This window comes from Cyanistes caeruleus, chromosome 7, assembly GCF_971803275.1.
Source record: "Cyanistes caeruleus chromosome 7, bCyaCae1.hap1.1, whole genome shotgun sequence".
Lineage (NCBI taxonomy): Eukaryota > Metazoa > Chordata > Aves > Passeriformes > Paridae > Cyanistes > Cyanistes caeruleus.
Window position 1 is genome coordinate 40,706,063 of NC_141707.1, and position 68,270 is coordinate 40,774,332.

The window sequence follows — 68,270 nt, forward strand, 5'->3', positions numbered from 1 at the left end:
TGTGCTCAGGTGAGGCCCCACCTGCAGAGCTGCCCCAGCCCTGGGACCAACAGCAGAGGGATGTGGAACTGCTGGAGAGAGACCAGAGGAGACCCTGGATCTGCTCCAGGGCTGGAGCCCCTCTGCTCTGGAGCCAGGCTGGGAGAGCTGGGGGTGCTCACCTGGAGAAGGGAAGGATCCAGGGAGAGCTGGGAATGTTCCCCTGGAGAAGGGAAGGATCCAGGGAGAGCTCAGAGCCCCTGGCAGGGCCTGAAAGGGGCTCCAGGAGAGCTGGAGAGGGACTGGGGCCAAGGGATGGAGGGACAGGAGCCAGGGAATGGCTCGCAGTGCCAGAGGGCAGGGATGGGTGGGATGGGATGGGATGGGATGGGATGGGATGGGATGGGATGGGATGGGATGGACTCTAAGGCCCCTTCTAGCCCAACCCATTTTGGGATTCCCTGATCCTGCAACCACAAGGGTCTGCAGGCTTCAACTCCTCTTTCCTTCTCTCAGCAGTTCTTTGCTTCCAGCAAAGCTCAGCTGGAATTCAGCACAAGTGCAGAATGGACACACACCCACTGGTACAAAAACATACACTCACCCTTTCCTGACATTATTCCTGATGGAATAATCATGGAGAAACAGGCAATTAATCATGCACAATAAATAATTTAGTCTTTCTTGCAACACATGGAGCACAGCGAGTAAAAAACACGGATTTGAGAAGAGTGGTATTAAATAAAACTACACAAAATGAAGTTCAGCCTGCACACTGAATGGAGGAAAAACTGGGTTTTATTCAATTTTAATTAAATGGGATCTGGTTCTTCAATATGGAAAAATTAGATTAAAACTGAGGCAAAAATTGAATCCCATTAATATTACCAGTAAATAAAAATACATTATTTTTTGGTTGAGGGAGCTTTAATAATATGAGGCATCATAAAGAGAGAAATCAAAGCTGGATTGTACATTCACCAGATTGTTCAATACAAAAGCCAACAAAATTAGGCCATATTGATGGGACAAGCAAGAAGAAATATATTAGTTTCCAGCTCACAACATTCTGCTACAAGATATCATTGGAAAACCCAGTCAATTTTGATATCAGTCAGATCTCGATTAAATGAGCAGGCAATCCCACAGGCCTGGCCCCTCCTGCCACACAGGAAAGGAGAAGGAAATGGATTTATTGCAGCACCTCCAGCGAGGCCTGGGTGGGCAAGTGCTGCCAGGCTGGGGGTGGCCACCACAGCCACTGCCACGTCTGGGGGCAGGAAAGCCCAGGAAAGGTCTTTTTTAAATACCTGCAATGATATTGAGTTCTTAATGTTTGAAATGATGCCGTGGGTCAGCCTGGATAATGAATGTTGTCTGGTGTTTGTCATGGAAGGTGACGTGTTCCATGATAGAAATATGGATTTCCAAAGCTGTTCCAGGAAGAAAACCAAACACTGGGTCCAGGAGAGAGTTCTTAATATCCATACTTTAAAAATGTGATACTAAACAAACAAACTGAAAACCAAACATTTCTTACCTGAAGTGTTTCTGCTCACTGGGGACAGAGAGACAGCTGCAAATGGAGAATGAGGTTCAGGGAATAAGTCAACGTTGAAGGAAATATAACAACATAAACAATAACATGAACAATAGTAATGATAATAATAGCAGCAGTAGTAATAATAAGTAGAAGAAGAAGAAGGAGAGAAAGAATAGTACAGTAGTGCGCTTTTTAAGGGTTAGGTTAAAATATTTTAATCCAACATTCTCTAAGCAAAGCTGAAGTGTCCTGTTGAGTGCTCTGCCCTAATGAGGCTCCACGTGGGCTTCCAGACCAGGTCCTGCCTTGGTTTCCCAGGAAGGGCAGTGAATTAAAGGCGTGTGAGGAGGCAGGAGCATCCCGCTGCCTGGACAGCTTCATTGCCAGTGTAAGCTGAGTAATTGTGCTGGAGCCTGGCCTCCCGAGCCTGGCAGAAGCCTCCTATTCACCTCAAATCCTGAAATGTTAATTTTCATCTCTGATTAAGCTGCAGACCAGTCAAGGCTCCTTTTATTAAGTCAGGCAGACTCCTACCTGCTTCCCGAGGGCTAAATTTGGCTGGGAAAGCCATTGTAATGTTGTGTAATTAATTTGCCAGTCAAATAATTTCTGCAGGGCTCTAATTTACTTATCTGTCTGCAACACTAATGAATCTCCCAGCTCAGTACTTTAATCATGTTTTCTGCCTTTTTATCTCCTTTTTTAACTCCAACTTTCCTAATTGTTTACTATGGGCTCACCTGTACTTTGGGGATGTGTTTGTTCTCACAACAAAACCCAGCCAAGCTGGTGGACTCTGTAGTTTTCCTTTATGACTGGGAGCTGCTGAAAGCCTTCCTTGCTTTATTCTTCAATTCCAACAAGCAAGACAGCTGAGTCAACAAAAATCCAAGATGCAAAAATCCAGGAGAAAAAGCCATTTGCATTTGGAGGACTTAAGGTGGCAACTTCATTCCAGCTCAGTGTAACCTGTGTGCAGAACTTCCTAAAGGTCATTCTGAGCACTCTATGCCCTGATCAGTGCCAGTGGGTAAAGCATGTTTCAAAAACCATGGATGTGACACCTGGGGACACGGCTGAATGGTGCCCATGCTGCTTGGTGGGTTAAGGTTGGCTCTTTTCCAGCCTTAACCATTCTTTGATTCTTTGAAATGTACCATTGGCAGGTTTTTCAGTGCTTTAACTTTGATAATCACAGCTCTGTATTAATTTTTTGTTTTTCTAATACATGTATTACATAAAATGCTGCAGTGAGTGGCACATCTCTGTAGTGTTCAGGACTTAGGTGTCATTCCAGCACACTAACTCTGATATTTGTCACTTCACAGTTTTCCTCATCTCCAATGAGAATGCTTTTTCAGGAGAAGGGGAATGCTCCATAAGAGATAAATAATCCTACAGAATCCCAGAATTCCTGAGGCTGGAAAAGCCCTCCCAGCCCATGGAGTCCCAGCCGTGCCAGATCCCACCCTGTCCCCAGCCAGAGCCCTGAGTGTCACCTCCAGGAATTCCCTGGACACCTCCAGGGATGGGCACTGCAAACCTCCCTGGGCACTTCCAAGGCCTGAGCGCCCTTTCCATGGGGAAATTCCTGCTGCTGTCCCCCCTGAGCTGCCCTGGCCCAGCCTGAGGCCGTTCCCTCTCCTCCTGTCCCTGTTCCCTGCCAGCAGAGCCCGACCCCCACGCCTGTCCCCTCCTGCCAGGGAATTGTGCAGGGTCAGAGATTCCCCCTGAGCCTCCTTTTCCCCAGGATAAGAGGCTGGAATTCAGGTTGGAATTCTGAACCCCCTTATTTGGATACCCCAAACAAATGGGTGATATGGTCACCCGATGAAAGAAAAATAATTTAATGTATTTAAGTATAAATGCTGGTGCCACTGCCGTGGGCTCAGGAGTTACACGGAGGTGTCACACACACCTGGGAGCCACAGCTCTGCCATTGCTCCAGGGCTGGATCCACCACAAAAATCCTCTTCACCTGTTTGTGTTACACCCCTGGCCTTGGCTGCTGGATTCTACTGAATGAGAGCGCTGCTTGTAAGAAGGAATGTTGAGTGTAAACATTTAATCCTGGGAACAAGTGCCGTGGTGGGAAGCTGTGCTAGAAGGACACACGGACCTTCCCATCTGTCTCTCCAGAACCCTGCTGAGATCCTCGTTCCCATGCAGTCCAGGGCTTTGGAACAGAGCTCTTGGAGCCTGGAGCTTGGAGAAGAGCTGCTGTGGAAAACAATGAGTTTATGCTTGTATCTGACGAGACTTGAGGAAAAACACAGAAACTTGAGAAGATCAAAGAAAAGCCCATCCCCAGGGCCAGGGGAGGCCTCCCTGGAAGGCGTGAGCTTCCCGAGGTACCAGGAATGAGTTAATCCCAGCAAGGAATGCGGAGGAGCTGCCAGATAACAGTGACATTGTTCCTCCCTGATGTCAGCGCAGAAACCCAAACACAAAGAGGTGAATGTAGTCCTTGGAGGCAGCTGAATGTGGAGCTTGTGCCGGCGGCCAGCAGCATTGAAACAAGATGACAAAGTGTTTCCTGGAAGCAGGGGCTGGCTCTGGCCAGCTGGGCAGGCTGTGGCCGTGTGGGAGGGATCAGGGATGTGCCGTGGTGGGAAGGGTGAGGGATGTGAGTTTGCCCGTGGTGGGAAGGGTGAGGGATGTGAGTTTGCCCGTGGTGGGAAGGGTGAGGGATGTGAGTTTGCCCCATGCTGCTCCCTCCTGTTTATGGACACGCAGCTCTGGGAGTGCTGGGACTTCCACCCCGTAATTCACATCCATCCATGGGCATTTTATTTGCCTTTACAGTCACTTTAAGGCATCTTATTTTCTCCCGTAGCATCCTCGTGCTGTGTCTTGCCTGAATAATTCACCTTATTCTGTTTGGTAGGTGATGAGGTCTGGAGGATATTTAGACCAGGCAGGAAGAGAAGCCTTGTTTCACTCCAATATAGGCAGCACTTGTATTGCTTCCACGGGGACAGTAATTAAATACTTGCTGATAGGCTTTGGATGTGGAGCTGCTCTTCTCAGCAGCCAGAATGTGCTCTGCCTCCATCCACCTCCCAAATGGGAAGTTTTGCAATTGGTGACTGTCCATCACAGCCGAGAAATCCATACCAGCATAGTAATATCTGTATTATTCATTTTCGGCTATTCTGAACTCTACAGGAAGGTAAACAAAAGGAGGAAAGACTGAAGAGAAGGTTTTAAATTGCTTTGTGTTTTTATTGCAAGGTTGGTATTAGCCTTCCCAGCACCCTTGGCTCAGCCTGGTGAGGAGCCGCTGCACCTTAGGTTACACACAAACCAGAGTTTGGCTGGTCGCTGGGAAAACCAAATCCAGTAACTCCCAGAAAGCGGCTTCTTAAAATCTGACTGGGAGAAAGTCAAGCTTTGAGTGCTGTTTGTTGACAGGATGGAAAAACCTGAGTGGCCAAGGTTATGGATGTCAAAATGGGAATGGCTGGGTGGGAAAGGGCCCTGTGGGATCAGTGCAGCTGCTTGTGGGAGAATAAATTAAATATGTTCTGACAATATCCAGTATTCTTCCCTGTGAGGGTGGGCAGGCCCTGGCACAGGGTGCCCAGAGCAGCTGGGGCTGCCCCTGGATCCCTGGCAGTGCCCAAGGCCAGGCTGGACACTGGGGCTGGAGCTCCTGGGATGTGGGAGGTGTCCCTGCCATGGCAGGGCTGGGATGGGCTGGGATTTAAGGTTTTAAAGCGTTCCCAGACTCTGACACTGTGGCATTGCTCAGCTGCACAGCGACAGCACCAGCGCTGCCATGGAAATGGTGCTGGCTTCTGCCAGAGCCAGCGGCAGCGGCACCGGGCCATTCCTGCGGAGCCCATGGGCTCTCTTAGTGCTGCTGTTCAGAGGGAACAAGAACGCCTTTGGCTTCCTCCTGCCCGGCAGCGCCGGGGCTCCGAGCCCCCAGGCCCTGGGGACCCCGGGGGGCTCAGCCCCGGGCCCCGAGCCTCTCCCTGTTCATCCCGAGCCTCTCCCTGCTCCCCCCGAGCCTCTCCCTGCTCATCCCGAGCCTCTCCCTGCTCATCCCGAGCCTCTCCCTGCTCATCCCGAGCCTCTCCCAGCTCCCCCCGAGCCTCTCCCTGTTCCCCCCGAGCCTCTCCCTGCTCATCCCGAGCCTCTCCCTGTTCCCCCCGAGCCTCTCCCTGCTCCTCCCGAGCCTCTCCCTGCTCCCCCGAGCCTCTCCCAGCTCATCCCGAGCCTCTCCCTGCTCCCCCGAGCCTCTCCCAGCTCATCCCGAGCCTCTCCCAGCTCCCCCCGGGCTCTCCCTGTTCCCCCCGAGCCTCTCCCTGTTCATCCCGAGCCTCTCCCTGCTCCCCCCGAGCCTCTCCCAGCTCATCCCGAGCCTCTCCCTGCTCATCCCGAGCCTCTCCCTGCTCCCCCCGAGCCTCTCCCTGCTCATCCCGAGCCTCTCCCTGTTCATCCCGAGCCTCTCCCTGCTCCCCCGAGCCTCTCCCTGCTCATCCCGAGCCTCTCCCTGCTCCCCCCGAGCCTCTCCCTGCTCCCCCCGAGCCTCTCCCTGTTCCCCCCGAGCCTCTCCCTGTTCCCCCCGAGCCTCTCCCTGCTCATCCCGAGCCTCTCCCTGTTCCCCCCGAGCCTCTCCCTGCTCCTCCCGAGCCTCTCCCTGCTCATCCCGAGCCTCTCCCTGCTCATCCCGAGCCTCTCCCTGTTCATCCCGAGCCTCTCCCTGCTGCTCCCGAGCCTCTCCCTGCTGCTCCCGAGCCTCTCCCAGCTCATCCCGGGCTCTCCCTGCTGCTCCCGAGCCTCTCCCTGTTCATCCCGAGCCTCTCCCAGCTCATCCCGAGCCTCTCCCTGCTGCTCCCCGCACACGGAGGGCCCGTGCTGCTGCCGGGGCTCCGTGCCGTGTCCCGCTCCGGGCCGTGTCCCGCTCCGTGCCCGTGTCCCGCTCCGTGCCCGTGTCCCGCTCCGTGCCGTGTCCCGCTCCGTGCCCGTGTCCCGCTCCGTGCCGTGTCCCGCTCCGTGCCGTGTCCCGCTCCGTGCCCGTGTCCCGCTCCGGGCCGTGTCCCGCTCCGTGCCCGTGTCCCGCTCCGTGCCCGTGTCCCGCTCCGGGCCCGTGCCGTGTCCCGCTCCGTGCCGTGTCCCGCTCCGTGCCGTGTCCCGCTCCGTGCCGTGTCCCGCTCCGTGCCCGTGTCCCGCTCCGGGCCGTGTCCCGCTCCGGGCCGTGTCCCGGAGCCGGCAGAGGGAGTTGTGTGAGGCCGGGCCGGGCCGGGCCGGGCCGGGCCGGGCCGGGCGGTGGGACAGGCCCCTGCCCTCCCTCCATTTGAGGGCGGCCGGCGTGAGGCGCTCGCAGCCGGGGATGTAGCTCAGTGGTAGAGCGCGCGCTTCGCATGTGTGAGGTCCCGGGTTCAATCCCCGGCATCTCCAGGCGCTTCTTTTTTATTTTTTCATTTCCTTTTTTTTTTTCCCGTCTCTCCGCACGGCCGCCGGTTCCGCGGGGCCAGGCCGCCACCGCCCCGCCCGCACTCCCCTCCCGCCCGAGAGCCCCGCGGAAAATGGAAGCGCAGCGGCCACAAAAGGCGGCGGCACCTCCGGCGGCAAAAGGGAGCTGCATTGGCCGGGAATCGAACCCGGGCCTCCCGCGTGGCAGGCGAGAATTCTACCACTGAACCACCAATGCTCGCTGGGCGCTCTCCCCCCGCCCCCGGCTGAAGCAGCACACGCGGTGTCACCGATGCTCACCCGCCCCATTCTGTGTCCCTGCCCCACGGCTCACGCAGCGCTTTCAGCCCTCATTCCATGGGGAAAAAGTGGTTTAAAAGTCAGCGCTAACCGTTGTATATTTTTCCTCTAAAGGATTAAAAAAAAACCTGGGAAAGTGTATCATGCACCCATCATACACCCCACAGAGTCTGTCCTGACTTGGTTTTGGTCTTAATCATCTCTCACAGATGCCACTAATCATTATTTCAGTAACCATTTTTAAAACTTTTTGTTTTTCTCACCGTATTCTTTGAAAATTTTTTTCATTTCTAAGCATTCTGTTTGTATCAGGGATAAACTAATAGTATTCATTGAATAAGCAAGGAGTGATTTAATGGAAGAACTTCAGGAGGTTACAGGTAAAAGTTTCCAAGATTCTTTACACCTACTACTATGGTTGGAGTCAATCTTAAAGGTGTTCTCTAACCTAAATGGTTCTATGATCATTCTTAACATTTAAAAGCTTTCAGACAAAGTTACAAATGTGTATTTTTATTCCTTTTCCATGCTGGAAGGACTTTACCAGGGGAGGCCAATGGTTAAGCACTCAGAGACTCAGCTGATCCACAAAGGAATCATGAGATAGTGCTCAACACGGTGTCTGTGCCATGCCAGGTGATGCCGTTTCAGCACGCCGTGCTGCGTGTGCTGATGTCAATAGTGAGCCCGTGCTTCTGCTGTGATGTGGCCATGCCGTGTCCCAAAATAAATGATGCACGCTCCTGACACTCAGTTTGCCTTGGACACGCTCCCACAAACAGCCACATGTGAGCCAGAGTCCAAGGAAAAGCTGCAATGAGTGCTTCATGTCTAGGGAACATCAAGGTGTGTGTACAGAACACGGGAACATCTGCAGAACACCGCCAGGGCAGGAGTTACAGCTACAGCCACCCACCTCTGCACAGGGAGGAAGCAGGGGTCTTCTGCTTCAACCACCAGCGCCCTCCCTGCTGCTGCAGGACATGTTCCATGTCCCGTGTTTGGGTGTGCATGAACACCGCAATGTAACAACCCAGCACACCTCCCGCTCCTTCCCAGCTTCTGCTGGCAGAAGGCAGCATAATTAAAACTGTAAGTAATGACTATTATTTAGGCTGCTGCTTACGGTTGGATTAGTCAGCCTAGGAAAACAGTTTTCTCAGACAAGCTCAGGACCAAAAACAGCCCATGCACTTAGGCAAAAAATATTCATATTGAGAAGCCCCTAATTCCCCATTTTATTGTGTCTGGAAGTCAGCCATGAGCAGATTTCCCCCTACTTTTGTTCTCCCACTTCCTCTCGTTCCTGGTGAGCTGAGGCTCTGCCAGGCAGGGACATCTGGCAACATCCACATGGGACACAGCAGCGTGTCCTCAGAGAGGATCATGGAATCAAAGAACCACGGGCCGGATGAGGTCGGAAAAGTGCTCTGAGATCACTGGGTCCAATGGGTGACTCAGCACTGGCAAGGCCAGCTCTGAACCCTGTCCCCAAGTGCCCCTCTGCTCTCTGGGGCAGGCAGAGCAGAACACGCTGCTTGCGCCACTCCTTGGAGAATTATTGCACAGAGTCACTGCAGTGACAGACTTTGCACTACTCCTTCCCAGAGCAGAGATGGAACTGTCCTTGCACTCATGGAGAATAACTCAGAGAACATGTCTCATGTCCATTACACTGTTCTACATCTGCTCAGAACATCTGGGAATGTTGGCTGATGTCCAGCAGGGAACTCGGTCAACCAGAGTTTGTCAACTCCCAGGGGCCCAAATGTGACTCCAGAACGTGCTCTGGGAACCTGTTCCCAAGCTGTGTGACCCAGGCTCACACTTCAGAACTGACTGTGAGTAGGAGGGTGCTGAACAGGGCAGAAATCAAGAGCTGCAAGAGTAGAAATGGTGGTCCAGGGCCTCAGAACTGGTGAAAATCTCACAGGATGGCTTCAGCTGAGTAGGAATCAGAATCCTACTCCAACAAAAGGAGTTCTAAGGGGTTCCTTGTGTTAGTCATCACAAGGGCTGGGAGAACATTCCAACCCAAGCTCCAGTGTAGATGGATCTGTTCTGTGCCCCCGATGGACGGCACTGTGGCAGCGAGGCCAGAGGAGTTACAAAGTTGGTAAGGGGCAGCAAGAGCAGAGGAGTTACAAAGTTGGTAAGGGCCCTGGAGCACCTCTCCTGTGAGCCTGAGAAAGTGGGGCTGCTCAGCCTGGAAGGGAGAAGGCTCAGGGGGACCTGCCAGCCCCCTCCAGTATCTGAAGGGGTGTACAAAGAAGCCAGAGAGGGACTCTTCACCAGGAGCTGTAGCGAGAGGGCAAGAGGGAATGGTTTCACACTGACAGAGGGGAAATTTAGGTTGGCTGTGTGGTAGAAATCCTTCCCTGTGAGGATGGTGAGGCCCTGGCCCAGGTTTCCAGAGCAGCTGTGGCTGCCCATGGATCCCTGACAGTGTCCCAGGCCAGGCTGGGATGGGGCTTGGAGCAGCCTGGGACAGTGGGAGGTGTCCCTGCTTCTGGCTGAGGCTTGACAGAGCAGAGCCCAGCAGCTTCAGGTGTTTCTGCTGACTCTGCTGTGTCCCTCTGAGGAGGATGCTGCAGCTCAGGGCCACCCGCAGCCCCTCACCCCAAGTTCAGTTGGTGCACTGTGATTGGAACAAGGTCAGGTTGATAGGCAGTGGTAAATCAGCTCAAATCAAGCTTAAAAGTGCAGGTGTGGCTTACCTGGGGTGTGGCCAGTGGGTATCATTCCTTCCCTCCTGCCTGCTGGCATGGACACGTGCTCCCATGCCACATGGAGGGACTGTGGCTGTATGAATGGGTGTTGGATCGATCCTTGTCCTGGCACATGAAAATGGGGAAGTGATGGCACAGCTGCACCTGTACTGCTGCCTCTGATTCACCCCTTCCCATGGAGCTGTGTTAAACCATGTACAACCTAAAGGAGCAGCTGAGGGAGCTGGGAAGAGCCTCAGGCTGGAGCAAAGGAGGATCCCGAGGGATCTTTTCCCTCTCTGGAATTCCCTGGCAGGAGGGGACAGGCGGGGGGGTCGGGCTCTGCTGGCAGGGAACAGGGACAGGAGGAGAGGGAACGGCCTCAGGCTGGGCCAGGGCAGCTCAGGGGGGACAGCAGCAGGAATTTCCCCATGGAAAGGGCGCTCAGGCCTTGGAAGTGCCCAGGGAGGTTTGCAGTGCCCATCCCTGGAGGTGTCCAGGGAATTCCTGGAGGTGGCACTCAGGGCTGGGGACACGGTGGGATCGGGCACAGCTTGGACTTGATGGTCTTGGGGGCTTTTTCCAACCTCAGTGATCCTGTGATTCTGTAAATGGAGATGTTAGAAATAAAGCCTAATGAGTTAATCAGAGCACCATGAAAGAGTAAACCCCTGTGTAAGAACCAGCTGGCGTTTCACTAACAAGTACACAACACTTTGTATCACAGGCAAGTCCAGTCATGACTCCCAAAGCACTGAAGGTAACAAGAGGCCCTTCAAAATGGCTTCTCAAAGCCTCTCCAGAAAGGCTTCCCAAGTGCATTCCTGTCTCTTGTTCCAGAGTGCAGAGAAATTGCTCCATCCCCGGTGAGTTCTCCGCTGAGTGGAGCACACGCACATCAACTCCATTTTAACAGGTCACGGAATAAGCCGGGCATTTAAAAATATCCACCTACCCAAAAGGACAAATGAATCCGTATTGTGGAGCCTTCAGCAAAGATGGTTGGAACAAAACAAACAAAACAATCGTGGTAATCTTTTAGGGAAGACTTATAATGTAGAACAACTTGTCAGTGTGGGTTAAAGTTTTAAGGCCTAGCAATTTTGACAGCGTCCCTTTGAGCACAGCGAGCGCGCGGGGACGAGCAGGACAGCAAAAGGTCACTTGGTCACACATATCTGCTGCCTCTCTGAAGTTTAGCTCAAGACCCACTAGGCACGTCCCAATTAATTATTTAAATCTGCAGGGAGGAATATTTCAGTAGATGAAAAGGCATAATCTGAAATTCCAGGGAAGGTACAGGATGGCTGGCGTGGCCAAAATGGTGCTGAGGGAAGATGTGGTGAGATATCCCCACCACGGCCTTCGGACACGGAGAGAAGCCACTCACATCCAGAAATGCTCATTGTTCCAGATACCAGGCTCTCAGAGATTTTCCAATATCCTTTCTTTTTCAATGGAATAGTTCTGGATCACAAAAGGTCACTGAAACCAAATTGACAATGATATATGTGGTTATTTAAAGTAACTTTTCCCTGCACAATTATTGATGATGTTGCTGGCAATCTGTAAGTTCCTTATAAATGCATGGACACCCTGAAACTGTTCATCCCAAATCCTGTCTAAAGTGTCCCAAAAGAAAGCTATCAGCAGGCATTGCCAGGGAAATGGGCATCAAAAGCAACCAGGAGACTCAAATCCTGGATTTACTCACTAAATTTACTCACTAAAGGCTGGGAATTTTAAAGTCATTGTATATGTCTCTGAACAGGTTTCCTCAGCTTTTCCTAATCAATTCAATGGAGGAAATACCTGGATAAACAGAAGACATGTACAGTCACCAGGACTGGTTTTCATCTGTCACTGTCTGAGGGAAAAAAATAATACAGCCCAAATGCTGAAGAGCCTTTTGCCTTGCTTTTGCTGAATACAGCCTCTCACTCCAGCACATACAGAGAAAATAAATGTGACAGTTTCTTCATATTTCCTGCCACAACAAAGCTCCTTAAATGTTTAATGAGAAAATAACCACTCTTGACTAGTCCAAGCAGTCTCGCTTTCTAAAAGATACTGTCCTTTTCTTTACCAATGGAATGTTGTCCATCAGACCTAGCTTGGCTGTTTGCCCCAGAAAAACACAGATGCTCCATGTCCCTTCCTTCCACTCCCTCCTGTGCTGCCATTGCAGGGAGAGGCCAATTAATTATGGGGTTTTTTTCTGCTACAAATAACGTGACCCGTGACCTCACTCTTTTAAAACTGCAATTTTTGCACTTGTTTCTGTGTGGGATCTTGATGGGACAGCAAACAATCAGACCTAATTGTGATGATAACACATCATAATAGAAAAATGAGCCACCTTCTGTCCCTCAGATACACAAACACGGATGGATTTATCTGCTGCAGTGCAGGGGAAATTCCTGAACACCAGCAACACGTCCTGGTCCAGTGGTAAACTGAGCATGGGTGGGAAGCCACAGGGTTGTACTTGGAGTGATACCTGACACCCACAGCCGAGATGGGAACGATTTAAATGCCTAATCACAGCCACAACTGAGTACCTGGATTTTCAAACCAGAGGACCTACCATGGATCCTGTTGGAAAAATCCCAGCAGAGAAATTCTGTATCTGTTCTATCCCTTTGTCCCAGCTCTCCTGCAATCACCACTCTTGCTCCTCTCAAAGACATTTTCCTGAAGACAGATTAGGAGAAAACATATTTGAGAATGTATGAACAGATTTTCTTCTTATGATACATAACTTTGGCATGCAGTCAGGAAACGATGATGATCTTTTTCCCCATCTTCCCCTGCTAATGAAGAGAAACTGCCTCTGGGGTTAAGGACAAAAGGTGAACTCTCCGTGCACGCAATTTACACCTTTACACCTGCTGAGCACATGATTTCAGGCATCTGAAATTCCTGTCTTGGCAGGTGTCCCAGGGACCAAGCCACATGCACAGAGACTTTTGGAGGTAATATTTTCATCGAGGCATTAAATAAATAACAGACTTGAGAGGGATGAATTTTGCAATATTTTCAGGCATCTCATTTTTTTTACTTAACCTTGTAAAACTCTTTCACTCTTCAAACTTACAAAGTGCAGTCTTAAACAATCAGTAACTAAGATAAAAAGTAGTTGAACAGAAGCCTAAAGTAGGGAAGAGAACAGCCCATCCCTGTGTATTGGTAACTGCACCGTGCAAGTGGGGAGAACCTGTACCTGGAAAGTGACATTGCTTTGGAAATGTGATCCTTACGAAGTTTTCACTTTCCTTTTATGAGGAGACTAGTACAACACTCATTTTCTACCCCCTTCAAGATTTTGCAGGCTGGAAAAAGCTGATGAGACACAGCAGTGCTGGGGTGGAAAAACTGTTCACTTAGAAACCGGCTATAGATACATTTTGCACTCATAAACAGCCCTGTACCAATCAAAATTTGTCATATATTAATACTGACAGTGCAGCTACATCTGGGTAGACAACTGCTTTGAGGGATGGGAGGACAGAGGATTCTCCTAGCTCTGTAACAAATATTTGTTAGAGATGGATGAAACAACATATAGTGCCATGTTAGAACACGTATACGGGTAGGCATTCACATCCAGAACTTGCATATGTTGGATCACGTTGAAATTATTTGCCACAAACTGCATTTAAATCCCTTTTATTTTTCATATCCCAATTACTCTTCTTCTGTTCTCACGTGTTCCAAAAAACACATGCCCTAAAACCGTATCCTTAGAAAACAAGGAATCATTTTCCAGTATTTTTCCTTCTATTTTCAATTCTTGCTCTTCAGCTGACAGTTTCCAAGCTGGAGTATCTACTAATTCCAGCTGCCGCTCAAGATTTTAGCCCCTTTTAAGAGTACTAATGTTCCAGATAAACACTGCTCCCATCACCAGTGACTGAATATCACTGACTTAGCAGAACTCATGAAATCCAATCCTTGCAGTTGTTTCCTGACTAGAAATGACACCCAGACAGCTGAAGACCACGATCAGCGGTGGAGCCGGGCCTCACGCGTGGGCCGGAGGCCTCCGGTACCGCCTCCGGTACCGCCAGCGGCGCAGCCCCAGGGAGGGGCCGCCATGGGCGGCGACCCCCGTCACGCAAGGCCGGGGATGCGGAGGCCGCGCTGGGCCCGTCCCCGCGGGCCCAGGCCGCATCGGCGACGCTCCCGCGGCCTCCGGCGGGCCAGCGGCGGCCCCGGGCGGGGAGCAGGGCGGGGAGGTGCCGGCGGTGTTCGAGGCGGAGCTCGGGGGAGCCTGGCTGGCTGCTGCAGGCGGAGGGCGGGCAGGGAGAGAGCCGCCCTCCCCTCTTTTCCTGCCGCCGGCCGGCGAGCAGCCCGCAGAGGACGCGGGCTCGGCGGCTGCCGCAGTAAGTGCCTTTGGGGTCGTGTCCGGGCGGCTGCGGAGCGCGGGCGGGATGGATGGGGGGAGCGGGGCCGGCTCGGGAGCGCGGTGCAGCCGCGGGTGAACGCTGCAGCTGCCTTTTATTCTAAACGGGTATGGAACGCATCTGCCTGCCTCTCCTCCGCATCTTCCCCGTGCCCGGAGAAGCTGCCCCAGCCCGGGGAGTGATCCGGGCCAAGGCTGGACACTGGGGCTTGGAGCAAGCCGGTCCAGTGGAAGGTGTCCCTGCCCACGGCAGGGGCGGCACTGGAGCATCTTTAATGGTTCCCACCCGAACCATTCTGGGATTTTATCCTTCTGTGCGTAAGGCTCAAGAATAGCACGGGTGGATGGGATATGGGGAAGAAACCCTTCCCTGTGAGGGTGGGCAGGCCCTGTCCCAGGTGCCCAGAGCAGCTGGGGCTGCCCCTGGATCCCTGGCAGTGCCCAAGGCCAGGCTGGACACTGGGGCTGGAGCTCCTGGGATGTGGGAGGTGTCCCTGCCATGGCAGGGCTGGGATGGGGTGAGCTGTAAGGTCCCTTCCGACCCAAACCATTTCATGATTCTATGATCTTATTCAGCAGCTTTCACTACCAAGTGCTCTCAGCCTCCTCCTCCTGTTTTATTTAAGCTTTTGGATGGGAAAAAAAAAGAAAAAACCCAAGAAAAGGAGAGTGTGGCAGTTTTGCAGAAGTGGTGCAGAGCCCCTGGCAGCTGTCCTGTGTGTGGGTCATCCCTGTGCTCCCTGACAATGTCCCACAACGAGAGGTCCAGCCCCAGAGTCTCCCTGTCCAGAACAGCTGCTGTGTGCCTGTAGGTGTCTATATATAATAAATAAGGAGGTTGCAGAGCTCGTAAACTGTATTTTTATTCTTGGATGGAGCTGGTAGAAATAATATCTCCCATTATAAAAAAAAAAAGAACCTGTTGAATTCTTGGTAAAAAATAGCACAGCTGTAGTTACACTGAACTTTGTGCAATGAAAGTAAGTTTCTGCTTCCAGTAAACGTACTCGTGGGACCATTGCTCTGTGCCCTAAACTTCTCTGGGTTCTTACCTCTATTCAGGAGTCAGTACATATTGGTAAGCCTGATTCTACAGTAAAAGATACAAATGTGTGTGTGGAGAGCTTGGGTTCAAATTTAATTGAGATTCACTCCCTAACTGACTTTCTCTTGTGTTACGGTGGACAGGTAGTACAGGTGTGCTGAAAGCAGCTCCTTTCACCTGCTGCTGGGAAGCAGGGGCTCTCCTCCCCTCCAAAGGAGCTGCATTTTCTAATCTTCCCTGCTCCTTCCCACCCTTTTCTTTTCCTCACTTATTACATGGTTATTCATGGATAATTCAGGAATTATCAGTGATAAGCAGTGACTGATCAGCCAGTAAAGACTTGGTCTGATATTTCAGGATCTTTCTGTGTTAATGTGTAAAGTCCAGTATTGCCCCTTCAATAGCAATAACCAGAGTATTATTCATTTCAACGTTAGGCAATTGGAAGTTTACTTAGTCTGAAGTTGGATGGAAGTTTTGAGTACAAGTGTGTACGCTTGTGTACAAGTTTTTTACAAGTTCTTTATGCACAAATGTGCATAAAAAAATGATTCACACCCCTTGTATCCAATTTATAACATTACTTTGGTTGTATATGTATGGATTTACAATTTGTTTTGCCTAATTATGTGTGTGCACAGGAGCACAGTAATAATAACGACTTTATGAAGTAGACCTTGCTGCATAATGTAGTATTTTCTCTAGAGATCCATTTCTACCTGCTGGCTGTCCCCGACAGGAATTGAAGAAGCTGGCAGGATGTGGTCAGTGCAGAGGCCATTCATGTGGAGCAGGTTTCCAAAGGACAGCTCCTACAGGTTCCTTGCTGCTGCCTGCTTTGTCTCTACACAAGTCTCTGCAAGCTTTAGCAAATATTTGAAAGAAATGTGCATTTTCTGCTGTCAGTTTGCAGTTGTGACTTTCACCTTCCACTCATAGTGGATGGTTTCAAAACAGGGCTTGGCATTTCCAAGTAGCTCAGTTAGGCAATCTCTTCCTTGTGCTGGTGCTTGTTTGTGTGCTGGCAAATGGGACCTGGGCAGGTATTTTGCCTTTTTATGTGCTGTGTACCCTCGGTCTCAACCAGAGCTCTGCCAGCCTGCTTGTACAGATTAAGGAAGCCACTGTATGTTCTTGGCCTCGAGGTTGAAGTTGGAAGCTGCGTTTCTCCAGGGATTAGCTGTGTCATCGTGGGTGTGCTCCTGCAGCCGATGGGAGCGCAGGATGTGAGCATGAGGGTGCTGATCCCTGTCCCTGCCACCCCCCTGGGACCTCTCTGGGCCTCTCTGGGCACACTTGGGAGAGTGGGACACCACGGCCAAGGTGGGAAATGGGAACAGGCTGGGCTCTGGGAACAGGGACAGGAGGAGAGGGAACAGCCTCAGGGGGGACAGCAGCAGGAATTTCCCCATGGAAAGGGCGCTCAGGCCTTGGAAGTGCCCAGGGAGGTTTGCAGTGCCCATCCCTGGAGGTGTCCAGGGAATTCCTGGAGGTGGCACTCAGGGCTCTGGCTGGGGACAGGGTGGGAATCGGGCAGAGTTTGGATTCCATGATCCTGCAGGGCTTTCCCAACCTCCCCCAACCTGGGGATTCTGTGAAATAAAAATTAAAAGGTAGAAAAAGAAAGCTGAAGCCAATGGGACAGAAATGGAAGACCAGCCTTTAAGGAGGGAAGGATTCCTGCACTTCCACTGCTCCATGGGTGTTTGTGGCTCAGATTGGAGCCATTTGGGCTAAACACTGCAGAGCACAGAGACTACAGAGCTGTTTGCAGCAGCAGCTGTTGGGCTCTAGGGCTCCACTAAGTAGCTCTTGGTAATGTACATGCAGCCTATTTCTTCCAAAAAGCTTCACTTTAGGAAACAGCTTTCATTACATAAGGAACAGGCAGTTTGTAATCAGATCTCTTCTACAACATCACAGTATTGATTCTGGAAACATTCCATGTCCCTAAATGGCTCTCTCTGAGCCAGGTTCCCGAGCGAGCGTGTAGCTCTGTCTCCAGGGGTTTCTAGGTGAACTCACCCCGAATCACAACCAGATCCTGTGGATGGAGTCCAAAGTCTTGGACTGGGTTGTTTGCATTTGTTTTGTAAAGCTTCTCAAACGAAGCGTCAGTTCTGATTTCAGAGTGGTTCTGAACACAGGCCCCTCCTCCAGGATTAGATTTGCGTGTGCTATCAGGTCTCAATCTGTATCCCAGGATATAAAACTAGGCTACTTCCTTGCCACACCTAAGTATTCACCTAATTTGTAGCTATTTTTTGAGCAGGTTCCTGTTTGTGTGTGCAGGTATATGTCCAATCTTGTAAAAAGCAAAACACCTTGTTTTCTAATCCCTGCTCCTTGAGTCTTTGGCTAGGGAGTGGAAGGAAAAGCATAGACAAAGTGCCAGCATTGGGATCAAGCTGAACTGGCAGACTGTCTATTCAAATATCTGCATTCAAAATGAGGGGAATGAAGAATATGAAAAAAAAAAAAGGAAACAGCTATAAATTAACTGTATCTGACAAGAGCATTTCTTGCTGGTGACAGTAATTGGCTTATAGTCATTGTATTGTGTGTGTGGTTGATGGCTGATATTAACCCCCACCAACAGTGAAAGCAAGAGTGACTATTTGAAAAGTTTAAGTTAAAACAGCATTGGCACAAGAACACAAACGTATGGAAATCATCCTGCACACATTAGTCAGTGATCGGGCTGGAGACTAGGCTTCCCACTCCTTCCAGTAGGACGGGAGGGAATTGAAATACTTTCACCTAGAACTTGGTAAGTGATATCTGTATGCTAGGAAAGCTCAAAATGCCTATTGACATTGGTGTTTCTTTGTATTCCTGTTAGACCTTAGATACAGTTCTTGGGATTACAGCCATCCCTGTCTGCAGTGTTGCCTCACTCCCAGAAACTTGCTACTGTCTCTGGCAAGACTATTACTATTGGAATTCCAAGTGGGATTTACACATCAGACTTTTCCCCTCATCATCTGTAAGTGGGAGGGTAACAGCAGAAGGAAGAGAAGTGGTTAGGCTAAAACGCAGACAGTCAGGAGCCAAAAAAGTTTGTTCCTTGTGGGACAGAGTTTACAGCAGTTGTTCTGTCGTCTAAAGCAGGGTGGGAATATCTTGGTGTCTGAGTACAGAAGGCAGATTAAGTAGTTGGAAGCAGTAGGACCAAGAGGAGGAATGAGGATAGGATACCTATTTTCTGCTTTGTTTCTCCTTTATTTTTGTGCCTGACAAGTACTACAGCCACTTTTGGGCATGAGAGCCGAGCTGGTTGCCGGTACTGGAGCGTGGGAAGGAGTTTCCCATATGGTAAAGTGCTGCTTGGTTTCCACTTACCGGCACAGCGTGGCCTGGGGGGACTGGGAGTTTAAATTCTGTGTGCAGGATGTTCCACATCTGAGGGGTGACCCTGTGAGCTGTGTGGATCTCACAGGTTATGTTCCTGTGCTTGGTTCCACATCTGAGGGGTGACCCTGTGGGCTGTCTGGATCTCACAGGTTATGTTCCTGTGCTTGGTTCCAGATCTGTGGGGTGACCCTGTGAGCTGTCTGGATATCACAGGTCATGTTCCTGTGCTTGGTTCCAGATCTGTGGGGTGACCCTGTGAGCTGTGTGGATCTCACAGGTCATGTTCCTGTGCTTGGTTACAGATCTGTGGGGTGACCCTGTGAGCTGTGTGGATCTCACAGGTCATGTTCCTGTGCTTGGTTACAGATCTGTGGGGTGACCCTGTGAGCTGTGTGGATCTCACAGGTTATGTTCCTGTGCTTGCTTGGAGAGGTGGTCTTGGGAAATGACTTTAATTGCAATGCCCTAACCTGTGTTTGAGAACGCAGAGTGAGCATGGGAGGCTCCAGGAGAGGCTCTGGAGGGTGGATGTGTCCCTGCTGTGTCAGACGTGTTCGGACCCTCTGGAACCCTTCCTTGGGGTGTAGCTCCTCACCAGAGATCTGCCTTGCAGGGAAAGCATCTCCAGCTTGTGTTGGTTTAAGCTTTAATCAGTTCCTTTCCAGCTATTTCAGTTGTTCTGTGTAACATTAACCACTCTGAAGGCACACAGAGACAGCTTGCTAGATGACCCGGTTAAGAGGCTGCTAATTGGGCTATTTTCTGGTTACATCCCCTTTTTCTTGTTAGTTTGCCACTTCCTGCATTGACACACCCTGAAACTGCGGGTAACAGACCAGTAGAGCTTTAAAGGCTGAGAGTACCCCCAGCCAGAATTTAAGCGGGGCCTTGCTGCTGTCACCGTGGCCAGCTTCTGAGTAGTCCTGCGAGAGGGATGGGAGCTGGCTCAGAGGGAGCTCCTTGAGAGGCAGGAGCAGTGCAGGACTCTCAGCTCAGCCCGGAGGGACATCAGTCCGCGCCTCTCATCATCCCGAACTTACCTGAGGAGCTTTGGGAAGGAGGAAGTCAGACAATGCTCCTGCGCCAACGGCAAGTTATGCAAACTGTAGTGGAGATGATTATAAGTTTTCTATTTTTAAGGCTTGCATTGAGTGACTCACTTTATTAGATGTGTTCGTTTGCAATGGAATGCGAAGCACCCGGATTCCATGGTAATGGCCTCGTAAGGCACACGGCTGTACGACATAACAGATTGGGTTTCTCCTCCCAATTTCTGCGGCTCAGAGCCGTGTCTGATGGCAGCAGCTCTGCAGCCTCGATCCATCTGTCCCTGCTCTTCTGCTGGAACACTCGTCCTGCTTCGCTCTCTAATTCACGGCTCTGGGGCTGAACTCCCCACCATTGCCCTTCCTTCATTCCTGTCGTTCTTGCCCCCAGCTTTGGCACTGGGCTGCTCAGATCTAGCCCCATATCTTTGTAATTAGGAAGTGCCTGAGTAGGGAAAGGCGCTCGTGGTTCTTCCCTTTCAGCCACCTGCTGCCCCGCTGGGAGTGGGTTTCACAGCTCCCAAGAACACCCAGACAGCAGTCGGGCACCTGGCTGGGCTGGGCATTACGGGAAGTAAGGAAGGCAAGTTACTGCCAGGAGCTGTGCCAGCCTGGGGAGGGTCACCTGGGGAGGGTCACCTGGGGAGGGTCACCTGGGGACCTCACTGAGGCAGGGGGCTGCTCACCAGCCTGGCTCTGGAGTGGGACACTCCTCTGGAAGTGATTGCTGCACGTCACTGTAGTGCCAGTGAGTGTGACTGAGCTGCTGGTTAAGGACTGTGAGGAGTTTTACTGTGACTAGGGTTTGTATTAACTTTTGGAAACCGAAAGCAGGAACTTGTGCTGATAAATCTTCTGTGTTGTTTCCATTTTGTGTAGACTGCTCTCCCCACCCCTTTGTGTCCTTTCAAGTTTAAATGCTATTTCTTCTTACCATGAATCCTTTAATAGCAGTTTGAGCTAATGTCCCTCTGAATCTTTACCAGTGCTCAGCTGTTCCTGGGAACTGTTCCCTGGGGTTATTGAACTCCTTGGACAGATCATTCTATGCAGTAGCTACTCCTCGTGACGTGCTCCTGGCTCTTCTGACGCCACTCAAGGGCTCCTGCTCCTGCCACAGCTTGTTCTAGAGTCTGTCAGGGACCTCAGCCCACTCTCCAGGTGAGGCTATGGGTCCAAAGGTGCCATTTATGGCTCCTATTGAAATCAAGGGTAGGGCTTAACATGCAGATTTACTGTGTCAGATGGCACTGACAGCACTAAAACACTCTGAACCGCTTTTACAGGTGATTCAGAATATTTGTGTGATGGAAAGATGACATATGTCTGACTGTAGTGCTTCTCATGCTGGTTGCTATTATAATTTTCATTAAAATTAAATCCCATTTCTTCCACAAGAATTGATTTCAGGATGGAAGAGAGGCAGGTTGGTGGTACCCAGGCTCTGCCCACCTGCAGTGAGCTCACCCAGCCTCATCCAAACACATCTGCTCCCACCTCAAATTCGGGCTCGCCGTTCCCGGGAGGCAGTCGAGCTGTTCCAGGTGTAAAAGCACCGGTCTGGTCGGAATGCCTGGATGGCTTTGTGCTAGAGTGGCTTATGCTAAGCCCTATTTTCCTTTCTCTCCTGAATAAGCTTCTCTTAGGGATGGTGAGCAAGATTGATGTGGCAATTTGAGCAGCCGGTCTCCTGGGAGAGCTCCTTTCTCAGGAGCATTGCCTGTAATCGGCTCTCAGCTCTGAGGACAGCTAATGCAACACTCCCCGGGGCCAGGCAAGGACTGGGGAGCCCTGAGGCCAGAAATCCCTGTGCAGGGGCACCGAGTCCCCTCCTGGCTGTTAGAGATGCTACCTCCGTGATGAAGGTGGGACGGCTGTGCCCTGTGGCACACCTAATGTCACTTCAGCGTGGCTGGAGCGGCTGCATGCGCAGTGAGACTGGCGTCAGGTGACAAGCTGCTGGAGGTGACACTCTTTGAGCCTCTTAGTCAGTGGTTTGTGTACCTTGTGCTCAAATTCCATCAATAGGAACGGTGTAACTCTGGCAGGTGTGTCCCTGGTGTCCAAAATGAAGTCTCAGGAGAGGTCCAAGCCAGGGGACAAGAAGCAGGGGTGAGTGTTGTCTGTGCTTGCAGGAACCCTGGTTCTAAACAGGGATTGTGCTTCAGCCATCTCCCTTCCTCCTGAGCTCATACAGCATGGAAAGGGCACGCTTCCCTTTGTTTTCCTGCAAGCCAGCATCTCTGCAGACGTGTGAGACAGCTCCTCGGAAGATGCTAATTTGTTCCTTTTCAGCTCTATGGATTGTTGTGTTCCAGCACAGGCGCTTGGAGGGTTTCAGGCTCCCAGAGCAACTCCCTTGGTGCTGCGTGAGGGGTGTGAAACTACTCTGGTACTGCCACCAGCCTTGCTTGGAGAGCTGAGCTGTCATTCCTGCCTCCTGGAGGCCTTGGGAGAGGTGTGTGTCCCGCAGTGCTGGCTGGTGTGTGCAGCACTCCTGTCACCACACGGCTCGGGAGCGATGCCGATTGTCTGAGCTCCTGTGGGCACGGCCATGGGAATGTGCCAGCTGCTCTTCCAGTTCCTGCACTCTCCTGGATTCTACCTTGTGATAAGACTTTGTGACTATCCATAGTCTTCCTCTCTGTTTTCATGGAGGTGCTGTAGCGTTTGAGGCCAGACCTCCACAGTAACTTCCCTCCCAGGAGCTTCCTTGGCTGGGGTTTTTGTGTCACCTTTCCCTTTCACTCCTCCCTGTCACGGCACCCAGGAAAGATGAAGCTGATCTTTTTTTGTGCCCATAGTAAGAAGTAAATGGAAAGTGTGATAGAAGAAAGGCAGTTGTAGTGGGAGTCTCCAAGAGCATAAATGCCCCTCTATGGAAAAACTTGTGGGAAGCTGCAAGTCTTGGCCTCCTGTACACGATCCTTTACACAGTTTGTACACACGGCAGCTCTGCATCGAATGTCTGCACCAGAAATTGTGTGTGGGATCTCCCCCACACTGAGGGTGCTGCAGGCACAGTGCTCAGGGAAGGACATCAAGGTTTGGATTGGGAGGGACTTCAAAACTCATCTCATTCCTTGGGCAGAGACACTTTCCACTGTCCCAGGCTGCTCCAGCCCCAGTGTCCAGCCTGGCCTTGGGCACTGCCAGGGATCCACGGGCAGCCCCAGCTGCTCTGGGCACCTGGGACAGGGCCTGCCCACCCTGCCAGCCAGGAATTTCCTCCTTTGGGGCATCCCAGCCTGGGAACACGTTTATGTTCAGCATGTGCAGGTGCAGGAGCAGTTCAGTGAAGTGGCCTGGCTGTGTGTTTGTGTCCTGACAAAGGCCAGGGGAGGCTGCCAGGGCCGTTCCTGCCCAGCCTGCCATGGGGAGCTGGCTCCCTGCTCCTGGCCCAGGGCTGCTCCCCGGGCCTGCTAAGTGCAGCACCGGGCTGTACACGCTGTCTGCCTTTGCTTTAAGCTTTGCTGGTGCTAAATGAGCTGTCAGGGCCCTGCTGGGGAATGGCCTGGCCAGGGCTGTCCCCGTGCACAGGGCGCTGACAGGATCCCCAGATGGGAGCCATGCTGTCGCTGACGCCGCTCCAGCCCCGCGGGCCGGGGAGGACACAGCGGGCTGGGCCTGCTTAAGATTCAGGTCAGCCCCGTGCAAATTTGTCATTCAGGATCCGAACACTGGGTCTATTAAGAATTTGCCTGACCCACATAGGGCTGGTTTCAAACCCTCTGGAGCTGGGTGGTGAAGTGCCACCCTGCTTTCGAGTCCTGTCCCTGTCGGTGCTGCTGCTTCTCGCGGAGGGCCCCGCTCTGCTGCCCGGCACCGCTCCCTCACCGCCCGGGGTAGGACAGGCTGGGCTGCTGGGCTCGTCCTGCCGGGAAAACTGCTGCTGGCCGACTGGGATTGTAGCAGGAGTTGGATGGGACGGGCAGGGAGCCGAAGGAGGTGTTGTGGAGCGTGCTGTGGAGCTGGGATAAGGGTTTGGTGGCCCTGGGGACAGGCTGCTCCTGGTCTGCTTTTGCCGTGGGATTGGCACTACCTGTCACATACTCAGGGTCACTGTGGGGTGTGTGTATTTTCTCTGATCTAAATACTCTTTCGTCCTTCAGCTTTCTCAGCAAACACCAGAGCGCTCTGGCTTGCCTCTGTCTAGACTTTGTTTAGAAGTTATTAATATTGCAGTGAAAATATCTAATTAAGACATTGCTACCCTAAATTTCAACTTGTCATAACATTGTCATTAGTTTCTTCAGATGGTCTATTCTGTGTGTACCAGATCCTGACGTGGTAAAACTGCCAATTAATTTTTATCTTCTTTTCTTCCAGTAAAAAATGGCATTTCAGAAGGCAGTGAAAGGAACTGCTCTCATTGGAGGAGGTGCCATAGCAACAGTTTTTGGCCTCTCTCAATTTTCTCAGTATAGAAACAAACACGTAAGTATTAATTATGATTTTTTGATAAAATAGGAAACTTAAAATCTGTCAGAGCATATGTCAGGCTTGTAGAAATAGTTTAAAAAATGACCTTTGGGCTTTGTTTAGTTGCAGGAGGAGTGGAAAGCCCAGATTGAAGTAAAAGCACTGTGTGGACAGTGTTTTCAAGCTTAGAAGCTGGAAATGAAACCACCAGTACTACCTCTGAACATCCCAGCTTGAACACAGCGCTGGTGCCAGCTCCTGCTGGGTTCCTAGGGCTGGGGACAGGGTCTGTGCCAGGGCAGGTGTAGGACAGGCTCCTGTTGCCACTGGTGAGCACAGCCCAGCCCCTGTGAGCCGAGGTTCCTGCAGGGCTGTGCTGCAGGTGAGGGTGGCACAGACAGAGTCATCACCCCAGCAGGCAAGGGTGGTGTTGGAGACCTGCCACAGGAAAGCAGCAGCCCAGAAAGAGGTGCAGCACATCCCCACGTCAGTCTGTGTGTTGGATCTTGCTGCTGGAGAAAACAGATTTCCTTGGGGTATCTGCTCTTCCCAGCAGGGTTGGAGTGGCTGTGCTCTTGAGAGCCCTTCTCCATCCTTGCACCGTGGACTTGTTTGGGTTGGGAGATTCCTCCAAGACTCCAAGTTCAACCATTCTCCCAACACTGCCAAGGCTACCATGACCCACGTCCCCAAGTGCCACATCCACAACGGTCTTTAAATCCCTTTTCTGGCCGTTTCTGTGGGGAGGAGGAGGAGCAGCTGGGAATGAGATGAGTCATTTCTGGGGAGCCAAGCTGGGAAGTGGATAAGGCAGGATTCTTATGGCTTCAGATACTGTTGCAGAAAATAAACCCCAGCATTTCAAGTGAGCTCCCCATCGGGCTGCCTGCCTTGCTCCAAGCTGGTAATGCTCTCTCCAGAGTCTTTATCCCAGGGTTTTACAGCCTGACTTTTCATTACTGTCAAAAATGGCAGCTGCAGCTTTTAGGACTGTTAAGTTAGAGGAGTTGGAAGGGAAAAATCACCTGGAGAGCTCACTTGTTGTATTGTCTGCAGTATTCCAGAATTCAGGGAATTCCCATTGTTGTGGGGATGGGTGGTCACTATGAACTTCCAGACACAGATTAAACCCCAGGGTTTTACACAGCGTGATCATGGTGTCAAAATGACTGAACCACTTGTGCTTTAATCCCAACTGATTTTTCTGTACACACACATCTGCTGACATGTTGGGTCACATGGAGATGGAGACATAGAACTGGAACTACCACATCCTCTGCTTCCTGACTGAATTGCTGCACTCTGGTTTTCTGGGCCTTTTTTTAATGCATCAGCCTAAGCAGGACGGTGCCAGCTGTGAGGTGGGGTGTTCCTGGATGTGCCAGGTTGAACTGGACACCACCGGTGGCTTTTCCTTCCCCTCTCCCCTCATGATCACTAAGGGGAAATGCAGTGCTTTGGTTTGGAGTTGTAAGATTCTGCTGTTCTTTCCCAATCCTGCTCTTCCTGGTGTATTGAGTGTATTGCTGGTCAGTAGAAAGTGCTCAGCAAGGTGAATCCAATAGTGTGATAATATGATAATGCATCAGGGTCTGCTCTGGGGAGTTTTAATTACTGTATTTTTTTGTTTAAATGAATAAGGATGATGAATTTGAGTCTGCAAACCTACCTGGAGATTTACAGTAGCAAATTAACGAGAGCACTGGCTTATGGATTACTAGATCACTTTATAACTTGATGATTAAATTCAAACTGCCAAACTAAATTCCTCTCACTAAAAGCGTAATCAAAACCATTCAGGGAACTCTTGCCTGAGAAATTGTAGATATAAACAGCAATTGCTTATTTCAGTAAACACACTTGTTCACTGCCAAACTAATCACGTTACTGCAGATGGAATCCCTGTGTGCAGCTTTTCTTCACTCCCCATTTAATTGACAGCAAGATGCATCATATCTATATCAATTCCTGGTACTAATCACCCTGCTTATATTCCAGGGCTAATCTCCACACTCTGGCTATACCAGGGGCTGGATGCTGGGGACTCTGCTCTAGGCTCTGCTATTTGTTGTAAATAATGGGTTTAAAAACACACCAAAACAAGGAGTCAAACCCACCTGATGCCAGTATTTCTTGAACTCCAAATCTGTATTTTCTGGTGTTCTGTTATTTTCCTGAAGTTAATTCATGTGCTTGGAAATTTCCTTGGAAATGTAGTGCAGAGTAAATTTGGAGGTGGGGATTTTCCTTCTCTGGAGCTCGTGGAAGTTGAGCACGTGTCGCTGAGTTTGATCAGCCAAAACACGTGTGAGAGGGTGCTTAGTGTTCCCAGTTTCCTGCTTGTCATTGCTGTCTGGGAGTGGCAAGGTGGCCTTTAAGGTCCCTTCCAACCCAAACCACTCTGGGATTCTCTTATATGTATTTATTTTGCTTTGGGGGTATGAAAGTTTTATAGCAGTGCTGGAGCTGAGAGGGCCGGTGAGAGAGCAGGGCAAGAGGCAGGACGTGGGAATGGACACAATTCCACAGCCAGAGGAATAACGTGGAAGCTGAATTTCTCTGAAGCGCCCAAACTTTGTCTCTCCTCCGGTGATCTTTTCCAGCAGGCACACGTTAATGTGTCATCACATCACATCACATCACATCACATCACACCGAGGCTCATCAGGATTCACCCGTGTGCCTCCCCTCCCCGGAGTGCCTGGGGAGCTGGGGCTGTGTCTGAGGGCTGTGTCTGAGGGCTGTGTTTGTCTGGGGGTTGTTTTAGGGTTGTATTTGGGGGCGGCTGTGCCTGCACACACCTGGTAATGAGCAGAGCTTTGCTGCAGCGTTGGCAGCCAGGGCTCAGCTGGGTGAGCGCTCAGTGCAGCTCCCCCGTGGCCTGGAGGGACTGAGCTGATCCCACTGGGATTGCATGCTCGGGAAAAACAGTGGGAATGCTAGGGTTTATTCAAAATCTTAAATTTTCTTCCTTGTGCCCAGTCCCTCTCCAGCTCTCCTGGAGCCCCTTCAGGCCCTGCAAGGGGCTCGGAGCTCTCCCTGGATCCTTCCCTTCTCCAGGGGAACATTCCCAGCTCTCCCTGGATCCTTCCCTTCTCCAGGGAAACATTCCCAGCTCTCCCTGCATCCTTCCCTTCTCCAGGGGAACATTCCCAGCTCTCCCTGCATCCTTCCCTTCTCCAGGGGAACATTCCCAGCTCTCCCTGCATCCTTCCCTTCTCCAGGGGAACATTCCCAGCTCTCCCTGGATCCTTCCCTTCTCCAGGGGAACATTCCCAGCTCTCCCTGGATCCTTCCCTTCTCCAGGGGAACATTCCCAGCTCTCCCTGGATCCTTCCCTTCTCCAGGGGAACATTCCCAGCTCTCCCTGCATCCTTCCCTTCTCCAGGGGAACATTCCCAGCTCTCCCTGGATCCTTCCCTTCTCCAGGGGAACATTCCCAGCTCTCCCTGCATCCTTCCCTTCTCCAGGGGAACATTCCCAGCTCTCCCTGGATCCTTCCCTTCTCCAGGGGAACATTCCCAGCTCTCCCTGGATCCTTCCCTTCTCCAGGGGAACATTCCCAGCTCTCCCTGGATCCTTCCCTTCTCCAGGGGAACATTCCCAGCTCTCCCAGCCTGGCTCCAGAGGGGCTCCAGCCCTGGAGCAGCTCCAGGACCTCCTTAGATCCTCAATAAGAAGTGAAGGCCTCTGTCTCCAGCCCGACTTTCCCCATGGATTGAATCATACCACACGTGCAGTGACAGTGGTTGCTGCTGTCCTAAGTGATTTTCATGAGCTGCTTGCATTATAGTCAGTATCCTCCCTGATTGCAGGATCAACCTGGCCATTAATTATCTTTGGAATATGCACTTCCTTGAGTCATGGCTATAGTTACTAGATTTTATTTTCAGCTCTGTAGTAGAAAGAGGGACACAGAACTAATGCATTTAAATCATGATACTGCTGAGGAATGAGCAAATAATTCTGAACAAAAATATTTAGGCTGCATGCACCATATAATCTGAACTGAGGCTTTTTGTGCTTGGCTGGAAAGGAGTTTCTGTGGTTTGTCACTTGAATTTTTATTAGTCTGCTCTTTCCTGTCTAGGAGATCTGGACAGAAGCTATTCTGCATAGTTAAGTTTGCCATTTGGCCTGGAGACTGGGCCTAAATTAGGTCTTAAATTAGGGTTAAACAGGTTTTTCTGGTGTTCAAAGTGTTTATAATTTTCCAGAAAGTCTGGAAATGTTTAGAATTCAGCTTAAGTTGATGTTAACAGCAGAGAGCCTTCAGAGACTGCTCAAACCCTTCACGCTTAAGCCATGGTCCCTGGTAGGTGACTGAGCATCAGCCCTTCTCTCCACAGTCACTGCACAGACAGCAGCATTGGCTCCAGGAACATCAGCCCAAAGAGATTCCCAGGGCCATTCCAGGAAAATGTGAACTTGTCTGGAAACTGCCACATCGTTCAGCTTTGTCACTTTAGAGTTGTATTTTAACACGCTATAGGACATAAACTGCATTGCTGAGAAGTTTCTCAAGAAGGGGTGAAATTAGAGTTTCTCTGGTGTTTCAGGGCACTACGTTTGCCAATCACATCTCTCCTGAACCTCATCAAACTTGAGCTGGGATTAATGCCACTGTATGAGATGTGAAATGTACACTCAGCTCTTTGTCCTTTGCTGTGCTGAATTTCTTGGTAGAGAGTCTGGTTATTAAAATGCTTCCTTTGTAACGTTTATTAGGATAATAACAGCATCCTGTCACATTTGAGTGTTCCTAGAAGTAATCAATGCAGGTAGTAACACTTGAGTACAGTGCTACATTGAGGTGGGCAAGCTGAAGTAAAGGTGTGGTAGCACTTCATGGTTTTAGTGCTGGCTGCTCCTCAATGTTTAATACAATATTATTGTTAAATATGGGGGAGGTGGCTGGGAATAAGTGAGTTTATTTTTCTGGTTCTATAAAAGGCTGTGTTTTGGGGGGTGTCTGTCCCCCATGGGTGTGTACAGAACAAAGCCGGGGCCTCATGGGCTGTGTTCCATCTTTGCAGGGTGCCTTGGTGCAGGTTCAAGCTGCAGAAGGTGCTCCAGTAAGGAAGGACCATCTCCCCACGAGAGAGCAGCAGATTCTGGCCCTGCAGACCAGTGGGGAATTCGATGTCCTCGTCATCGGCGGGGGAGCCACGGGCTGTGGCTGTGCCCTGGACGCAGCCACCAGAGGTAAAGGCCTGGAGGTCCAGCTGCAGGCTCCTTCTTGGGCTGGCTGGCTTAGAACAAACTTCTCAGATTGCCTTTTCTAAAGTACTCAGAGGCAGAGGACTGATTGTCCTGGTTGGGAAGCCTCTGTTCTCAGAAGGCAGAAGGATCCTGAGGAAGGTCACACAACAGATCCGTGCTCCCATCACCCCAGCTTCAGGGAATTGCCAGAGCAGACAGCCCCGGAGTTCTCAGGCTTTTAACCTGGACAAGCACCTCAGAAACAGAGGCAAAACCTGACCCCAGGAGTGCCTTTCAGTTTGGTGTGGTAATAAGAAATGCATAAAGCAGTAGGGTCTGACCATAGGGAGGTGAGTCCAAGCTCCAGCCTGGTTGTTTTATTTAATAACACGAGACAAAGATCTTGTCACTTCTGCCTCTGCTGTGTTTTGGCAGAAAATACAGTTGTATAACAGACAGGAATCATTACAGTTAATCTCTGTTTATCCTTTTCTTGGATGTACTGGTTATATCAGTAGGTTTCTGAGGTGTGAAATATTCACAGGCATTTGGTTAATGAGTTGTGTCTCGTTGCTGTTCATTCATGGAACTTGCTCTTTTATCCTGTTTGCTTGGCTTAACAACAAATTTTGCTTCTCATGTGTTTGATAAATCTTCACCAAATTATTTCTGATTGTGTCCATTAATCTTCAGTCACATTCGACAAAAATGAATTGCTCTGATCTTTCTAAGTTACCAGTAATAATTAGATTTTTTTAAGGACACGAAAGTTTTGGGAGACCAGTAGATGTTAAAATCTCTGTGTTGGCACTGCTGAGGCCCCTCGAGTGCTGTGTCCAGTCCTGGGTCCCTCGTGACAAAAGGACATTGAGGGGCTGGAGCATGGCTGGACTCAGTGATCCTGGAGGTCTTTTCCAGCCCGAGAGATTCAGTGATTAAGGCTGATCAGAGTATTTTCTGTGCATGTCAGAATTCCAAGTGTGCCCCACGCTCTCTGGCTCTCTCCCCCGGTTTTGGGCACCTCTGAAGCAAAGTGTAAGTAAGCAGAGCTGCCAGTTGTCTCCCTCTCTGGAATGTCACTTAAATTGTTGGTGAGGAGGTTTAGAGTTCCCTGCTGCAAAGGGTTAAAAGTGTCCATGGAACCCCTCTGTTCCTGCCATGCATCCAAGCTCTCGTTTCCTCCGGGAGCGTGGCCCCTGTAATGTGCTGTAATGCTTTTCCACTGTGAAATATCCAGCTTTTAATGTGCTGCTGTTGAAGTTCTGCTTTGACTTTTCCCTCAGGAAGAAGGCTAAAATTTTTCATTACAATATAGACAGTGCACTACACTTTGAATACAAATTTATCCATGTACAGAGTAATTTTTCTTGTGATTGTCTCTACCCTAGAGAAGTGTCTTTAATGAATTACATACAAATTGTGTAATTTAAGAAGTTAATTTGGTTTTCTGGTAACACAGGACTAAAAACAGCCCTTCTAGAAAGAGATGATTTCTCATCGGGGACCAGCAGCAGGAGCACTAAATTGATCCATGGTGGAGTGAGGTATCTCCAGAAGGCCATCATGAACTTGGATTTCGAGCAGGTAATTTTTTGTGCTGGCTGTTCAGCAAGAATTGTTGTCCCAGTTAGAGCTGAGTCTCCTTTTGAGCTTTCCAAAGCTGGATTCCAGCGTTGTGTTCCACAGCCACTGTGCATGGGAAGTGTCTTCTGTGGGGCAGCTTTGCAGTGTCACTGCCATGCCTTGCAGGCTGTGGGGCTTGGGAAGGCAGGCAGAGACAGGCCTGATCTCAGAATAAAAACAGCTTAAAATAAAATTAAAATAAAAAGAGACAGGTAATGTCATGAACTGGGGGGACTGTCCTATTCTGGAATGGAGAGAGACAAGATGGTAAATGAGTGATTGTGCCTGGAATGGGGGAAAAATATTGTAAATGAGCGACTTATTTTGGAATAAGGGAGAAAAGATGGTAAATGAGTGATTTATTTTGGCATGGGGAAAGAAAATATGGTAAATGAGTGATAGTGTATAAATGCTTTTGTGCATTCTTGTGTGGGTGGAAGCCTGATATTCCTGTTTTGAGGAATCACATTGTCTTCCCATTGGAACCCCTCAAAGTATGTTTTAGTGGTTGTAATGCTGCTGCAGGAATGGTGATTTTTCAGGGAGAAATATCCAAACCCTGCAGTTATTCACCTATAGAAACCCACCTTTCCTGCCAAAGAACAGCTTCACGTTGATGCACAGTGATTGCTTTGGAGAGGAACCCCTCTGCATTTGCAGCTTGGAGTTTGGGCAGGATTGAGCTGTGGGAATTGGCATGGGGCTGTGCTGTGGGATGTCCTAGCCCTCCTGACGTGCCTCCTGCCCCTCCTTAGGGCAACGTGGCTTCTTGAGCTTAATGTACAAATTAAAAATTACTCAACTGTGCTGCCAAGACACCGAGATGAAACTACTGAAACTTAATTTTATTTGGGATCCTTTTCCTTAACCTTTGGGTTTCTCAGCAGATCGCAGCATGGTTTTGAGTGTCCAGTGACAATGGTGTGAGATGTTGAGACCTGGATAAAGCCTGTGATTGAGTGTTTGCCCTGGTGCCAAGGGTGCTGCTGTGGCACTGACCTTGGCTGGTGTTTGGCTGGTGTTTGGCAGGACAGGAGGGTGGGGAAGGCTCTGGAGGAGGGTGCTGCTGTGGCACTGACCTTGGCTGGTGTTTTGCAGTACAGGATGGTGAAGGAGGCACTGGAGGAGCGTGCACATCTGCTGCAGAGCGCGCCCCACCTCTCGGCCCCGCTGCCCATCATGCTCCCCATCTACAAGTAAGCTTTGCTGTGCCTTCTCTCCTTTACCTTGGCTTCTCACAAGCAAACCCTGGCCTGGGAGAGGTTTCTTAAAGCTGTCCCAGGGGAAATTCTCTTGTGCCCCAGCCAGCAATCGCTGCTTTGGGGGCACATCCTGGGGTGCAGCTCTTCAGTGCCCTTGCAGCACCCCAACAGGGGCAGCTGGAAAGAGCTCTCATTCCTAGGATGTATTTGCTTTTTTTTCAGTACACCCTTGTGCTCAACACATGCCAGGGTTCCCAGCAAGGTGCTCTTTAGCCCATGTGAGCACAGGGCAGTTGGGTATGGACAGAACAGGTTCCTCCTCCTCTGAGGAAGACACTCAGTGCTTTGGTTTTCAGTCTGTAAGAGAAATTACTCACTAGAACAGGCTACTTAGAGCAGGGAGGTTTTGCTGAAGGAACTTAATTTTGTTAAGACCATTCCTCTTTTTATGATTCCTTTCTTAGTGTGAGGGGCTTGTAAGAGCTGGAGCTTGTGTAGGTGGGTGGCTGCCTGCATTTATTGTGGTCCTGTTGGTGCAGGAGACCTTAGCCCCTGCCTTGGGGGAATCCTCTCAGCTTGCACACACAGCTCCAATATCTCACACAGAGGCATAACAGCTCCATTTACATCCTGATTTTAGAGCAAATAAACCCTTGAATGTACTTGAATGTGCAGGGAGTAGCTCAGTTGAAAACAGTGGCAAACAACATCTAAGTCTGGAGTATTTACACTGTCTTGTTACCATGAGCTTGTAACGCTGTACAAGGCAGAACTGCTGTAAGGACATTCTGTGTTGCTCACCGTGTTCCTTTTGCAGTAACAGCGTGTGCACACACTCCTAAACGCTTCATTTGTGGGTTTCTTTCACTTCATGGTGCTTTTTTGCCCTCAGGTGGTGGCAGTTGCCATACTACTGGGTTGGGATAAAGCTGTATGACCTGGTGGCAGGCAGCCAGTGCCTGAAGAGCAGCTATGTCCTCACCAAGTCCCGGGCCCTGGAGCTGTTCCCCATGCTGCGCAGGGACAAGCTGGTCGGAGCCATTGTCTACTATGATGGTGCGTGGCCTCTCTGCCTGTTGTGTGCTCGTGGGGTCTGCTTTGGGGGTTAAAACACAACTGTCAGCTTGGGGATTGTACCCTGGGTCTCTACAGCTTGAAGGATTCAACTTGCCTCCTAATTTGGGAGATAAGCCATGTTTTCACAGCAGCAGCTTACTGCATGTAGGAGGAAATACAGTGGTTTTTCTATGGGTGTAGAACGGCGTGAAAGTGTTCTGGGGGAGATGTGGTTTCTGACCTTTTGGCTTTACACAAGGTGGATTATTAAAGAAATTCTGCATTTAGAACAATTCATCAGCTCATCAAAGGGGTTCTGGAGTGGGAAGGACTCTGGAAACACACTGGATTCCAATGGGGTTTATGAGGCTTCTGGCTAAAGCTTGTGTTGTTAATTACAGGTATCTCAGACCAGAGCCCAGCAGGGTGGAAAAACAATTAAAAATTCCTGTATGTGTGGGAATATGTATGTGCAGATTCGTGTTTGGCAGGAGAGGTGGATTTAAAGGATGGACTCGGTGTTTACTTGATTTTACTACAGATGTAAGGTGCCTTTTATCTTATTTTTAAGGTCTGGAGGAAATAAGAGCAAAATTTGCAAATTTAGCAGAACTTGTTGTGGGATTATGTGGTGTTTTTTGTACCCAGTACCAGGACCTGCCATTGACAGCACACAGAGAAGGAATTCAGATTTATTTTTTCTGTATCTTGAGCTATTCCTTAGCTTGTTTTAAGGGATCCCAGGAGCCTGCCAGAAAAACGAAGTGGTTCTCTTAACTGTAATTACACTTCTCATAAGAGCACTATAGCTTGAAATCTATTTATAATCTAGTGAAGTTTTTTCTGATTAAATAAATAATTTGGCTGTATCGTGGCTATTTACTACTCCAGCATTCCAAAGATACACCTTTCAGGATAGCCTTAAAACTGGTCTGCATGTTTCTTACATGAATAATTATTTTAAACAGTGCTGTAAATCTAAAGATTCAGCATCAAAATGCCACATGGGCTTTGATGGCAAACACAGGCAGGGCAGGGCTCTGAGTGACTGAGAGATATCTCTGGAGTTTTGGTGCCATCCCAACAGAGGGAAACAAACCCAAACTTAATATTGGAAATGAAAAGTAAAATAGAAAAATAGGGGGGAAAAAATCTGTCTTGCTTTATTTTGCTTTCTTTATAAGATACAGCTTAGTTATCCTCAGTTTTAGGCAGAATGTAAAGAAATACTGTTTTGAATTCAAATTTAAAGAGCTCTCCAAGCTCCACCAGACCTCAGTTTCCCGGAAGAATAAAATGTGTGTGAGGGACTCAAGGATGAAATCTGTGAGTTGATGATACATACCTGAGTGTGGGGGGCTGCCCCTAATGCAGGATGGAGGAGTGTCCAGCTCCAGTGTCAATCCAGCTGTGAGCAGGCCACGTTCCAGCTCACTGCTGTCTGTGCTGCCCCTGCTGTGGGGTGCAGGAGGGTTCCCCTGGGGCTGGAGCACAGGAATTGTTTTGTCCTGATCAGTTAACCTGTGTTCTGGCCACGGAAAATGGGCTTCCAGTCATAACATTTCAGCAAGCTCCCTTTAGGTCTTGGAAATTATTGTACTTGAATTTTAATGATGTACTGTCACACCCTAAATCCAGAGGGATGGAGCACAAAGGGAAAGGGAATGGATCTGGAAGTAGAGGAGAGGGTGATGAAATTTAACTTGTTTTAGTCCTTTCAGGAGGAATAGTCATAAAATAGAGTATTAAACAATGGCAAAGCAAAATATGAGTCTTAAAGTAGGTGAAAGCTTTCTCTTCTCTGTCCATCCCTTCTCTCCCCTAAAGAATGAATCAATAAATTGGCCTTTTAAGGATGGAGTGTCTTAACTGTAAGTGCAGTTAAATGCAGTTTTTTCCTGTTTCCTCACTTTCCTTTATTGCTTGTCCCTGTAATTGCTGGAAAGAGAGCTGTTAACGATCACAGCTGTCGATCCCCACCACCAAAGGGAAAAGGCAGAGAGGTTCCGTGTCTCAGTTAATTTTTTGTGTGCTAAAGGCCCTGCTGGGGTGCCCTGGCAGAGGCTCTGTCCCTGGGCAGGGGCAGCTGGGGACTGCTCTGGGTGAGCACCTCCAGCCATCCATAATTCATGGGGACATCGCGTTCCCAACCGCGCCGGGGTCGTCTTCATTACATCCTTTAAATTGTTTATACAGGCACAAAAAAATGGTACATTAGAAATGTTGGAAGTACCAGCAAGAGCAAATCACAGCCTTGTCCAGAGGCTATTCTTGCTCTGCCTGAGCATCGGGAAGCCAAAGCATATGTTGGATGTTAGCCGGGGTGTACACAACGTGTCCTATTTATTCAAGGTTTGCTTTGAAGCCACAACTTACAAGTTTGTTTCTTAGGGGGACATGTCAGACTGCATTTAGCATTTGTTGGTATTAGGATACTCCTGAATAGCAAAAAGGCAACATTTTGGGGGGAGAAAGCAGCTGCTATCTGAGCAGGGATCTGTCAGATCCACTTAGGGGCTGTGGGAGAACTGGAGAGGAGGCACAGGGAGAGGCTGGGCTGAGCTCAGGATCTCAGGCAGGATTGTTCTAAAGCACTTTAAATGGAAGAATTAATCTCCATTTAAATTATATGGAGTTCATTATGATAAGAACTGGGAAAACCATTAAAGCAGGGATCCAGCTGGCCAGAGTGCGTCAATGTAAAGTGTTCAGCAATTCCAAGTGGCACGGATCTCTTTATGATACATTATTTTTCTGTCTCTAGGTGCTTGCAGGCTTTTTTAACATATTTTGCCTTGCAAGATGAGCCCTTAGGTGTATAAGGAAAATTTCAGTCCTGGAATCAATCCTGAATTTAAGATTCTAGGGCTCTGCTGACCATGCTTTCTGAATTTGCTGTTATTTCCTGAAAGAAGAAATTAACATAAGCTGTATCTGGGACTCTCTTGCCACATCAAGATATTGGCTTGTTTAATGTCTTGTTCTACAAATCTCCAGTATGTTTACTGGGATGCAAGTAGTTGGTTTTTTGCTTTTTGCATTCTCAGTAATTTTGCATACGTTCTCTGCTGAAATATTTTAATATGGAAGTTATTTAAAAGTAGAAAAAGCCTTGGCAGAGGGTTTTGCTTTCCCTGTTTACAGCAAACCCCCTGAGAAATCCTTCCCAGACACACAGGCACACACAGACACACACACAAAAATCAATGCAAAAGAGTAGAGCATTCATTAAGCTGTCAAAAATGGAACAAATGCTTTTTTTTATTTGGGTTCTTGTAGCTATTTTTCCTAGGATTTGAGTGTGTCCTGAATTATGAAATGTTATAGCTTTATAATTCATGTTTGACAAATGGATATTTGGAGATGTTGAGCTGTAATAGGGGTATTACAGACAACTCTGTGGCTGTTTTTCCTTCCCTGGATATAAAAACTCTGACAGTTTGTCACTGAACAGACTTTCCATAGGTGAATTTAAATACACAGCTACTCATATTTCTTCTGTTTCCAGCCTGAGGCTGGCTGGGTGAGAGTGGCCTTGCAGGCACCCTAACCTTGGGTGTAGCTGGGAAATACTGCGTGTGCACTGCACGCCCCGCTGTTCACCAGCACACTGTCGTGTTCTGGATCACACAGCTGCACAGGGAATCCTGCAGGAGGTGGGGCAGTGCTGCCCAGGGCAGGTGCAGTGAGCCCAGGATGCAGTGCAGCACTGGCTGGGATGCAGGATGCAGTGCAGCACTGGATCACTGGCTGGGCTGCAGGAGCAGTGCAGCACTGGATCACTGGCTGTGCTGCAGGAGCAGTGCAGCACTGGATCACTGGCTGTGCTGCAGGAGCAGTGCAGCACTGGCTGGGCTGCAGGAACAGTGCAGCACTGGCTGGGATGCAGGTGCAGTGCAGCACTGGCTGGGATGCAGGAGCAGTGCAGCACTGGCTGGGCTGCAGGAGCAGTGCAGCACTGGCTGGGCTGCAGGAGCAGTGCAGCACTGGATCACTGGCTGGGCTGCAGGAGCAGTGCAGCACTGGCTGTGCTGCAGGAGCAGTGCAGCACTGGATCACTGGCTGGGATGCAGGAGCAGTGCAGCACTGGATCACTGGCTGTGCTGCAGGAGCAGTGCAGCACTCTCTGGGCTGCAGGAGCAGTGCAGCACTCTGTGCTGGTGCTGTCACAGCCCGGTGCAGCACAGGCAGGACACACCGCGTAGCTCTGCGCTCGCTGCCGACGCCGCTCCGGCCGTCAGGGCGCTTTTAGCATTTTCAGAAGGGATAACATCAATGGCCTGCACCAGCTGCATGTTTAACCCAGTTTTGCCTCTGTCAGAGGTGCAGGCGTGTCGCTGCAGGATGAGGATTTGCTCCCCACAGAAGGGCCGTGCGTCGGCGCCGCTGCCCCGGGCGCCTTCCCAAAAGCAGCGGATGATAACTGCATCCCCGCCGTACCTGTAACAATTTAATCGTGTGAGTCAGCCCAGTCAAGCATCCCCAGCTCATGACTGGGAGACATGAAATTCATTGTCATTATTGTCCCTGTCATTTCGGATCATTATATCCTGCTGCAGAATTTTCCTCACTCCAGTGCTTTCTTACCTCCAGGAAGCAGGGATTATGGCTGAGGTTGGGGTGGGGGCAGGACTGTGAACTACATTTACCTCAGGGGAGCCACAGATTAAATTGGCTTTGCTTTCTGACTTGCTGGATTCGTCTGTTTGTACGCTCTGGGTTTAAGGTTGGAAATGATGAATATTCCAGTGAATTCGGGGCCTCTCTCTTTTCTTTTTTTAATGCTTGTATAAGCAAAGGATGGGGTTTGTGTCCCTTAAGAAGTGAACGGGGAATAACTCTTCAGATCGTGTTACCAAAAAGATTTAAGATCGTTCCTGAACAAAACGCCGTTACTTGTTCATTGTGGCACAAACATCTGAGTGGTCCCCGGAGCGCCGTGGCGTTCAGGGGAAGGGAGGGAGTCTGCTCTGAACCACGGCTGTGTTTCGTGGGAGCTGCAGCGGCTCACTCAGGGGTCACAGCTGCATGTTCCCATTGGCATGTGGCATTGGGAAGTGGATGTTGGGATCCCTGCACAAACCACTGCCCCGGGAACACGGGAGAGGGGCAGAGGAAGCGGCCTCAAGCCGTGCAGAGAGCCCAGAACAGATGTCAGAAACAACTTCCCACTGAAAGAGTGGTCAGGCATTGTGCGTGGAGGTGGTGGGGACACCATCCCTGGCAGCGTTCAAGGTGGCACTTGGGACAGGGTTATGGGGAGATTATGGCTTGGCAGCTGGGCTGGGTGATGTGTCAGGGCTCTTCCAGCCTCGCTGCTGTGTGTTGTGTGACCTGTGGGAGCAGAGCTGCTCGCTCCCCCCTGGCACCTGCAGTCCCTCCAGGCACTCCATCCCTCTGGCCAGCTGTGCTTCCCAGGTGGGTTTCTCCTGGGTGCAGCAGCTGGCTGGGCTCAGCACATGAGCTGCTACAGCCATCGCTGCTTTGCTGGGAGTTAAGGAGCAGCTCCCGTGGGATTGTTCCCCCTGGGAGCCGTTGGTGGCAGTGGGGACACAGTGAGCTGCGGTGACATCACCACGTCCCTGCCTGGCGCGGTGACGGCTGCTCACGGTGACATTTTAGCGCCGTTTCCATAAACTGACAGTGACAATGTTTAGTTTCATTTTAACACGGTGCTTTTCCTGCCACTGACACGGCCGTCGCAATGTAGTGACAAGTTGAAGGCTGATACAAAAGAAGTGGGAAACAACATAATTATAAAGCAGTCACACAGAGTCAGAATTCCAAATTTTGTCTGTCACTGGATGTGGTGGATATTGTGGCTTATTTTTGCTTTCTGGGATCTTAGTTTCAGTAGGAGTTTTAGCTCCTGTGCTGTAACTTGGCAGCAGTCTCAATCAGACAGACATTTGAAGGATATTGGGATTTCTTCTGTAAAAATATTTCAAGGGTTTTCTGCCTCTCGTTTGTGATATTGCTTTGTTTATAACTACAGAATTTGGACCAAATCATTGTAGAACAGAGGCATTGGCTTGAAACAGACAGAGGGCAGGGGTAGGTGGGAGATCAGGGAGAAATCCTTCCCTGTGAGGGTGGGCAGACCCTGGCTGTGGCTGCCCCTGGATCCCTGGCAGTGCCCAAGGCCAGGCTGGAATAGTGGAAACGGCCCCTGACAGGGGGGTGGAATGGGATGAGCTTTAAGCTCCCTTCCAACCCAAACCATTCTGTGATTCCAAGAATAGGGAGGTTTAGTTCTTGTGATCTGAGCTGGTGCTAAATGGAGGAGGTCAGAAATTAAGGTGGCTACCACTGCATTATTTAAACTGAACGTGTCAAATCTGAGTTTGAATCTGTTGGAATCAATTTAGCTGTGAGAAGGCTCAAGGCTATCCTTAGGGTAGATGTTAAGGAGCTAAAATGTGGGCTGTGGTTATTTCCAGTGCATATTTAGTTGTCCCTCATCCTTCCCACCTGCTTGGGCCTTCCTTCAGCAGCACAGGGGCCCAGGGCACAGCAGAGCTGGGGCTGTCTGTGCACTGCAGGGACAGCCAGGACTGCTGGGGGCATGGAGAGAGTCAGAACTCGTCCCCCTGGAGCAGGACAGGAACAAGGACATGAGTGCTGCATATCCTAGAACATCTGGGAGTTTGCAGCAAATTCCACTTGAGTTTCATGTGATTCAGAGAGCTGGAGAGTTCAGGTCTGAGGGCATTGTACTGACTTGTGACTCACGAGCCAAAGGGGACATTCCCCCTGAACTTACTCTCCTTGTGTTTGGGGAGGAGAACTTGCTGAGCTCTCCCTCAGAGAAGTCTGGAATGATTTTGAGTCACTCCAGCTGATTCATCATGCCTGACTGGGATCTAACCCTTTCCATATGCACAACAGCTCCTGGGCTCCGGCTTACTGCCTGTAATGAAACTGCTCGTGCAGTTAAGCACTTCCTTAAAATTATAGGAGAGGGACAGTCTTGGTGACTTGGTGTAGTTGTATATATCTAATGCACGTGTGTAACTGTGTAATCACTCACCAGCCTTACGTGTGGTGAGCTTTGGGTAAGGTTTGTATGTACACAATGAGAAAACTTTGAACATGGAAGGATTTGGTTTCCTGCATTGCTTTCCTGCCTGCAGTTACCTGGTGCAGGGCTGAAGTAAGGAATACACCTGTAGGTAGGTGGGCTTTAAGGTCCCTGTCATCCCAAGCCTTTCTGGGGCTCTGTGAGTCTGTGAATTGGTGTGACGGGGCTGTTGTCAGAGTGACACAGGACAGAACATGCCAGAACTGCCAGAGTGCCTCATTAACGCTCTGGTTTTCACACAACGCTCCTGAATCGGTCCCAAACAAATCTCCCCGCTCCGTGGGTTTTGTTACCACTCCCTGCTGGCTGGGGCTCAGCTCTGACAAAAATAAAATTGAATGTACACTGTGTGCACTCTGGGGGAGGATCCTGTGAGTGCCAACGGAAACATTGTCTGTTCCGATGTGAAGAAATACAGCATTTGCTACTAAGGAGTGAAAATAGAATTTTCCCAAATTACACAAAAAGAAAAAATGATAAACCAAATGGCATTAGTGTTGGGCTTAATGTGATGTGGGATAGACTTACTCAAACGGTCTTTGCACACTAAATGTCCTCAAGCAGTGTGGCTGCTAGGATTGAGGGTTTTAGAGGATTCAGCGTTAGCTTGGTGAAAGCACTTAGGCCAGTGTTTTGGGAAAAGCTGGGTTAACTGCCCTTAGTGAAAATGAAAGTATCTCTTCATTGTCACCATATTACAGCAGGTGAAAACAACAAATAACCATCAGCTGGCTCAGAGAGGCTTCTCCCAGGGTGCTGAGCTGTGACTGATTCTGCCAGCATGCAGCAGGTGACAACTGGCATCAGGCAGGGCACTGGTGAACATCTGTTCTTGGGGAGTGTCACAGTTAGCATTTCACTGTGCTGCCTACTCTTAGGAGATTCAGGGGATCTTCAGGAGCATACTCACCTGTGGAGAAGCATGCCAAATTAATTTGGCTTAGCCACTCTGCTGTTAGAAAATAACTTTTTGACTGAAGTGTTTGGAAAACCCCAGAAGATCACAGAGGGGTTACCTGTGTTGGCAAGGGGGGGATCATTGTTCTGTTTGGCTTTGTGGCTGTGGGGGTCAGCCGGAGCCTCTCTGGAAGCTCAGGGTTCACACACCTCGGGTTTCTTAGAGTGGAATCACATCTGGGCTGGAGGAGCTAAAGCCTGGAGGTGCTTTTCTCTGGTGTTCAGGGGATCTCTGTGCCTGGAGAGAGTGGCATTTGATTGTGAGCTCAGAAAGGCTGAGATGCAAAACCTTTGCTTTGCTTTATCCTTCCTTTTCTCTCTGGAGTGTTAAAGATCATGCCTGTGGTCTGGAGCTCCCTCCGAGGGGCAGCTCCCATCTCTGCTCTGTGACCAGGGACAGGACCTGAGGGCAGGGCTGGAGCTGGGCCAGGAGGAGTTCAGGCTGGAGATCAGGAAAAGGCCCTTCCCCTTTGGATGAAGGGTGCTGGCACTGCCCAGGCTCCCCAGGGAATGGTCCTGGCCCCAAGGCTGCCAGAGCTCTGGAGCATTTGGACACTGCTGCCAAGGGACAGGGTGGGATTCTTGGGATGTCTGTGCAGGGCAGGGAGCTGGGTCCCTGTGTGCCCATCCCATTCAGGATGTTCTGATTCTCTGTTCAAGTGCAGGATTTTAATGTCATTATCTAGGGGAGAATGCACACATGCCAGTTGGCAGGGCTTAAAAAAAAAAAGGCAAAACCCAGCTGTTCCTGGATATAAAACCACTATCCTGTGACCCCCATCTCTCCTAAACTGTTGCACTGTTGTTCTCCACAGATGATAAATTCCCAAGGTGGGAAGTCACTCTTTACTCCTTTCAAACCCAGGCCTCTCCAGATCTCTGCTGTTTATGCCATGAAATACTCAAGGACTCCACTCTGTAGGTCACATCAATCTGAAGCCAGTGAGTTTTTCTACCAGTGTAGTTAATCAGGAGCTGGTTATTTCCCAGTCCTCTGCCTGCAAATGCATTCCATGGACACTCCGTTGCTTTTGGACAGCTGAGGAGTGAGTAATAGCATGGGGGTTCTTGCGTCAGAATAATGATGAGGGGAAAATGGATGAGAGGTTCAGAGAAAGCAGGAAAATGTTGTTTTGAACACAGTGGTCCCAATCCTGGAATGTGCTGAGAGTGTCCTGAGCTCACTCTGACTTTAGGAGCATTGGGAGGCTCAGCAAAACACCGAGCAGCCTTTGGATTTGGGGCTTGCTAAACAATTGCTACTTGGAAGTTTGGTTTTATAGAAGCTACCCATTTCCACATTATTTATTCTGCTGATCGGCTTCTCCAGATTGCTTTTGCTCTGGACAAATAAGTGACAAATCTGGGAAGAGGCAAACTCTCCAAATTTAAACAGTCAGGGTTCCATAGACCAGAGCTAATATTGGCTGAAGTGGGGTCGTGCTGCCGTGTGCTGAATGCCCCGTCCAGGGCAGGCCCAGGAGAGGGGGGTTTGTGTCAGTGCTGCCTGGGGCCGTGCTGGCATGAGCCCACTGAGGGGGGCTGAGCCCCCAGGCTCTGTGAGGAGGGAGCACATCGCCCTTGTGCCCCTGGCACGGCAGGGGTTGGCTTTGGTGGCCCCTGGCACGGCAGGGGTTGGCTTTGGTTGCCCCTGGCACGGCAGGGGTTGGCTTTGGTGGCCCCTGGCACGGCGGGGGTTGGCTTTGGTGGCCCCTGGTACGGCAGGGGTTGGGTTTGGTGGCCCCTGGTACAGCAGGGGTTGTGTTTGGTTGCCCCTGGCACGGCAGGGGTTGGCTTTGGTGGCCCCTGGCACGGCAGGGGTTGGCTTTGGTGGCCCCTGGTACGGCAGGGGTTGTGTTTGGTGGCCCCTGGCACGGCAGGGGTTGGATTTGGTGGCCCCTGGCACAGCAGGGGTTGGGTTTGGTGGCCCCTGGCACGGCAGGGGTTGGATTTGGTGGCCCCTGGCACGGCAGGGGTTGGGTTTGGTTGCCCCTGGCACGGCAGGGGTTGTGTTTGGTGGCCCCTGGCACAGCAGGGGTTGGGTTTGGTGGCCCCTGGCTGAGGCTGCTGCTGCGTGGCCCGGGACAGCTGCGTGCTGCGGTGCCGTGGGTCAGGCTGGCCCAGTTCAGCACCAGAGAAAGGGGGATGTCTCCAGAGTAATGAGCTCCTGAGCCCGTGGCTGCAGGCTAAAGGAGCGTTTTCTGGGTTGCAGAATCACTGAAGCATTTGTGTTGGAAAAGCCCTCCAAGAGCATCGAGTCCAAGCTGTGACCTCACCTCATCAACCAGCCTGGAGCACCGAGTGCCACATCCTGTCATTCCTTGAACACTGGGTTCCTTTGGAATCCCTGTTGTTATGTGGAAGCAGCTGCTGTACCACAGCTTGTCGCTGTCCTTTGTCTCTTTTTCACCCAGTGCTCCCTCTGCACAGGGCTGTACCTTCTCTCAAGCCCTGAAACTGGGCAGGTTTGAGGTGAACCTCATAAGGTCATTTATCCCTCCCTGCCATGGCAGCAGCGGCAGTGCCCGTGCATTTACTGAGTGCTTTGCCTGCCAGCTCTGACCGATGGTTGTTCCCTCTCGTGCATCTCGTGTGATGGAGCATCCCCAACTTTTCCTGACATCTTGTTCAGTTGTTTTGCTGTTCCTCCGTTGTTGCAGCTGATTCTGGGTATTGTTTGCTGTGTGGAATTGGAGTTACTGTTTGTTTCTTCATCGGTGCTTTATCATGCTGCCGTTTCTGTACACTTTGTGTAACTTTTTTTCTCATAGCTGAAGACGGATTGCGCTGCACAGCCTGGGCTGGGTTGGAATGAGAGGTTTGGGGAGGGGAGGTGGTGCTTGCGAGGCCATTGATCCCATCTTTATAACTTTGCCCTTTTAGCTGGGAACAGATGATTTGCACGGGGGTTGGAGATCTGCGCCGGCAGAATCCGAAGCACCAAACTTTGCATAAACCATTTATACTAAATGCTGGGAATGCTGGCAACATAAATCACCTACAGTATCTATTACAAATTTATCACTTTATCAGTATCGTCTGTGATAGGAGTGGTCCAAACAGGTGGGGAAGTGAGCAGTACCTCAGGAAGTTTAGCCTGCTCGGAAATTAATTATTCAGGACACACAGAGCCTGGCCCCTTCAATGTATAGTAATTCTTTCCAGGCAGCATCCAGGCCTCCAACTTCAGTGCAATAATAAATAGGAAAAGTCTCAGGTGAAGCCAGTATTTCAGAGTAATTAATCATCTTCCCCTTGCAGTCCCTTCACCTCTCTCTTGGTTTTCTTTAACGAGGGAATTTCAGTAATAAATCTTTAATGATGTATGTTAAGAATCCTTCATTAATTTTTGTCCACTTATTTCTCTTTTTTGGGTGCTTTTATGTTGTATGTTGGGAAGTTCAAAGGAATATACAGAAAAAACCCCAGTTAAATTTGGCACGGTCTCTAAAAGGATGTTTTGGACGCCGAGTGTCGTGTGTTCACTCGGCAATCAGACTGGCTGGGTAATAGCGGCTGGATTGTCACAATCTTGGATGTGGGTACTGAGATCCTGCAGGACTGCACAGGAAAAGGGAGAGATGGTTCATGTGCTGCTCGGTCCTGGGGTGCAGAGCCTCAGCCAGGGGCTCGAGTGCGTGTGGGGCAGGAGAGCCCTGTGGGTCAGCAGAGCTCCGTGGGGCAGCAGAGCTCTGTGGGGCAGGAGAGCTCCGTGGGGCAGCAGAGCTCCGTTGGTCAGCAGAGCTCCGTGGGGCAGCAGAGCTCCGTGGGGCAGCAGAACTCTGTGGTTCACCAGGGCTCCGTGGGTCAGCAGAGCTCCGTGGGGCAGCAGAGCTCAGTGGGGCAGCAGAGCCCTGTGGGTCAGCAGAGCTCCGTTGGTCAGCAGAGCTCTGTGGGGCAGGAGAGCCCTGTGGGGCAGCAGAGCTCCGTGGGGCAGCAGAGCTCTGTGGCTCACCAGAGCTCCGTGGGTCACCAGAGCTCCGTGGGGCAGCAGAGCTCCGTGGGGCAGCAGAGCTCCGTGGGTCAGCAGAGCTCTGTGGGGCAGCAGAGCTCCGTGGGGCAGGAGAGCTCTGTGGGGCAGCAGAGCTCCGTGGGTCAGCAGAGCTCTGTGGGGCAGCAGAGCTCTGTGGGGCAGCAGAGCTCCGTGGGGCAGCAGAGCTCCATGGGGCACCAGAGCTCCGTGGGGCAGCAGAGCTCCGTGGGGCACCAGAGCTCCGTGGGGCAGCAGAGCTCTGTGGGGCATCAGAGCTCCGTGGGGCACCAGAGCTCCGTGGGGCAGCAGAGCTCTGTGGGGCAGCAGGGCTCTGTGGGTCAGCAGAGCTCCCTGGGGCACCAGAGCTCCGTGGGGCAGCAGAGCTCCATGGGCCACCAGAGCTCCGTGGGTCAGCAGAGCTCCATGGGGCAGCAGAGCTCTGTGGGGCAGCAGAGCCCTGTGGCTCACCAGAGCTCCGTGGGTCAGCAGAGCTCCGTGGGTCAGCAGAGCTCTGTGGGGCAGCAGAGCTCCGTTGGTCAGCAGAGCTCTGTGGGTCAGCAGAGCTCGGTGGCTCACCAGAGCTCCGTGGGGCAGCAGAGCTCTGTGGGGCAGCAGAGCTCCGTGGGGCAGCAGGGCTCCGTGGGGCACCAGAGCTCCGTGGGGCAGCAGGGCTCCGTGGGGCAGCAGAGCTCCGTGGGGCTGCAGAGCTCCGTGGGGCAGGAGAGCTCCATGGGGCAGGAGAGCTCCGTGGGTCAGCAGAGCTCCGTGGGTCACCAGAGCTCCGTGGGGCAGCAGAGCTCCGTGGGGCGCTGCCCACGCGGCCTCCAGGAGCCCGGCAGCGAGCGGCCAGCAGCCCCACACGATGTGACAGGGCCGGCTGTGACAGATGCGGGCTGACACGCTGCCCCGGCTCCCCGGGCGCTGCGGGTGACGGCTGCCCTTCCCCGCAGGACAGCACAACGACGCCAGGATGAACCTGGCCATCGCCCTGACCGCCGCCCGCTACGGAGCCACCACCGCCAACTACGCCGAGGTGAGACACCTGCTCAAGAGCACCGACACGGCCAGCGGGCAGCCACGCGTCTGTGGGGTGCGCTGCAGGGATGTCATCACGGGTGAGTGTGGGGTGCGCTGCAGGGATGGCATCACGGGTGAATGTGGGGTCTGTGGGATGTCATCACGGGTGAGTGTGGGGTGCGCTGCAGGGATGTCATCACGGGTGAGTGTGGGGTGTGCTGCAGGGATGGCATCACGGGTGAGTGTGGGGTGTGATCATGGGTGAGTGTGGGGTGTGTGGGGTGTGTGATCACGGGTGAGTGTGGGGTGTGTGGGGTGCGCTGCAGGGATGGCATCACGGGTGAGTGTGGGGTGTGCTCACAGGTGAGTGTGGGGTGTGTGGGGTGTGCTCACAGGTGAGTGTGGGGTGTGTGGGGTGTGCTCACAGGTGAGTGTGGGGTGTGCTCACAGGTGAGTGTGGGGTGCTCTACAGGGACACCCTGGGATAACACAGCAGGGAGGAGCGGGGCCACTGGCATCAGCAAACAGGCCTGAACCGGCACAGGAGCCATCTTCCCAGGCCGTGCCATTAGTGTCACTCAGCTTCCACTTCTGTCACATTTCTCACTCAAACCCCAGTGTTTTGGCAGGCCAGCCTGAGCTTTCCATCCCAGCCCTGCTGTCAAGCAAAGATGACATAGTAAAAGGCTCCGTGCTGTACAGGAGTAATCCCATTTACCGAGTCTGCGGGCTGAGACTGAAATCTCTCTTCTTGCGAGGCAGATTTCAGCTGAGCAGCTTCCACCCTGCCTGCCTCTCTTCTGCCCTTACAGATAAGCTGGAATTCCACTCTAAAACGTTTTCTCTCAAATCTGCTGTTGGGTGAACACTTAGTTAATTTTTAGAACGCATCCCAGCTGTTGTGTTCAGACACGCAGGGTACACTTTACAGTAGGTTGGGTTCATAGAGAGATGAATAACAAAGAGCATCAGTGAGCAGGAAACAAATGGTGTCTGTGATTGATACTGTTTTCTTTCACAGGGAAGGAGTTCGATGTCAGAGCCAAGTGTGTTATCAACGCCACGGGACCTTTCACAGACTCGGTCCGCAAAATGGATGATCAGGAGGTGCCCAACATCTGTCAGCCCAGTGCAGGCGTGCATATCGTGATGCCTGGTTATTACAGGTGAGGCACGGGGAGCCTGCTGCCCGTGTAACACCATTTGTAATCTCTGCTGCTGCTGCTGCCGAATAAATCAGCCGGGAGAGACGCGCCGCTGCCTTTACAGCAGCTCGGAGCGCACAGTTTGATTCTGATTTTTGTTTGCGTTTTTTAAAGAGGATCCTGGCGCTGTGCCGGTGAGAAGAACAATTTCATCTATTCAGAATAGACTGAAGCCATGTAGTTTTTAGTTAGAGCTCCCCGAGGCAGGGCTCCTGCTGAAGCAGAAGGCGTTTAGGCAGCACATCCCCAGGCTTGTGGAAGCACCTGTTTCAGTGATGCCTTTGAGCTGAGTGTGCTGCTGCTCAGTCACCCCCTCAGGAAAACCAGGAGCATGTAAAACCTCCCAGAGAGGTTGCACCTTCATACAGAATCTCTTGTCCTGTTAAATCAGGGAATCACAGAGTGCTCTGGTTTGGAAGGGACTTTAAAGACGATCTTGTTCCGCTACCTGCCTTTACGTATGAAACCCCCTGAGCAGTGACACTGCCAGGATGCGGCTGTGCTCAGAGAAAACAGCAGTGCAGAAGCACAAAGTGATCGAATGGGCATGGTAATCAGTAATAATAATTACTACCACAGGCAGTAGAAATAGCTCAGAGTAACTCGACCACGCTTGCAGTGGCCCCAAGCCCACCCACCCTCCCGTGGGGGTTTGGTGGACAGGACGTGCCCTCCTTGTTCCAGGAGAGTTCCCGTGGCGCTCTGCTCCCTGCAGCCTCCTGCTCCTCTCCCTGTTTGCTGTGCAAAGCCAAATCCCCTTCTCCCGAGCCAGCCTTGTCAGTCGGAACTCAAATATTACCTTTGGTTCCTGAAGTCATTAGCATCCTAATGGAAATTCCCCTTTATGGACTTAGCCCAGTTGTGTTGATACAGTGCCCTTGCAGTAATGCCTTCCACAGCCCTGCTCAGAATGGGAATTCAGCCTTGCAGTGCACAGCGGGGTGTTTGTGCCACAGCTGTCCCAACAGGACACCACCACACACTGAAAAATTGAGGCATTTTTGGCCTGGTGTAAAATCACCCCTCCATTCTCTTCTGGTTTTTTGTGGGGTTTTTTTTTTCATTTTTGTATCTTTCTCCATGAAAAATGGTAAAATGACCTAATAGCTGCTGCAAAGTACTAAAAATGTGGAGAAATGGGCTGTAATCCCAGTTTCCTCATATGCCAGGAGAAGGATGTGTGTGATTAGCTTTATGGCCCTACACAAAAACATGGAAAGCTTTAAAACCTGGACTCACTTGGTAAATTCAAAGTAGAAGATGGCTGGATACACTCGAGAGCTCCGATTTATTTATTCTGTAATAACCCAATAATTTTAATTGGAAATGTGGAGAATTCTTGTTCTCCATGTTCCCCAGTGTATGTCAGCATGTGGGCATTACTTTCCTTGGAAAATAGTATCTGCCCACACACTGCCTCCACAGCACAGCTGATCAGATAAAACTGCACTGAATTTCCTTGGAGTGGGATAGCTGAAAGCAAGGAACTGTCTGCTAAATAGAAAACACTCGTGGGATTTAATCTTGGTTGTATCAGGCCTTCCTTCTCCTGATGCCAAGGAACACTGCTCAGCACAGGAAGGTTGGCATTTCACCGTGTCCATGTGTGCCCTGTGAATGTGTTACAGGATTTTGGCCTGTAGTCACACAAATGAATTTTTTTTTTTTTTTAACATCTAGAGGGTTTTAGTTATAAATATAGTCAAGATTTTGTAAAACTAATGTTAACCTAATGCATTCGTTCCCCATGGGTTTCTTACTCATTGATGTCCTTCACTAATAGTCCCAGAATTCCTCCCCTCATTAATTAGGCTTCCTGCCTGGAATGTGTCTGAGAAGGCAAGGATTTTTCCTCTCCCTTCTGACTAATTTCTGATGTTTCTGTCTTTCTGGAATTTTCCTCTCTGCTCTGCATTCCACATGCCAGGTAAACTTGCCTGTTGCACCTTACTTTTTCTCTATGGAAAGTCACATTTTATCGTTCTTTAACTGCCTTGGTGGTGCTTTGGTCAAATGCTTCTTCAGCTGGGGATCTTCCATGGATCCAAGACCTTCCATGGAGCTCCCAGACCTTTTACCTCTACATTTCTCTGTAAAGGCATTGCTTTGTGCTTCATGGTGGAGCTGCCAGTCCTGAATTTGCCCATTTTAGCCATCCTTAAAGAGAACTCTCACCAGGGCTACATGGCTCCTGCCTCCTTCTCCCATCCATGGTGGAATTGTAGGAATTCCCACCTCCTAAACCAGGTTGTTTCAGAGGTATTCCTGGTGTGCAGCAGCATGACTCCTGAGGCCTCAGGAAGGCCAGCATTTGGGTGTCAAGATGCTTCTTTCTGATGCAAAACACCTTATTTTGCATTTGTTTGGGTGGTTCTTTAGTTATTTAAATAAGCTGGAGCAAGCATGGCAAAGGGCATGGAGAGAGAGCTTCCCAGGATAGCTGGTGTCAGTGATTCAGTAAATAATTGGCATATGGAAAATTGTTTCAGCCTTTCTCAGCGCTTGCTGTGCAATCTGAAACGCTTCAGTCCAGAGGTGCTGTGGGGAAACTTAGTTTGAAGTATTTGCTTGGTTCTCTTTCTTGTTTTTAAGAGTTTTTATGAAATCACATAAAAAAAATTCATACTTTGAAGAAAATGTCTATAAAGTTTCTGAATTCTGGTACTGTATATTGAACCTCTGATTTCCTCTGTCTCTAAATCAACAGCTTTTTCATTTTAAAAAGTAATCATTTGTCTGAGGTGATTTACCTTTCCCAAACCTGTGTTGACTTCCCCTATTAGATTGTACCTCTGCCACCGTATGCCTAAGCTGTCTATAAATATCAGCTAAAATGGGTCTAATATACATGCTAGCTATGAAATTCTCAGCCTCTCTCCCAGCCTTGCCAGATATTGCCACCTTCCCTTCAGTTATCACTTCAGACTTCCTAAAAATGCAATATTCAGCGATTCAGCTTGAATAGGTAAATCCCACCCAGGCAGGTCTTCGCCTTCAGACGCTGCCTTAGGATTTGAGCCCATTGAATAATTCCCCTCTGAGGTCCCTAAGAGCCACCTACATCTGCATCCCCTGCCCTCCTTCCATGTGCCCCTGGAGCTCAGGAGCCTGAAGAGCCCTGACCTGACTGCAGGTGTTTGTAAAGGGACTTGCAGCGCCTTACATGAGAGTCAGCATCAGTCCTTGAAGTAAAAATGATCGAAAAAGGGGGCAGCTCAATGTTTTCCTACATAAAAGCTGTTTACCTTGAAGTGTTTATAAAAGCCTTTTGTTTTCTGAAATACGAGCAGAGCTTTTGAATAAGCCATGAGGAGGTAGTGGGTTTGTACCTGTGGATACCTTTCTTACATTACACCAGAAAAACCTGATACATTGATTAAAATCTCCTACCCAAAGCACTACAGTTTTTTGTGCTTGTACTGAATCACTGTGTTGTAGAATGAAATATGACTGAGTAGCAGCATCCACCAAGTGTCTCTTTTGCCTTTTTTCCTCATTCACAGTTCCCCATCCAGGGCCACAGAGCTGGAAGCACTCAGAGCACGTTCCTTGCTCCAAATCCCTCAGGAGCCTGTGGGTGTTCCTTCCTGCTGAAGTGGCAGGTGGTGACAAACTCAGGCTTAGTGGAAGGATATTCCTTAAATGTCTTCATTTCTCTTCTTTGTTGTCCTTTTCCTCTCAGTCACCACCCCTCACCCCTCCTGCTCCGCCTTTATTGCAGAGGCAGACTGGAGGAGTCACTGCAATTTGGGTCATAAAAAGATCCACGGGCCTCATTCCCCCAAACTTCTGGGACATCTGTTTAAATCTGTCTTGGGCACACGTGAAATGTGTTATTTGTTCATTCATTAACTCCTTTGCCTGAGAACAGCTGGTGTGTCCCAGTCCTTGCCTGGGCACTGGGGGTGCAGGGACAGACCCCAGGTTCAGCCAGACCCCTCCTCTGTTCCAGCCCTGACAACATGGGGCTGCTGGACCCGGCCACCAGCGATGGCAGGGTGATCTTCTTCCTGCCCTGGGAGAAGATGACGATTGCAGGGACCACGGACAGCCCCACGGACGTCACCTCCCACCCCATCCCCACGGAGGAGGACATCAACTTCATCCTGAGCGAAGTGCGCAACTACCTGGGCGCCGACGTGGAAGGTAATCCTGGGGGAGCCCTGGAGGGGCTGGGGAGGAGCTGCTGCCTGGAGCTTTTGTGTGACAGCTGTGGCTGTTGTGAGCTGCAGTGTCAGCGTGAGCTGTGCAGTGGTGCTGTTCCTGATCATCCAGTGCAACCATCAGCCAGCACCACCGACACATCTCCAGCGCCACATCCGCTTGTTTTTGGGGCACCTCCAGGGAGGGTGACCCCACCACTGCCCTGGGCAGCCATCTTCCCTCCAGACTGAGGGTTTGGGTTATTTCAGTTATTCTGGGAAGGCATTTGGACTGCTGTGTTTCTGCTGCAGCATGAAGTCTGAAAGCACTCAGGCAGGAACATTGTAGCATACTTGGGTTTAGGAAAACCTGCTGTCTGGAGATGGGAAATGCTCGATTCCTTGCTCCCTGGAGAATTGATGTCTGCATGTTGTATGAAGTTCTGAAAGTGTCCAGGGAAGCTCCTGTCGAGTGTCTGGAGCAGTAGTTGGTGTTGGAAGTGCAGGGGACCAGGGAGGGAGATGGGAATGCGAATAGGACAGAGATTAGATAGGATATTGGGAAGGAATTGTTCCCTGGCACAGGTGCCCAGAGCAGCTGGGGCTGGCCCTGGATCCCTGGCAGTGTCCCAGGCCGGGTTGGACATTGGGGCTGGGAGCAGTCTGGGACAGTGTGAGGTTTCCCTGCCCATGGGATGGCATGGGATGAGCTGTAAGGTCAGTCCCAAGCCAGGCCATTCTGTGGTTTCCTGTGCATTTTCCAGCAGCACATCCAGAAGTGCTCAGTCCCTGTGGCTCAGCCCAGCTGGGCCTGTGCTGGTTTTCCTGTGCAGTTACTGTTTATAGATGGCTGAAACTGAAATAACAGCAGCACTGCCCATATCAAGGCTCGACAGCCCTGCCTCTGCTGCCAGAGCCAGTGCCAGGGTTATCAGCTTCCACAGGCTTGGACACCTTCCAGCTGCTTAATTACAGCGTCACGCGTGCTGCTTTCTGCAGTTTCATTAGTTTATAAACCTAATACAGGATCTTGTGTCTGTGATTAACACTTCATTTTGGCAGGTTAAACATGCTGGCAGAGCACCATTGATTTTGGAAATCTATTCAGTGTTCTTTGGGGGATGTTTTTTACACCCTTTTAGTGATTTTTCAATTATCGGTCGTTTGAAAGTTGTATTAAAAACATGTTCCAAAGACTTCCGTATAAAGCAAATTGGTAACTGCACTTAGGGTGAAGGCGGTGGATAAAGATGACTTGTCAAGAGGAACTCTTGGGATAATAACCTTCAGGCTAGAGGAAAAGTCTGGAAGATCTGAAAGAAAATGTTACACTCATGTAACAATCTTTATTTTGGTTTATAAAACGTAATGTAAGGACTGTTCAGGTTCATTGGGAAGAATTTTCATGGAAAGGGGGTCAGGCTGGAGCTGCCCAGGGAGGTTTGGAGTCCCCATCTCTGGAGCTGCCCAGGGAACACCTGGACGTGGCACTCAGTGCTCTGGGCTGATGACAAGGTGGCCATTGGTACAAGTTGGGCTGGGTGTCCTGGGAGGGCTTTTCCAGCATCAGTGATTCTGGGGTTCCATAGCCCAGCTCATCCCCTGCCTCTGGGGGCTCTCCCCAGCTCTGGGCTCGCTCAGGGCCGAGCAGGGTGTGGAGCAGTGCCTAGCAGTGCCCAGCAGTGCCGTGGGACATGGGCACCCCTGGGCTCAGTGTGGCTCTGCACAGTGAGAAGAGGAGATGTGCTGGCAGCCTGGAGTGGCATCCGGCCCCTGGTCACCAACCCCGACTCCAAGGACACCCAGTCCATCTCCCGGAACCACGTCGTGACCGTCAGCGACAGCGGCCTCATCACCATTGCAGGTACTGGCAGTTCCTTAAAGGCACGGCCTTGCTGGGCTGCCCTGGGGATTCTGTGTGGAAATCTCCTCCCAAGGTAGTTGTTCAGCTCCTCTAAGCAGAAGCTGCTCTGTCAGTGGCAGCGGGGCTGGCACCATCACGTGCTGTACAGAGTACACAGATATGTCTGTAGCATCTAGCAGCTTGTATTGTTCCTGCTTTCCCCACGTAACGAGGTGAGCGCGTGTTCCCCCAGGTGGGAAGTGGACAACGTACCGAGCCATGGCGCGGGACACCATCGACACAGCCATCCGGGAGCACAGCCTGAAGGCAGGCTCCTGTGTCACCATGGGGCTGCAGCTGGAGGGGGCTCAGGACTGGAGCCCCACGCTCTACATCAGACTGGTGCAAGACTATGGACTTGAGAGCGAGGTGAGTCCTGGGCTCCTGTGCCGGAGGGCTTTGGCCTTCCCCTAAATCAAACACCGACAGAACTTGGCCTAAGGTCTGGTGAGCCCCATCACAGCTGGGACAGAGATTGTTCTGACTGAAATAAAGTTCATAATTCTTCATCATCTTCCCCTTTTTACTTCCTCCTAATCTTGGCTGTTTCCTGCTTAAAAGCGCTCTGGCTTGCCGCAGTCCCTGGGGCCGCCGCAGCTGTGCCTCAGCCGTGCTCAGGGTGTGGCAGGGGAGCTGGGCTGGCAGCCTGTGGCACACACAGCGGGCCAGTGCTGGGCCAGCCCCGGCTTCCCTCCCGGGCTGTCCCACTCCAGCACCCCTGGCAGCCTCTTTGGTACTGGGGATGAGGGATGCTCAAGGAAAATGTGTCTTTCTTGTGCTTTTGAAGCGTGCTGGATTTGTTTTCCTCTCCACAGGTGGCTCAGCACCTGGCTTCCACCTACGGGGACAAGGCTTTTGAGGTGGCCAAAATAGCCCAGGTGACGGGGAAGAGGTGGCCCATCGTCGGGAAACGGCTGGTGTCGGAATTCCCCTACATTGAAGCTGAGGTATGTGGGAAAGCCATGTCACCTGCTGTGACTCTGTCCTGGGGACCAGCAGGTCGGTGCCTCTGGCAAACATCTCCTTGAGCCCTTTCCTTTGGGGAAGCCAAGATTTTTCTGTGCCCGTACCTGGAGCACACTTTATGCATCGCTGCATACACATACTAACATATTTATGCATAATTAAAGGTTTATGCAGCGCCTGTTTTTTACTTCACATGCAAGCATTTGATCCCAGGTGGATTCTGTAAAACGTTCCAAGGAAAAGGGAGCTTTCCCAGCCCTGTTCCCAGGGCCTGGGGTGGTAGCCCCAGCCTGTGCAGGTGTCAGGTGTTCGATCTGTGCTCCCCTCGCAGGTGGTGTACGGGGTTAAGGAGTACGCCCGCACCGCCGTGGACATCATCTCCCGGCGCACCCGCCTGGCCTTCCTCAACGTGCAGGCTGCCCACGAGGCCCTGCCCAGGATCGTGGACATCATGGGCAAGGAGCTCAACTGGTGTGAGCAGAAGAAGAAGGTACAAAGGGCCCTTTTCAGCCGGAGCTGCTTTGTTTTGCTTGAGGAGTTTCCCTGTTAAGGAGAGTTGGTTGAATAGAAAGCTACAAGTGATGTTTTCTTCCTGGGAGAATGAGTCACTTGGTGCATTTCATTTAAAGGCTTTATCAGATGGCTGTGAAATGGGTTGGGATCGGCCAGGGGGTGGAGGGGAAGGGGAAGATCTGTATCCTGGTGCTCCCCAGCCTTAGAAATGCAAGCAGGCTTGGCATGGCTGTCCTATTCCTGTCAGTTGTTTTGCTTTACTGACACTTTTCAACAGATCTGCCTGAGCAAAAGAAGCTCCTGTAACCACAAAGAACCTGCCTGGTGTTGAGCTCCCTGATTTTTTTCTGATTTTAGACAGCTGAGTGAATCATCACGCTAAGATAACAAATGACATGCTGTAGGATGGTCTGAAAAGGCCATTTCTTCCTGAAAGGGGCAGACAGGCTGTGTGTGACTGAAGGTGTGGATGTTCCTGAAAGCATTTACAGAGAAATTAGAAGTCCTTACGCGCCTGGATACCTTTTTCCAAGAGTAAAAAGTGCCAAAGTTTAACTTTTTGATACTTTTCAGCTGCCATTTGCTTAACTTTGAGACCTTAGAAAAGTACTGGTTAAGTGGAAGAACCTAATAATAAAGTATAAAAAATAAATACTTGTGTAAGAATTTGCTATTGCTCAGTACCCAGGTTTTGTGTTTTCATTGTAGGAAGAGCTTGAAACGGCTAAAACATTTCTGTACTATGAAATGGGCTACAAAGTGAAAACAGATCAGTTGACAGACAGGTCTGAGATCTCTCTAGTGCCTTCAGACATCGAGAGGTGAGTGGGGCAGGAGAGCTGGCCGTGCTGCTGTCCCTGCAGCCCCACGGCAGCCCTGACGCGCCAGCCCTCCCTCGCAGGTACAAGAAGCGCTTCCGCATGTTTGACAAGGACAAGAAGGGCTTCATCACCACCCTGGACGTGCAGCGTGTGCTGGAGGTGAGTGCCCTGTGCTCCTCACCCCTCTGGGAGCGGCTGTGGGAAGCAGGAGAGGCCCAGGCTGCTGAGCCCCCTCCTCCTGTGCTTGTCCCGTGCAGAGCATCAGCGTGCAGATGGACGAGAACACCCTCCACGAGATCCTCAACGAGGTGGATCTCAACAAAAACGGGCAGGTGGAGCTCAACGAGTTCCTGCAGGTAGGTGCTCCGCTTGCTGCCAGGAAAGGCTGGCTTTTCAAAGGCAAAGACACTGCCAGCGAGTTGTAGTAATTTAGATTAGCCAATTTCCTTTCCCAGCCAACGCAGCAAATAATGTGGTGATTTTAAAGCATTAGCTAAAAATCACCAGAAAACTTACTCATCTTTTGCTGTGAGATATGGATTAGGAGAAGGACAAAACAGGCTTAAAACTTAAAAGGAATAAGGGCTGGGTTGGGGACCAGGGCAGTGTTACCTGTGGTGTTGGTACAAGGGGCTCACAGAGCCATCCTCAAGCTGCTTGGAAATTCAGGGGGTTTTTCCCAGTCAGACTCAAAGAATGGATCCAATTTACAAAGTATGCCCCAGTCCAGACCTGAATTTGGCATTTTAAGCCCAGAAATGCTGTTTAAATATTTTTAAAATGATGCAGGTGTCCATTGGATACTGCATTATCTGGCATTAAGCTGTTAAGGGTTGTTATAAAAATAAATAAGCTAAGAAACTGTATAATAAACAACTAAATAACAAATAGTAATATAACTATAATAATAAACTGAATAACTAAATAATAAACTGAGTATTATAAAGAATGAGCTTGTAGTTAGAGCTCATCCAGGCCCTATAACCCATTTTAACTCCTGGGCTGGCTAAATGGTCCCAGTCTCTGAAGAAAATGACATGCATCTGCTTTTTGGGGGGCTCTCAAGCAAACCCAAGCGTGCTCCCTTTGCAGGTGCTGGGTTGGTGTTTGAGGAGCCTTTTTTGGGGTGGTATTTCAGAGCCTGCCGTGTCTCCCCTGCCCAGTGGCAATGATGAATGCCAAACAGGAGAGAAATTAATGCTGGGGATTTTGGTCAATGTCAGCCCTTTCTTCACTGTGTCAAGTTAAACAAACAAGATCAAGGCAAAGGAAATGGTAATTGTCTCTCTGGAGATGAGCTGGGGATAAGAGCAGCATTGTTGAATCTAAATGCAGAAAATTTTCACAGGTTGTGTCCAGCATTAGCAAAAAGGAGTATTTATTTGCCTAAAATACAGCAATTGAGCTGAGGAGCTGCAGTGAACTTGGGGAAAGGGGAAAAACCAAACCAAACCAAACAAAGTGGGGAGGAAGGAGAACCAATGGCTTTGGGAGTTTGTGCTGATCTGTTCAAACGGGAGAGAACAGCCCAGCTGGGCTTTGGCTGCTGGAAAGAGACACCCTTGTACCTCCACTGGAAACCTCTCTCTGGTTTCTCTCCTCCTTCTGCAGGGCTGAGTTAGCTGGAGTTTGGTTAGGCTGGCTACATTGCTCGAGGAGTTGAAACAACCAGTAATTGTTGTTGTGTGGGGTTTGGGACATTCTGGGGTTTCTCTGCTGGGCTGACCAGCCTCACCAGGGATTGCCAGCCCTACATCATCCTGTGCAATGCAAAGGGCAGTGCTCAGGAGCAGTTTCATGATTGTGCAAATCTGTGTGACTCTGTGGCCCCTGCAGGTGGCCCAGAGCAGCCTGGGTGTGGAGCAGCAGTGATGGCACTGCAGGGCTCAGCCCTCTCCCGTGCTCCAGGGAAACACTCAGTGCTGAGCAGGGAAATGAGCTGCCACTGAAATGAACTGGGGTTGCCATGGAAGGAGCAAAATACATTAGATGTTTGTTTAATTTTTTAATGGATCTGTTAAGTCAGTGCCCAATACTTGGGTGTTTGCTTTCTGAAAACTTTCAGGTAATTGCGTTTCAGCGCAGAACTTGTGCAAGCCCCAGGCAAATATTTGTGGAGCTTTGTGTTGGAAAATAGAGCAGGTTGTAGCTGGGGGCTGCCTGGCTTTGCAGGTGGGAGCAGAGCAGGGCTGGCCCTGGAGCCCTGGCAGCCCCTGGTGCTCCCAGTGCCCGAGGAGGGATGCCCAGGCAGGGAGCACAGCTGGCACAGGGCACACCTGGATCCCTGGAGCTGCTGGCACTGGGGCTCCAGGAAGGAGAGGGAGCCTTGGGAACCAGTGTTGGGATGTAAAGGCAACCACCCCCTGTTAAACCAGGGGGAATCATGGAATGCCAGAGTGGTCTGAGCAGGAAGAGACCTGAAAGCCCATCCCATTCCTCTAAAGCACATTGCCCCAAGCTGTGGCAGGCGAGACCGGGCAGGAGGCAGTGCCTCTGCTGCTGTGACATCCCTGTCTGTGCACGGGCCTGGCCTTCCCCCTGTGCTCTGCAACTGGCAGGGGGCCACTGCACGTTTGCACAGGTCCAGCTGCAGGTGTAATGAGCAGCTCTTCCTGTGGGGGGGAAGGAATCTGAAGGGTTCCTGCAGTCAATGGGAGTAAGAAATTGCATTTGGCAAGTGCTGATTGCTTCCCCAGCACTCTCTGCAGAGCAGGCTGCAGGTAATTTCAGCTCTAATGCTGGCTTTATCCATGGGATAAAAAAGAATTAACTAAAATCTTAGCACTAGTGTGCTTTCACTGGGAGAGAGCAGAGTCCAGCTTCCAGGACTTAAAAGCAAATTAGTTTTAAAAGTCTATAAAGGAATTTGGATTTGAAAGAATTGTGGGAGTCAAGTGCAGTGGCTCCAGAGAAAGGCATGTGGGTGGAAAAGGGCAGGTCTGGGATCGGTGGTGGATCAGGAATCATGAAATCCCTGCATGGTGTGGGTTGGGAGGGACCCTAAAGCTCATCTTCAAGCCAGGGGCAGGGACACCTTCCACTATCCCAGACTGCTCCCACCTGGCCTGGGGCACTGCCAGGGATCCAGGGACAGCCACAGCTGCTCTGGGCACCTGTGCCAGGGCCTGCCCACCCTCACAGGGAACAATCCCTTCCTAAATGGGAAAATATCCTGAATCTTCAGTGAGCTGCATCCTTCAGATATTACAGATAACCAAAGAAAGCCTGTGCATCTGCTGGGTTATCCCACATTCTGAAATGCCACGGAAAAACCCCAGTGACGGTGTTTGTCCGCACTGGTGTTGTCTGCGCTGCTTCCAAGTGGATCATATTTGGTACTTGCACTCTTCTGCCACCCACACCTGTCCAGAGCAGCCTGAGGTGTTCCTGGGGATCAGCCTGAGGTGTTATTCCTGGGGATCAGCCTGTGTTATTCCTGGGGATCAGCCTGAGGTGTTCCTGGGGATCAGCCTGAGGTGTTCCTGGGGATCAGCCTGTGTTATTCCTGGGGATCAGTCTGTGTTATTCCTGGGGATCAGCCTGAGGTGTTATTCCTGGGGATCAGCCTGTGTTATTCCTGGGGATCAGCCTGAGGTGTTCCTGGGGATCAGCCTGAGGTGTTCCTGGGGATCAGCCTGTGTTATTCCTGGGGATCAGTCTGTGTTATTCCTGGGGATCAGCCTGAGGTGTTATTCCTGGGGATCAGCCTGAGGTGTTCCTGGGGATCAGCCTGTGTTATTCCTGGGGATCAGCCTGAGGTGTTCCTGGGGATCAGTCTGTTATTCCTGGGGATCAGCCTGTGTTATTCCTGGGGATCAGCCTGTGTTATTCCTGGGGATCAGCCTGAGGTGTTCCTGGGGATCAGCCTGAGGTGTTCCTGGGGATCAGCCTGAGGTGTTCCTGGGGATCAGCCTGTGTTATTCCTGGGGATCAGCCTGTGGTACTCCTGTGGGCTGTGGGCTGTGGGAGGGAGCTGGAGCGAGGCTCAGGGCCGCACTTTGGGCTGCGCTCCGGCCCTTTGGCTGTGTGGGTTCAGTGCCGTGGCCCTGGGCCCTGCAGGGAGGGCTGGCAGCCCATGAGTGACACTCGTGTCCCCGTGTCCCCAGCTGATGAGTGCCATCCAGAAGGGCCGTGTGTCGGGGAGCAGGCTGGCCGTGCTGATGAAGAGCGCCGAGGAGAACCTGCGGCGCCGCCAGGCCATCCCGGTGGACCGCAGCGGAGGGGGGCTCTGAGCCCGGGCTGCCAGAACATTCCAGGGCTCCTGATCCCCCTGGCTGGCTCAGTGCAGCTCTCCCAAGAGACTTTGGTGCATTTGTGGTTGTCGTGAATGATTCCCTCCCCGCTCCGGTGGCGCAGTCCCAGCGTGGCGCGGGGTTCGGGCACGCGCTCCTGGCCCGGTTTGTGTTCAGAGCACACGGTGCTCAGAGGGAACCCTGCCCTTAAACACGCTGGCTTCTGCAAACACAACATCTCAAGCTGCTTCTGCCTCTTCAGCCAGGAGCAGGAGAGGGAAAGCTGTAGTGGAGACACCATCCCAAAGGAGCAAACCCTGCACTTCCTGGGGTTGGGGTGGTGGAGACCTGTCCTGAGCCTTCCACGGGTGATAGGCTTGCCCTGTTTGTCCAGTGGTGCCAGTATGGGGCCACCCAGAAATTCCAGCTGCAAAAAAACACCTGGATTAATCACCCGAGGTAATTCTGTAGCTGAAAGCTGCAACAGCTTCCTTTCTTCCCTGTTAACACAAATAAACTGCCTCTAATAAATGGCATTGTCTACAGGTGGTGCTTTGTGCAGTGAAATAAAGGCAAAAGGTGTTTTATGCTAAAAAGTGTTTCACATTTGGGGCAAACCCTGATGCTCTGTAGGATGGGGCAAGTTTTGGTAGCACAGCAGTCTTAAATGTTAATTAAAAATGCTCAAACACAATGAAAAAAACAAGGTGCGTGTCTTGCATCCTACTAACTTTTCTAGAGAAAATGGCTGGTTTTCAGCAGGTTAAATGAAAAACCCAAACATGGGGCCCTCACTGGAGCTGTGTCCAGCTGTACCTGCCTGTTGTCCTCCTGCTGCTGGGTTGGGCTGAGATCAGCTGGGACATTTCTTCCCCGTGTAGAACAAGGCAGGGAAACCTGGTTTACTGCTGGATTTGGCATCTGCTGGATCCCCTGAGCAGAGCAATTTCCACCTCAAACCAAGCTTCCCTTCCCAGGGGTCAGAAATTCTGCTGAAGCAAAATTTGATGTGTTTAACTGATATCACCACACCCACTGATGGAAAATAACAGGGCAGGAGCAAACAGCAAGGATTCCTTGGATATTTTAACAGGGAGAATGGTTCCAGACACAAAGGGAGTGCTGGGATGTAGCATCGTGAGTGCAGATGCTGTGTTTGGCTGCAGAAACAGAACCCTTGAAAACAACATCAAACATTCAGGTGTTGAAGAGTAGTAGATAAAAAAGAACTCACCTAAAAGGAGTTCCTGAAAGGGTTCAGATGGGTTTTGCATGCTCAGTTGGATTTTTGATGCAGATGTTGTTCAGGTTCTGGCTTTGAGCTTGGAGCAGGGGCTGAGGGACAGGAGTTGGCACATCTGACAGCACAAGGGTGTTCTAATGAGCAGAGGGGTTTGTTCCTGTGCTCCTGCAGGCTTTTCCTTTTGAGCTGTGTTCCAGAACGTTCAGGTGAAGGATGGAGTGTTTGTGTTTCCAAGCCCACAGTAACAGATTTCACATGTCCTGCAGAAAGGAGGGAAATGAATGTGTAACACACAGTAATTTTGGCTCAGTGAGCAAGGGAAGGGGTTCAGGATCCTACTATTAACAAAAGTTTAAGGGGAAAATAAAAAAGCAAAAGTCATGAGACATTTTCTAGGCCACGTGAAGAAAAAATATTTCCAATATTGGACAAGTTTTTTGTAAAGAAAAAATATTTTCACTATTGAACAGCTTTTGTACAGTTTAAAGAGAAATTCTCCACTGCTCTCTAACTGGCATTGTTCAAATAATAACCTGAATTTATGTGGGAAGCAGGGTTTCTGTGCTGTACCCCAAGTGTGCTCTTTGTTGTTTTGCTAACCCTGCACCTGGAATGTGACTGTGGGGCTCTCCTGGCTGTGTGTGTCCCCAGCCATGGATCTCCTCTGTCCCCTCCTGCTCCCTGCACGGCACAGCCAGGCCTGCAGTGGCAGGGACAGCTGCATGTGTCCCCCAGCAGCAGCTGAATCTGCACATGGAAAGCTCCAGGTGTTTCTTTACCCCCTCGTTCTGTCTGCAGGAGGGTTGGCTTTGCTGCCTGGGGTTTTTATGTCAGTGTATGATGTCACTGTCTTGCCGTGCTCATCTGGGATGGAAAAGCTGCAATGGGATTATTGCATTTTTTAATTTTTTTTTTCCTTTTCTTTTGGTGAAATGAAAGATTTCTGGATTTTCTGTGGGTATTTTGTATTTGAAATAACCTGTCTGTGTGGGGAGGGGGGATCCATGCAGTGTCTGTACAAATACCTGTATGGACACACTGCAGGTTTGCACGTGGCACTTAGCTCTGTTGTCAGGTTCCTGTTGCAGCCTGGGCTGTTCAATGCTGTATTTGAGGCTGGGTTGTCATTTTTGTAACTGTCTTGGTGTTTTCCTGCCATTATTTATTACCTTTGATATCTGGAATGAGCCGCATGCGTTTATTGAGCAATAAGAGGATGTATTTAATGTGCCTTGTTTTTAACTGAGTAAGGACTGAAAGCATGAATCAATAAAACTGGTTAAAAACGCTCCTTTGGCTGCCAGTTTATTGTGGCAGGTGCAGAAATACCTCGGGGTCACCCTGGAGGGGATCCTGGGGGAGGATGGGGTGTGTGGTGAAGCCTGGCTTCATCTCAGGGCTGAGTGTGGTGCAGGAGGGGAAGTGAGGTGTGAGTGGCACAGGTGACAGAGGGGTCCTGCAGTGCCACAGGTGACAGCTGAGGGGTCCTGCAGTGCCACAGGTGAGTCCTGCAGTGTCACAGGTGAGTCCTGCAGTGCCACAGGTGACAGCTGAGGGGTCCTGCAGTGCCACAGGTGACAGCTGAGGGGTCCTGCAGTGCCACAGGTGAGTCCTGCAGTGCCACAGGTGAGTCCTGCAGTGCCACAGGTGACAGCTGAGGGGTCCTGCAGTGCCACAGGTGAGTCCTGCAGTGCCACAGGTGACAGCTGAGGAGTCCTGCAGTGTCACAGGTGACAGCTGAGGAGTCCTGCAGTGCCACAGGTGACAGCTGAGGGGTCCTGCAGTGCCACAGGTGAGTCCTGCAGTGCCACAGGTGACAGGTGAGTCCTGCAGTGCCACAGGTGACAGGTGAGTCCTGCAGTGCCACAGGTGAGTCCTGCAGTGCCACAGGTGACAGCTGAGGAGTCCTGCAGTGTCACAGGTGACAGGTGAGGGGTCCTGTAGTGCCACAGGTGAGTCCTGCAGTGCCACAGGTGCCAGGTGAGTCCTGCAGTGTCACAGGTGACAGCTGAGGAGTCCTGCAGTGCCACAGGTGCCAGGTGAGTCCTGCAGTGCCACAGGTGAGTCCTGCAGTGCCACAGGTGCCAGGTGAGTCCTGCAGTGCCACAGGTGAGTCCTGCAGTGCCACAGGTGCCAGGTGAGTCCTGCAGTGCCACAGGTGACAGGTGAGTCCTGCAGTGGCACAGGTGAGTCCTGCAGTGGCACAGGTGCCAGGTGAGTCCTGCAGTGTCACAGGTGAGTCCTGCAGTGCCACAGGTGAGTCCTGCAGTGGCACAGGTGACAGGTGAGTCCTGCAGTGCCCTCTCAGGCTGCAGTGGCAGCAGCCACAGGTGCTCTGGCCGATAGATCCGTTTCCCAGCTGGGTTTGCTGGCCGGGAGCAGCCCCCACACAGAGCGGTTTGATCCTGAGCCAGCTCAGGAGCAGGGAACAGGGGAGGTTTCCCAGGCCCTGGGAGGGTGTTGTGTGCCAGGTGAGCCCCGTGGTGCTGAATGCTCTGACAGAACAGATCCATCTCCCCTGCCAGGGAATCAGTCAGCAATGGCAGCACAATCTCCATCATCTCCAGATTGTTCCCTGGCTGAGTTTGCTCTGCTGACAGGGACATTGCCACGGAGCTGAGTACAGGGGCTGAGTACAGGCCGAGTACAGGGGCTGTGTACAGGCTGAGTACAGGCTGAGTACAGGCTGAGTACAGGGGCTGAGTACAGGGGCTGAGTACAGGGGCTGAGTACAGGCCGAGTACAGGGGCTGAGTACAGGCTGAGTACAGGGGCTGAGTACAGGCTGAGTACAGGGGCTGAGTACAGGCTGAGTGCAGGGGCTGAGTACAGGCTGAGTACAGGGGCTGAGTACAGGCTGAGTGCAGGGGCTGAGTACAGGCTGAGTACAGGGGCTGAGTACAGGCTGAGTGCAGGGGCTGAGTACAGGCTGAGTACAGGGGCTGAGTACAGGAGCTGAGTACAGGCTGTGTACAGGCTGAGTACAGGCTGAGTACAGGCTGTGTACAGGCTGAGTACAGGGGCTGTGCACAGGCTGAGTACAGGCTGAGTACAGGCTGAGTACAGGCTGAGTACAGGGGCTGTGTACAGGGGCTGAGTACAGGGGCTGTGTACAGGCTGAGTACAGGCTGAGTACAGGCTGTGTACAGGCTGAGTACAGGCTGAGTACAGGCTGAGTACAGGCTGAGTACAGGGGCTGTGTACAGGCTGAGTACAGGCTGAGTACAGGCTGAGTACAGGGGCTGTGTACAGGCTGAGTACAGGCTGAGTACAGGCTGAGTACAGGCTGTGTACAGGCTGAGTACAGGCTGCGTACAGGGGCTGAGTACAGGCTGAGTACAGGCTGAGTACAGGGGCTGAGTACAGGCTGAGTACAGGCTGAGTACAGGCTGAGTACAGGCTGTGTACAGGGGCTGAGTACAGGCTGAGTACAGGGGCTGAGTACAGGCTGAGTACAGGCCAAGTACAGGGGCTGTGCACAGGAGCTGTGTACAGGCTGAGTACAGGGGCTGAGTACAGGGGCTGAGTACAGGCTGAGTACAGGCAGTGCCTCCATGTGGGAATGACCCAGAGCAGAGGGGAACTACAGAGATTATGGATTTTCCCCTAATCCACGGTGTGTAAGTGACAAGGCAAAGAATGTTTGCTGTGATCAGCTTTATCCCAAATATTTTGCAGTGCTGGAACAGCCTCGTGTGGAGCTCCTGGCTGTGCTGCTGGAAGGGGTTTTGGGGCTGGTCCCTTCCTCTGGCATCACCCCAGAAGGGTCAGAAATTCCCATTTATTGTCCCTGTCACAGCCTGGCTGGAAATGGGGAATAGCAAAGCAGCGTTTGTATTTCAGCACCGGGACCCAGCTGGGTGTGTCCTGTGGCACAGGGGACGTGTTGGGGATACCTGAGGGGTCCTGCTGCCAGACAGCTCCGTGCCCCTCAGTGTCCCCTCAGTGTCCCCTCAGTGTCCCCTCAGTGTCCCCAGTGTCCCCTCAGTGTCCCCTCAGTGTCCCCTCAGTGTTCCCTCAGTGTCCCCAGTGTCCCCTCAGTGTCCCCTCAGTGTCCTCTGAGTGTCCCCTCAGTGTCCCCTCAGTGTCCCCTCAGTGTCCCCGCAGAGCCCAGAGCCAGCGCTGCCCGAGCTGGGCTCGTCCTGTGGCAGCTGCCCAGCCCCAGGGCTGTAAAACCCGGCACGTTTCGGTGTTCACTGCCCATCCCCGGGGCTGCCTCTGCCCTGCTGAGCCCTCACCGCCCTCCGGGGGCTGGGGTCACACATCCCACACTGCCCAGGTGAGCTGAGCATCACCTGAGGGATGTGAGGGTCACACATCCCACACTGCCCAGGTGAGCTGAGCATCACCTGAGGGATGTGAGGGTCACACATCCCACACTGCCCAGGTGAGCTGGGCATCACCTGAGGGATGTGAGGGTCACACATCCCACACTGCCCAGGTGAGCTGGGCATCACCTGAGGGATGTGAGGGTCACACATCCCACACTGCCCAGGTGAGCTGAGCATCACCTGAGCACATCACACCCTCCCCCTGTGCCTTTACTTGCCAGCAGAGGCAGACTGGGCTCTGGCTCCCCTCCCCCAGATGTGCTTGTCCAGCTGCTGCAGCTGGAATTCAGTGGATCTGTAAAACCGACAGGGTTGGGTGCTGTCCCCAGTGCCAAGGTCCCCCCCAGAACAAACCCAGGGCTACGCTGCCCTTCATTTGCTCTCCCAAATTGTTGCTCCGTTTATTTTGCACAGATTAATTTATTATTTTTGCATCTCTCCAATTAACTGATTTGCAATTCATTCCCATGCAAGCGGAGCTGTTCCTGTCCAAGTCGAGGAGCTGTAAATCTTGGATCTGTTGAGCTGACAGGGGAATATATTTCATTTTTCCCCATGAATCATTTGCCATCCTTATTGCAGAAAAATGGCAAAATTATGGTGTACTGTGTTTTCATAAATTACTGCTTTTCTCTCCCTCACTGCACTCCTCTAATTTGTAATTTCCTGGGAGGAAGAGGAGTGTGGGAGCCTGGAGTAGCCAGGTGACAGGGCTACCTAACCCAGAACAGGGATTGATTCTCCCCAAATTGTCTGAAAATCTGTCTCATCTTTTAAATTGTGCATGGGATAACTAAGGAAGCTTTCACAAGAATTTAAGAACTTATTATTGCTACTGAAGTTATTTTGGTTTGGTGTTAAGGGATTATCCAGTTAAACTGTTGTAGGAAGGAGGGAGCTGTAAGCAGGGATATTTTACTGGGATTTTTTTCCCACCTTCCTTTAGATTTCTGCTCTCTTGCATCAAAATCTTCTGAACTGCAGAAAGCTCAGGATTTTTCTGGTTTCGGAATGTAAAAAACAAAAGTCCTCATCTGGAACCCTATAGCTGGCAGAACACTTAACACCTTGCCTATAATATTTGAAATCCTAGAAATACATATGCATTTTCTTGAGGTTGAGCTGGGTGGCCAGTTCTGATTAGAGACTCATTGCATCAGCAAAGGAGATGGTTTTGTCCCCCATCTCTTCAAGCCAAGTTCTTCCTGGTTAAAAAAAAATACAAAAATGTTCATCACAGTAAGCTGTTAAATTGTTTTCAAAATTGGCCATTTTTTAAATGGAGCTTATCCAGCTCTGGCAGTACTTCAGGTTGCACTGAACCATTAAATAAAAACCAGAGACAAAACGCCTTTGAAAAGGGTTAATTAGTTTTAATATTGATTTATTCCATATAGGGCAGTAGTAGACTAGAGCACTTATTTCTGTTTTGGATCATTAAAAACAGTCCTTGGTTCCTGAACAATTTGTTTCTAATAAATAAATTTTTAAAATAAGACCAATTAGAGTAATTTGAGGTAATCTGTTACGTTGGCTGTTTTTTCTAAAAGCTGTAAAATGTTGATGGCTGATGATTTTTGTTGGGGTTTGGGTTTTCACGGATGGATCCTCGGGGATGCCCAGCCTGGTACCGAGGCAGCAGAGTGAGGATGAGGAGGATGCAGGGGTGCAGCATCCCAGCTCCCTCCTGCTCACTGAGGGCCGGCTGCCCATGTCCCCCTGTGTCCCCCTGTGTCCCCCTGGGTCCCCCCGTGTCCCCCTGGGTCCCCCCGTGTCCCCATCGCTGCTCTGTGCCCTGGCTCTCTCTGGGGCTGCAGCCGCTGCGCTCGGTCCATTCCATTCCCGTTCCCTGTCCCGTTCCCTGTCCCGTTCCCTGTCCCGTTCCATTCCCGTTCCATTCCCGTTCCCTGTCCCGTTCCCTGTCCCGTTCCATTCCCGTTCCATTCCCGTTCCATTCCCGTTCCCGTTCCTGTGCTGCCCTCTCATGGAGCGCCGGTTCCTGGCATCGGGAGCGCCCCGGGGGCCTCGCAGCGCTCTGTCCCTGTCCCTGTCCCTGTCCCTGTCCCTGTCCCTGTCCCTGTCCCTGTCCCTGTCCCTGTCCCTGCCCTGTCCCTGTCCCTGTCCCTGTCCCTGTCCCTGCCCTCTCCCTGTCCCTGTCCCCTCTCCCTGTCCCTGTCCCTGTCCCTGTCCCTGTCCCTGTCCCTGTCCCTGCCCTGTCCCTGTCCCTGTCCCTGTCCTGTCCCTGTCCCTGTCCCTGTCCCTGTCCCTGTCCCTGTCCCTGTCCCTGTCCCTGTCCCTGTCCCTGTCCCTGTCCCTGCCCTGTCCCTGTCCCTGTCCCTGTCCCTGTCCTGTCCCTGTCCCTGTCCCTGTCCCTGTCCCTGTCCCTGTCCCTGTCCCTGTCCCTGTCCCTGTCCCTGCCCTGTCCCTGTCCCTGTCCCTGTCCCTGCCCTGTCCCTGTCCCTGTCCCTGCCCAGCTCTGTCCGTGCCCAGCTCTGCGGGACGAGGCTGCGGCCGCCGAGGGGAGGGGAGGGAGGGCAGGGAGAGCAGCGATGCTCCCAGAGTGATGCTCCCAGCCCGG

At 51.1% G+C, this 68,270-nt stretch overlaps 1 protein-coding gene and 2 non-coding genes across 10 annotated transcripts; 2 read left to right on the forward strand and 1 right to left on the reverse strand.

Moving 5' to 3' along the window:
• The first annotated feature begins 6,859 nt into the window (after nt 1-6,859).
• TRNAA-CGC (transfer RNA alanine (anticodon CGC)) lies at nt 6,860-6,931 on the forward strand. Its single transcript has one exon. It is a non-coding gene; the product is annotated as a tRNA-Ala (tRNA).
• Nucleotides 6,932-7,113: 182 nt separating this feature from the next.
• TRNAG-GCC (transfer RNA glycine (anticodon GCC)) lies at nt 7,114-7,184 on the reverse strand. The gene has a single exon. It is a non-coding gene; the product is annotated as a tRNA-Gly (tRNA).
• Nucleotides 7,185-14,105: 6,921 nt separating this feature from the next.
• GPD2 (glycerol-3-phosphate dehydrogenase 2) lies at nt 14,106-60,650 on the forward strand. 8 transcript variants are annotated; one of them, XM_023931449.2, is made up of 17 exons: nt 14,106-14,339; nt 24,134-24,241; nt 29,263-29,431; nt 30,888-31,012; nt 32,150-32,247; nt 33,146-33,309; nt 46,271-46,435; nt 47,359-47,503; nt 51,495-51,688; nt 53,414-53,548; nt 53,781-53,956; nt 54,403-54,534; nt 54,885-55,043; nt 55,775-55,887; nt 55,968-56,046; nt 56,145-56,243; nt 59,994-60,650. In XM_023931449.2, the coding sequence occupies exons 2-17, from the start codon at nt 24,140-24,142 to the stop codon at nt 60,117-60,119; spliced, it is 2,181 nt and encodes a 726-aa protein (XP_023787217.1). In that variant the 5' UTR covers nt 14,106-14,339; nt 24,134-24,139; the 3' UTR covers nt 60,120-60,650. The 8 variants fall into 8 exon arrangements, 7 of the variants coding, with proteins under 7 accessions (XP_023787217.1, XP_086754981.1, XP_086754980.1 ...); XR_015289616.1 differs by having other exon boundaries at nt 14,171-14,339; nt 56,145-59,504; nt 59,600-60,650; XM_086898855.1 differs by having other exon boundaries at nt 14,334-14,673.
• The last annotated feature ends 7,620 nt before the right edge of the window (nt 60,651-68,270 follow it).

Excerpts from the sequence above, each read along its gene's own strand:
- GPD2 (XM_023931449.2), top strand. The coding sequence starts at position 24,140 with ATGGCATTTCAGAAGGCAGTGAAAGGAACTGCTCTCATTGGAGGAGGT. Across the intron at positions 51,689-53,413 it reads CCTGGGCGCCGACGTGGAAG|TGAGAAGAGGAGATGTGCTG; the intron begins GTAATCCTGGGG and ends GGCTCTGCACAG. Across the intron at positions 54,535-54,884 it reads TCCCCTACATTGAAGCTGAG|GTGGTGTACGGGGTTAAGGA; the intron begins GTATGTGGGAAA and ends CTCCCCTCGCAG.